At 41.5% G+C, this 72,089-nt stretch overlaps 1 long non-coding RNA gene across 1 annotated transcript; it reads left to right on the top strand.

Moving 5' to 3' along the window:
• The first annotated feature begins 14,496 nt into the window (after positions 1-14,496).
• Positions 14,497-55,484, top strand: LOC132403727 (uncharacterized). The gene is made up of 4 exons (XR_009515330.1): positions 14,497-14,751; positions 41,852-42,043; positions 52,611-52,692; positions 53,760-55,484. It is a non-coding gene; the product is annotated as an uncharacterized LOC132403727 (long non-coding RNA).
• The last annotated feature ends 16,605 nt before the right edge of the window (positions 55,485-72,089 follow it).

Below are 72,089 nucleotides of genomic sequence, written 5' to 3'. Positions count from 1 at the left end.
GAAGAGTTTGTGTCCTGGGTGGTGAGACTCCTTAATGATGGATGCCACCATCTTGAAGCGTCACCTTCTGCGGCCACTAAGCAACAAATTTCACGACCAACATCAGTGGTAATAAACCCGATTCTGATATGGCAATAATAAATCAATTGCCGCTTATAATAACCAGTTGCCTTCATCTATATTCATTATAACATCAATTTATTTTACAGTGCATCGATGCTTCTAATGCTTCCTTCTTAAACAACGCCACTCTGAAACACATGAAGAGGCTGTAACACATGGCCAGGGTTCCCAGTGTCCAGTGCTTCAAGATTCCAGCCAGTGGTCTTCTCCACAAATCGCTTGCAATGGCTGCACTGGATGTCAATGTGTCTGTCAGCATGCACCGTACCAGTCCCATGCTGCTTTATTCCAAAAGACACTCCAGACTGGTTATGCAGGCATCTCTCAATCCGGAGAGCGGTTATTCACATTAATTTTTTTTAGAGATACAGCATGATAACAGGTCTTACTGCCTCCCGATTACACTCATGTGACCAATTAATGTACTAACTTGTTGGTCTTTGGAATGCGAACAGAAACTGCAACGTCCAGGGGAAATCAACACAATCACAGAGAGGAAGTCCATACTGCTGACAGGCAATGGTGGAATTAAACCCCGGTCACTGGCACTGTAATTGCGTTATGCTAACCGCTACACTACTGTGCTGTACTTAATGAGACTGATGCTTTAAAGCAACAGTGGTGCGCTGTTATAATCGCTATTAAATTTATGAGAATCCATACATAAGATGCAGGGGCAAGCTGAGTGAGGAAGAATTCTTGCAGAATTATGCAGTTAGGATCTGTGCAATTGCAACAAGGTAGTTTACTATAGAGGGAACGAATCAGAAACAAAATTGGCTTTCCCTCATCTCAGCCCTGAGAATGCCTGTGTTTAAATATGGTGCAAATCAACACCACTTAACAATGTCTGCAAAGCATTGCAAATTGCCTTTCACTTGTACATGACATTGCACAGGGATAGACAGGATTCAGACCTGTTAATCCCAATTAAGAAAGCAAAGATTACATTCTAGCCCTGTGCAAAATCACACCCAGGCTTGAAGGTATTTTTAATTTCGTCCAGCTAAGGGGAGAGGTTACATTCCTAATTCTCTAACACCTCACAGTTGCGAGGACAGGAGCAGCAGTCAAACCTGCAATTTTTGTTAATTTTCGAGGCCTTGCTTCACTATGGAAATTAAGCCCCATCTTTGGAAATGTCAGGAGATGGCCTATTTCTGTAAAGAGCACACTTTCATTAACAGATCTTCCTTCTCTCACTTAGTGATCTTACCCAGTATGGTGCTGTCGTAACGTGGCATCTTGCTTCCAAGAATATACAGCAAGCTCAGAGTGCTTCAGCACCACTGATGATAGGTGAACAGAGAGTGGAAGAGTGTCTCAGGACCAGGAACAAAGCATAACTTTACTATAAGGTTAAGGTGAAGCTGTTGGACAATACATTAAATGTAATTTTAAGAACAGTCTGCTAAAAGCCAGCACGATATTTTACCCTGTCTTTCTTCTACTCATTCTTTTACTTGCACTCAGTGAACACTTCATTCAGCATACCTGTGCACTTGCTCATCAATGCAAATCTATTCCAGCAGACCCAGGAGGAAAGCACTCAGCATAACCAGAGACACCACACACCCCGGTCACTCCGTTTGACCCACTGCCGTCCAGCAAAAGGCTCAGGACGCTAAAAACCAAAAGAAATAGACTGAGGAACAGCTTCTACCCCAGAGCTGTGGACTCCATCACACCACTCCCACAGAACAATGACTGAAACTGGGAGCACACACAAGGACTCAAATACTTGCACTAGCGGCACTTTGTGCGTTACTGTGATATTCTAGTGCTACTGCAACTTATTTTCTGCTACTTATCTATTTAATACTGTTTCTCTATTACTGTCTTGTTTTTATCTACCGCTTTATTTAATCACCTGAGAGGAAGCCGAACAGAATTTCATTGTATCTATGTATAATGACAATAATAAAAGATCATTCATTCCTTCATTAATTCATTCATTTATTCATTCAAATATCTAATATCTAAGCAGCCAATCATGTGACAGCAACTCAGTGCATAAAAGCATGCAGACATGGTCAAGAGGTTCAGTTGTTGTTCAGAACAAACATCAGACTGAGGGAAGAAATGTGATCTAAGTGACATTGATCTTGGAATGATTATGACAGGAGCTGTAACTCAAATAATCACATGCTACAACAATGGCGCACAGAAGAGCATCTCTGAATGCACATGTTGAACCTCGAAGTGGATGGGCTACACCAGCAGAAGAAGGCTACAAGCATACAGTACTGTGCAAAAGTCTGAGGTGCGCGTGTGCGCATGCGCCAACGCACATACATACACACACACACACACACACACACACATATATATATATATATATATATAGAGAGAGAGAGAGAGAGAGAGAGCTAGGGTGCCTAAGAATATTGCACATTATTGTAGTAATTTTATGTATTGCACCGTACTGCACCCGCAAAAAAACAAATTTTATGACACGTGAGTGATGATAAACCTGATTCTGATGTGGGTCTCTATTGTAGACCAAAAATGAGAATAGTGCTGGGAGAGAGGAATCATGGTTGGGCAAAAGGGAAGGGAGTGGGAATCAACAGAAAAATATTCTGTAGTGATCAATAAACAAATTGTTTGGAATCAAATGGCAATGCCTGCTATCTCAGGACTGGGTATGACTGCACCCATGCCACCTCTTGTCCCTAACACTCCTTTTCTGCCACCTGCCCCACACCCATCATATGGTGCACAAACCTTGCCATTCTCTTTTTTAAAATTTATTTATTAAATTTTTAGAAAATTACAAAGAATAAATGTAATGAAAAAAAAGAAAAATAATATTGATCCTCCCCCCTCCCCTTAACCCTTATCTAAAGAAAGAAAAAAAAAGAAAGAAAGAAAGAAGATAGAAGATTGCCTGGGTATCGGAGGGTCCCCACATGCTCCATGGAGTTCAAAATAATTTTAATATTTATTTTTACTTTCCCCAATTACTTTATAATTTTATCTTCAAAGGACCTATATGTTTAATCCCATCTTTTGTAGGTATGAGAGACAAATTTTCAAAAATATATCATATTCATTTCTTAGATTATATGTAATTTTTTCAAGTGGAATACAACTATATATTTCATTATTCCAACGATCCATAGTTAAATATAAATCAGATTTCCAAGTAACTGCGATGACTTTTTTAGCTACTGCCAATGCAATTTTTATAAATTTTTTCTGATACTTATTCAATTTAGGTTTCGGTATTATCCCTTCAATATCTCCTAATAAAAATAACATTGGACTATGTGGGAGTTGTACTCCAATAATTTGTTCCAATAAAAGTCTTAAATTTATCCAAAATGGTTGAATTTTAAAACAAGACCAAGTAGAACGTAAAAAAGTACCAATTTCTTGATTACATCGAAAACATTGGTCAGATATATTTGAATTTAATCTATTTATTTTCTGTGGTGTTATATATAATCGATGTAAAAAATTATATTGTATTAATCTAAGTCGAACATTTATTGTATTTATCATACTATCAGAAAATAATCTTAACCAACTTTTTCCATCAATTTTAACATTCAAATCAGATTCTCATTTTTGTGTTGATTTATGAATTCCAGATTCAATTGTCTGTTTTTGAATCGAATTGTACATACAAGATGTAAATTTTTTAATTTTTCCTTTTTGAATTAATATTTCTATTTCACTAGGTTTTGGCATCAACATTGTTTGACCCAGCTTTTCTCATAAATAAGCCTTTAATTGAAAATAACAGAAAAGAGTGTTGTTTGATATTATATATTTATTTTTTAATTGACCAAACGACATCAATATATCTCCTTCAAAACAATCACCTATATACTTAATCCCCTTTTGGAACCAATTATGTAAAAGTTTATTATCCATTGTAAAAGGAATAAGCCTATTTTGAATTAAAGTTCTTTTTGCTAATAAAGATTTCTTTATCTCATCATCCATATTTACCTTATTCCATAAATCAATCAAGTGTCTTAATATAGGAGATTCTTTTTTTTTTCCCATATCCATTTGGATTCCCATTTATATATAAAATCTTCTGGTATGTTTTCTCCTATCTTATCTAATTCTATTCTAATCCATGCCAGTTTTTTTCATCAAAAAAAGACGCATTAAATCTAAGTTGATTTGCTTTATAATAATTCTTAAAATTTGGAAGTTGTAACCCTCCTAAATCAAATTTACATGTCAATTTTTCCAAAGATATTCTTGACATCTTTCCTTTCCAAAGAAATTTCCTTACAAATTTATTTAGTTCTTGAAAAAACTTCTGAGGTAATTGTATTTGTAACCCTTACCATTCTCAACATCCTTGGCTCCTGCCATATTTATGAGCTCGTTTTCTACCCCACTTTGACAAATACAGTATTGTGCAAAACCAAGATCTATATATCTATATCTATATCTATATATATATATATATATATATATATTTGCACAGTACACTCAGTGGCCAATTTATTAGGTACAGCTGGTACCTACAAAGGGGTAACTGAGAGTTTTTCAGTTATATGGAGTCTTGATGAGTGCACTCTGGAGGAATACTGCAGGTCGGGCAGCATTTATGGAGATGAATAAGCAGAAGATATTTCAGTCCTTCATCAGGGCTAGAAAGGAAAGGAGAAGAAGCTGGAATGGGGAGGGGAAGGAGTGCATGCCAGTGGGTGATAGGTGAAGCCAGGTGAGGGGGAAGCCAGGAGGGTGGGGGAAGGAGGATGAATCTGGGAGGTGACAGGTAAAAAAGGAATTCGATCAGAGAAGAGAGAATCAGAATCAGAATCAGGGTTATTATCATCGGCATGTGTCGTGAAATTTGTTAAATTAGCAGCAGCAGTTCAATGCAGTACATGATAATTGAGCAGTGAAAATAATAATAAGAACAAATAAAATTTTAAAAAATAATAAATAAACAAGTAAATCAATTACATATATTGAATAGATTTCTAAAATGTGCAAAAACAGAGATACTGTATATTAAAATGTGAGGTAGTGTCCAAAGATTCAAGGTCCATTTAGAAATCGGATGGCAGAGGGGAAGAAGCTGTTCCTGTATCGCTGAGTGTGTACCTTGAAGCTTCTGTATCTGCTACCTGATGGAAACAGTGAGAAAAGGGAATGCCCTGGGTGCTGGAGGTCCTTAATAATGGATGCTGCCTTTCTGAGACACTACTCCCTAAAGAGGTCCTGGGAACTTTGTAGGCTAGTACCCAAGATGGAGTTGACTAGATTTACAATCTTCTGCAGCTTCTTTCAGTCCTGTGCAGTAGCCCTTCCATACTAAACAGTGATGCAGCCTATAAGAAAGCCCTCCATGGTACAACTATAGAAGTTTTTGAATGTATTTGTTGGCATGCCAAATCTCTTCAAACTCCTAATAAAGTGTAGCTGCTGTCTTGCCTTCTTTATGACTAGATTGATATATTGGGGCCAGGTTAGATCCTCAGATCTTGACACCCAGGAGCTTGAAGCTACTCACTCTCTCCACTTCTGATCCTTCTATGAGGATTGGTATGTGTTCCTTCATCTTACCCTTCCTGAAGTCCACAATCAGCTCTTTCATCTTACTGACGTTGAGTGCTAGGTTGTTGCTGCGGCACCATTCCACTAGTTGGCATATCTCACTCCTGTACTCCCTCTCGTCGCCACCTGAGATACTACCAACAATGGTTGTATCATCAGCAAATTTATAGATGGCATTTGAGCTATGCCTAGCCAGAGTGTACATAGAGAGTAGGGCACTGGGCTAAGCACACACCCCTGAGGTGCGCCAGTGTTGACTGTTAGCGAGGAGGATATGTTATCACCAATCCGCACAGATTGTGGTCTTACGGTTGGGAATTCAAAGATCCAATTGCAGAGGGAGGTAGAGAGGCCCGGGTTCTGCAACTTCTCAATCAGGATTGTGGGAATGATGGTATTAAATGCTGAGCTACAGTCGATGAACAGCATCCTGATCACATATACATGTATTAGGAATTTGCAATGGTGTGTCGATCAGGGTACTACATGCAAAAAGAAACACCATTCAACAATTACAAATAATAAAGAATTATATAAAAATAATGTTAGAGTTTAAAGTACAGATATGAAATAAAATGTGCATAAATACATAAATACCAGCATGTATTTACAATGTAAGCAACATTATAAAAAGTGGTTAACATGTTTACAGTGCAGTGTATTGTTTGGGGAAATAGATAGATAGAGGAGGATGCTAACTGGAATGGCTGATCAGATTAACAGGCAGGGGAAGAAACCTTTAAGATGGCATGAACTTTTGGTTTTAATAGCCGACAAGTGCTTCCCAGAGGGAGCTTTTGGAAAAGGGAGTTTACAGGGTGGGTTGTGACTGCAATGATTTTTCCTGCCCACTTCTTTGTCCTGCACACATACAAGTCCTACAGTGTGGGTAGACCATAGCCAATGACTTTTTCTGCCGACCTGACAGTTTGTTGTAGTTTGTGTGTATTGTGAAAAGATGCTGTAACAACTCTGATGGCAGAGCTGATGTGAGGATGCTCTCTATAATGGCAGTGTTGAGCATGTTAAGGGGAAAATGGAATTTTACCAACTGCCACAATTAGTACATCCTTTGCCAAGCCTTTTTTGTTTAAGGTAAGAGGAAGTAGTTTTAAAGGGGATCTGAATGGTAACCTTTTGACACAGAGTCTGATTTATATCTGGAATCTGCTACCAGAGGAACTGTGGAATCAGATACTACTATAGTCGGCTATGAATTACAACGGGAGGTAGAAAATGCATAGCAAAAGGGTAATGATATAATAGTCATGGGGAATTTCAATATGCTGGTCGAAGGGAAAAATCAGATTGGTGCTAATTTTGGATCCTAAGAGTGAGAATTTAGAAGGCCTATGAGATGGCCTTTTAGATAAGCTGGTGATTGAGACCACGAGGGGATCAGCTATTCTGGATTGGTGTTGACTGGATTTGATTAGGGAGCTTAAGTTAAAGGAACACTTAGGAGGCAGTGATCATAATATAATAGAATTCACCTTGCAATATGAGAGAGAAGAAGCTAAAGTCAAATGCTTCAGCATTACAGTGGAGTAAAGGGAATTACAGAGGCATGAGAGAGGAACTAACCAAAGATGATTGGAAGGGGGCATAAGCAGGGATAATAGCAGAACAGCAATGGCTGAAGTTTCTGGGAGCAGTTTGGAAGGCATACAATGGATATATCCCAAAGAAGTTATATTCTGCAGGCAGGATGAAACAACTGTGGCAGACAAAAGAAGACAAAGCCAACATAAAAGCCAAAGAGAGGGCATATAATAGAGCAAAAATCAGTGGGGATTTAGAGATTTTGGAAGCTTTTAAAAACCAACTAAAGAGGGAAAAGATGAAATTTGAAAGCTAACTAATAACATCTGAGGATAACCAAAAGTTTGTTTCAGATATATAAAGCGTAAACGAGAGGCAAGAGTGGATATCAGACCACTGGAAAATGATGCTGGAGAGGTAGTAATGGGTGCAAAGAGATGGTGGATGAACTGAATAAGCATTTTGCATTAGTCTTCACTGTGGAAGCTCAAGGTGTAAGGGGGCAGAGTGCGTGCAGTTTCTGTTAGAAGAAAGAAGGTACTTGAGAAGCTGTAAAGTCTGAATGTATATGAATCACCTAGACCAGATGGGCTACATGCCAGTGTTCTGAAAGAGGTAGCTGAAGAGATTCTGGAGGCAACAGTAATGACCTTTCAAGCACCAGTGGATTTGGGCATGTTTCAGGAGGACTCGGAAATTGCAAATGTCACTCCACTCTTCAAAAATGGAGGGAAGCAGAAGAAATGAAATTATAATCCAATTAACCAGACCTCATTTCCTGGGAAGATATAGAGTTGATTATTAAGGAAAAAGTTTGGGGGTACTTGGAGGTAGATAATAAAACGGGCCAAAGTGAGCATAGTTTCCTTAAAGTGAACAGATACTGTTTCCTGACAGATACTGTTGGAATTCTTTGAATAACAAACAGACTAGACAAAGGAGAATAAGTGAATATAGTGAATTGGATTTTCAGAAGGCCTTTGAAAAGCTGTTGCACTCGAGGTGGCTTAGCAAGATAAGAGCCCATGGTATTAAAGGAAAGATACTAGCATGGAAAGCACCTTGGCTGATTAGCAGGAGGCAAAGCATGGGAATAAAGGGAGCATTTTCTGAGTAACTGCCAGTGATTTGTGGTGTTCTTCAGGAGTCAGTGTTGGATCTACATCTTTTTATGTTGTATGTCAATGATTTAGATAATGGTGTCATGTCTATGCATAACTACACATCAATAAAATAAAAGCTCACTCACAGTACGTTACAGATGGAACTGATGGTTTTGTGGCCGTGTTGGGGTCAAGTAGTGTTGAGGAAACAGGAAGGCTGTGGAAGGACTTAGACAGATTAAGAGAATGGGCAAAAAGATGACAGATGGAGTACAGTGTCAGGAAGAGTATCCTGCACTTTGGTAGAAGCAGCAAAAGCATAGACTAATTTATAACTGGAGAGAAATTTTTTTTAAAAAAGCAAGCTGTAAAGGAGCTTGGGAGTCTTCATGCAGGATTCCCTTTATGTTAACTTGTAGGTTGTATTGGTGGTGAGGAAGATGAATGCAATGATACCATGGATTTCGATAAGACAAATATATAAAGACAAGGGTGTAATGCTGAGATTTTATAAGGCACTGGTAAGGCCTCAGTTGGAGTATTATGAGCAGTTTTGGGCCCCTTATATAAGAAAGGATGTGCTGACCTTAGAGATTATTCAATGGTGATTCTCAAAAATGATTCCAATAATGAAAGGTTTAATGTATGAGGAGCGTTTGATGGCTCTGAGTCTGTGCTCGCTGGAATTTGCAAGAATGAATGTGGATATCATTGAAACCTATTGAGTGTTGAAAGGCCTGGATAGAGTGGATGTGGAAAGGATGTTTGTGAAGATGGGGAAGTCTAGGACCAAAGGACACAACCACAGAATAGAGGGATGTCCATTTAGAATAGAGGTGAGGAGGAATTTCTTTAGCCAGAGGGTGGTGAATTTGTGGAGTTTGTTATCACAGGTGGCAGTGGAGGCCAGGTCATTGGATATATTTAAGGCAGTGCTTGCTAGATTCTTGATTAATCAGGACATGAGGGATACAAGGGGAAGGCATGAGATTGGGGCTGAGAGGGAAGATGGATCAACCATGATGAAATGGCAGAGCAGACTCAATGGGCTGAATGGCCTAATTCTGCTCCTATATCGTATGGTCTTATGGACATATGGTCTTTTTGCATTTACTGAGTATTCAGATAAAAATTTCAATAGGCATAGCACAGAAGGATATAATCCTAATAAGGGCAATTAGGATTAGGGCAAAGAGGCTTGTATTGACATGATGGGCAAGGAGCTTGTTTCAGTGCTCAACACTCTAGGTCACAAAGTGATACAGCATGGAAGCAGGCTCTTAGGTCCAACTCTGCAAGCTAACCATGTTGTTTACTTGAATTAGACCTATTTGCGTGTATTTAGCCCATATCCCTTGGATCCCAACCGATCCATGCCAGCGTCCCAATGCCTATGCAATGCAAATTAAATGTTGTAATTTTACCTGCTTCTACCACTTCCTCTGGCTGCTCATTCCATTTTGTGTGAACAATTTGCCCAACATGTCGGCTTTAAATCTTTCCCTTTTCAACTTAACCCTATGCCTTATAGTTTTAGAGATCTCAACACTGGGGAAAAGACTGCGGCTATCCACATTATCAACAATTAGTGGTAACTTTATTAGGTACCTCCTGTAATTAGTAAAGTGGCCAGTGAGTGTATGCTTGTTGTCTTCTGGTGCTTTAGCCCATCTAGAGCCGACATAAAAAAGAGAGAGTATATAATAGAACAAAAATTAGTGGGAAGCATTTAAAAACCCAGATAAGGCAACTAAGGAAGTCATAAAGATGGATAAGATGGAATATGAAGGTAAGCTAATATTTAAGAGGATACCAAAAGTTTATTCAGATACATAAAGTGTAAATGAGAGGTGAGAGTAGTTATTGGACCACTGGAAAATGATGCTGAAGTGGTAATAATGGGGGACAAGAAATTGTGGATGAACTGAATAAGCATTTTGCATCAATCAGTCTTCTCTGTGGAAGACACTAACAGTATGCTGGAAGTATGAGAGTGTCACAGGCAGAAGTGTGTGAACTTGCTATTATTAAGGAGCAGGTTCTTGGGAAACTGAAACGTCTGAATGTAGATCATTCTAAGTCACCTGGTTGAGATGATAAGTACCCAAAGGTTCTGAAGGAGTTATCTGAGGAGACTGTGGAGGCATTAGCAATGATCTTTCAAAAATCAATTGACTCTGGAGTAGTTCTGGCGGATAGGAACATTGCAAATGTCATTTCACTTTCAGGATGTGTGAGAGGCAGTAGAAAGGGAACTATAGGCCAGTTAGCCTGATCTCAGAGTTTGGAAAAGTTTTCTAGTTGATTATTAAGGATGTGAATAATGGGTACTTTGATAAAATAGGCCAAAATCAGCATGCTTTCCTCAAGGGAAAATCTAGCCCGACAAACCTGTTGGAATTCTTTGAAGAAATAACGAGCTGGATAGACAAGGGGAATCGGTTGATGTTGTGTACTTTGATTTTCAAAAGGTCTTTGACAAGTTATAGCTCATGGGGCTGCTTAACAACATGTGAGCCCATAGAATTGCAGGAAAATCTATGGAATTATGGTAGAATAGATAGAATATTGGCAGATTGGCAGAAGGCAGAGATTCAGAATTACAGGAACCTTTTCTGATTGGCTACTGGTGAGTAGTGGAGTTCCACAGGTGTATGTATTGGGACCAATTCCTTTTATGTTATATTTCAATGATGTGTTTGATGGAATTGATTGTTTTTGGCTAAGTTTGTGGATGATACCAAGATAGGTGGAAGGACAGGTAGTTTTGAGGAAGTAAAGAGGATACAGAGGTATTTAGACAGATTAGAAGAATGGACAAAGAAAGGGCAGATGGAACATAATGTTTGGAAGAGTATGAACATGCACTTTGGTAGAAGAAGTAAATATGCAGACTATTTTCTAAGTGGAGAGAAAATACAAAAATCTAAGGTGCAAAGGGATCCGCATGCAAGATTTCCTAAAGGTTAATTTGCAGGTTGAGTCAATGGTAAGGAACGCAAATGAGATGTTAGCTTTCATTTCAAGAGGACCAGAACATAACAGCAAGGATGTAATGTTGAGGCTTTATAAAGCACTAGTGAGGCCTCAGTTGGAGTATTGTGAGCAGTTCTGGGCCCCTTAGCTAAGAAAGGATGTGCTGAAACTGGAGATGGTTCAAAGGAGGTTCACGAAAATGATTCTGGGGTTGAAAATCTTGTCATATGAGGATCATTTGATGGCTCTGGGCCTCCACTCACTGAATCCAGAAGAATAAGGTGTGACCTCATTGAAGCCTATCAAATGTTGAGAGGCTTCGATAGAGTGGATGTGGAGAGGATGTTTTGTACGGTTAGGGCGTCTAAGACCAGAGAACACAGCCTCACAATAGAGGGACGTCTTTCTAGAACAGAGAAGAGAAGGAATTTCTTTAGCCAGAGAGTGGTGAATCTGTGGAATTCATTGTCACAGGTGACTGCGGAGGCCAAGTCACTGGGTATATTTAAGGCAGAGGTTGATAGATTATTGATTAGTCAGGGCATGAAGGTGCATGGGAAGAAGGAGTGAGATTGGAGCTGAGAGGCAAAATGGATCAGCCATGATAATATGGTGAAGCAGACTTGATGGGCCAAATGGCCTAATTCTGCATCTATATCTTATAGTCTTCTGGCCTTTACTACTCCAATAATATTTTCAGCTTGTCACTATGTCTCCAAGTAGCAGAAGATCAGCCAAGTTAATAAATGTTGGATTTGGGAAAGGATCTCTGGCTGTTTACTATGTGACTGTAATTCTCATCAGCAAACATTCCTTAGCATGGTGAGGGTTTAAGATGGAGAGAATAAAAAAGATGAATCAAAATAATATTTGAAGTGGATTCATGTTGAAGAAAGTAATTGTGAGAAGTTTGGAAGATCTACACATTGAAAAAGGGCAAACTAACTCAATGAGGAAATGGCATATACACGGTGGTAAGCATACAATTCCTTAAATCTCTTCTGTCATTTAATTATATTGTACTTTATATGTAAATTCATGCTAGAAATTTTAACTCTTGATATTGCCTATTTTTTTAAAATCGATTACAATTCTGCATTTCTCTTCTCACTTTCCTCTCTCCAAAGCTAACAACTTTAGTTTTGAAGCCCTAATCACCAGATGATCACCTGTGATACAAGGTCACCTTGCTCACGTAACTGACACTAGCCTCCTGAAGCTAGTCCTCTGTTTCTCCAGCAAAACTAAATATCACGAGGCGGGCAATGTCAGAGTTGTTCTTGTAGGACAGTGTAACTTTCCTGTCATTCGTAGGAGTCTAGGCAAAATGGATTACGGCGAGACTCCTGAGCTGAGGGTATAGGGAATCTGGATGGCACAATTGCTCTCAGAGTGCTCAGATGCCCGCCCCATCAATCACCTCCTGTTCACCTGTGGCAGAGTGTGGGCCCCACACTGATCTCATCAGCTGACACACAACATACAGTCCTGAAGTAAAGCAAGTCATCGATGACCATAAAGAACTACCTATGAAGAGATAAAAACAGGTCCAAAAACCTATGAACCTGCCATGCCATCCAATTATGTCATGGCTGACTAGCCATCCCCAAATCAATTTCCTGCCTGTCATTCTTATCCTTCGATCTGAACCTTGGATATGCACTACCATTTGAAAAAGATGTAAATCTGGCCTCTGCGTGGGATCAGAAAAAGCTGCATAGGGTTGCAAACTCAGCCAGCTCCATCATGGGGCTCCACATCATCGAGGACATCTTCAAAAGGTGTAAATGCTTCTTCAGCTCTTTACCTTTTTCACCCTATCACCACCCTTCCCCTGCCCCCTCTTTCTTATTCTGGCTTTATCCCCCTTCCTTTCCCACCCTGATGAAGGTTCTTGATCCAAAACATCAGCTGTTTATTCCTTTCCATAGATGCTGCCCTACCTACTCAGTACCTCCAGCATTTTATAGATGTTACTCTGAATTTCCAGCGTCTGCTGAATCTCACATGTTTTCAAAAGGTGATGCCTCAAAAAGGACATGCACTACCATCAGGGAGGAGGTACAAGAGCCTGAGGACTCATACTCAACATTTTAGCAACAGCTTCTTCCCCTCTTCCCCTCATGTATACAGTACTTTCATTGCAATTTATATTTTTTTACGTATTTCACTGCACTACTGCTACAGAACAACAAATTTCATGCCACTTGCCACTGATAGGATTTAATCGTTCCTGCCACTATTTACATTTACCTGCACTTTAGTGCTAATTCCTTGGGAGCCTTACGCACACTGCGGCAGAATTTACAAGGGCTCTTTGGCAGTGCAGAGTCCTCTACCTCCACTCCTTCTGCATACTTCTGAATTACTTTTGCACCATTTGAAAAAACACATAATTTACAGTGGGGTTGATGGGCTGAACAGCCTTCCCTCAGTCTATTATCAATCGCTCAGTCATATTGATCTCATTCACACACAGGAAACACAAAATGAATCATGTCTTCTGGGCTTACAAGCAGAGAATCACTGGCATTAAGCATAAGCCAAGCATTTTTAGCATCATTTTTCATTGATTTCACAATAATTGAACCACATTTCCTAAGTACAACAGTATAAAAACTCAATTAATTACACTCTACATGAGACAAGACAGTTCTAATCATTGCCAAATTATTTTATGTTTCTCAAAATAAGTATTCATTTAAACCACTCAATTAATCAGAAACTTAAAGCCTTTGACACTTTCACGTGGTTTATCAATTGACTTACAATCAGCAGGAATATAATTCTGTGGTTACTGGACTGTTTAAAAAACTGGTATCATGGGAGCATAATAATAACAGTTCATTCATGCTGTGTCAGCCCCGAGAAGACTCTCTCATGGCAGCTGGTTGATAAAACTCAGATGCCTGACATCAAGGAAACAAATCTCCATTAAAGCTAATGAATCACCGATTAATGCCGCTTTTCATTTGACCTCACTGAGCCATTTTATTTCTTTGCCCTGGACAATTCTGGAGAGCATTGGGCAGTAGTCTTCAATGCATGCTTGTCTCAGTCAGTATGCACTGACCATTGCGAAGTTGGTCTTGCTTCACTGGCTAACCCTCTGATTTATTTTTCAATGGCTTATTTATGAACCTAAATTGCGAGTGCTTGTTATTGTAGCCCAGCGGGTAGTCCACACTTGTAGGCAGGGAGGTGTGTGTGTGAGTAGAAACGCCCCCTAGAATCCATCGACACACAACCACATCCTCACTCACCCACACACACTCAGATCATATGGACACATAGATACACACCAATACTCAGATCCATATCCATCCATATCCATAGACACACACACACACAAACGTAGATACACACCGTTACATAGATCCATCCACAAACATACATAAGCAGACAGAAAGACTCACACACACAGTGATAGTCACACCCATTCATGGATGGAATTACAAGGAAAACTGCTCTGAAGGTAAGTTGTACAGTAAACGTTGAACACTGCAGCTGACTGCCGCACTTGATGATTTACATTTGACTTGCTCGTGCAGGAGTGACTCAATGTTGCTCTTCCTCGGCACCCCAAGCTTCTGGTGACAGCACTGGCATTAGCTCCAGAGCCTTGAAAAAACCCTAAACTGCCGTACATCTTTCTGAAGCTATTTTTTACTGGCAGGAAGGGAGCTAATTATCTCTTTGTAAGAGCCACTACTGCTGACCTCCCTTTATTACCTTTTTTGTTGACTGCTCAGCAGTCACAGAGCACACCGCTAACACCACAACTCTAACAACCTGAACCCATCAGACCCTCGATGGAGATAAAGTTTCTCTCCTTGAAGGGAGCAAGGATCACGTCACCATTCGTTTATCCAACGAGTTTCATCCGGCTACCGTGGAATTCAATCCAGTGAACATAAAAGGTTCTGTTATCTGACTCCAGCATCCCACTCTGCAGTGAAGGTCTGTCTTCAAGGCGTCCTTGGTGGTAGCACACACATGGGAGATGTATGGGGGGTGGGGGGTGGGAGGAGTTCAGTGCTAGCAGTTAGCAATAAATGCATGTGAGATTTGCTTAGCAAATGTATTTTTCTCAATACTTCAATATTATATTGGAGGCTCCTGAAGTTGGTAGCTCATCCAGGAGAAGGAAATCTCTGATCTCAAACCTGTGCTGCCTTGTGGCTGTACTCACTCATGGGGAAGTCTATGAGAGTAAATTTCAAGGGAAAAATCTGGAGCTGGAGTCCCTAAGGCAGTCCTACATTGAGTTCAATGCTGACTGGTAACTCCTGCGATGCCGCTGGTGCCGAACTGGATCAGTCTCGGCCGTTCCATATAACATATAACATATAACAATCACAGCACGGAAACAGGCCATCTCAGCCCTCCTAGTCCGTGCCGAACTCTTAATCTCACCTAGTCCCACCTACCCGCACTCAGCCCATAACCCTCCACTCCTTTCCTGTCCATATACCCAATATAACCATATAATCCCTTGGGTTCCTCAGATGTGTGGAGAGAGGAAGTCAGTTACATGGGCAACAGCTTCTCTCCATATTGTACTACGCAGGCTTGCGTATCTAGACAGATAGGACACAACATCCGTGGTCAACCTCGACCAATGGAGGCCTCACTCACTCACTGACATTGGAAGTGAAAGCAGAGTTGAGGGAATCTGAATCAGAAACAGGTTTATTATCACTGGCACGTGACGTGAGATTTGTTAACTTAGCAGCAGCAGTTCAATGCAGTACATAATCTAACAGAGAAAAAAAATAATAGTAATAACAAATAAAATAAAAATATAATATTATACAAGTAAATCAATTATGTATATTAAGTAGTTTAAAAAAAAAGTGAGGTAGTGTCCAAAGATTCAATGTCCATTTAGGAATCAGATGGTAGAGGGGAAGAAGCTGTTCCTGAATCGCTGAGCATGTGCCTTGAGGCTTCTGTACCTCCTACCTGATGGTAACAATGAAAAAAGGGCATGTGCTGTGTACTGGAGGTCCTTAATAATGGATGCTGCCTTTCTAAGACACCACTCCCTAAAGATGTCCTAGTTGCTTTGTAGGTCAGTACCCAAGATGGAGCTGACTAGATTTACAACCTTCTGCAGCTGCTTTCAGTCATGTGCAGCAGCCCTTTCATACCAGACAGTGTATTTGTTGACATGCCAAATCTCTTCAACCTCCTAATAAGGTGTAGCCGCTGTCTTGCCTTCTTTATGACTACATCAATATGTTAGGACCAGGTTAGATCCTTAGAGATCTTTTCTCTCAGAAACTTGAAGCTGCTCACTCTCTCCACTTCTGATCCCTCAGTGAGGATTGGTATGTGTTCCTTCGTCTTACCCTTCCTGAAGTCCACAATTAGCTCTTCCGTCAGCTCCTCCTGACATTGAGTGCCAGGTTGTTGCTGCAGCACCATTCCACTAGTTGGCATATCTCAGTCCTGTACGCCCTCTCGTCACCACCTGAGATTCTAGCAACAATGGTTGTATCGTCAGCAAATTTGTAGATGGTATTTGAGCTATGCCTAGCCACAAAGTCATGTGTGTATAGAAAGTAGAGCAGTGGGCTAAGCACACACCCCTGAGGTGCGCCAGTGTTGATCGTCAGCGAGGATATGTTATCACCAATCCGCAGGGATTGTAGTCTTCCGGTTAGGAAGTCGAGGATCCAATTGCAGAGGGAGGTACAGAGGCCGGGGTCATAGTCATAGAATCATACAGCCATACAGCACAGAAACAGGCCCTTTGGGCCAACTTGACCATGCTGGCCAAGATGCCTGCTTTTAACCCGCATTATTCGAAACCCTTCCTATCCATGTACCAGTCTATCTTTTAAAAGTTGTTACTGTGCCTGCCTCAAATATTTTCTCTGACAGCTCATTCTACATACATACTACCCCTGTGTAAAAGAAAGAAAGTTTAAAGATTAGCTTTATTTGTTACATGTACAGTGCATTAAAACATGCAGTGAAATGCATTGTTTGTGTCATTGACAAACACAGATTGGGGGCAGCCATCAAGTGCTGTTATGCCTCAGGCACCAACAGAGCATACTTACTAAATCAAATACATCATCTGTTTTTTGCAGTGGGAGGAAACCAGAGCACTCAGAGGAAACCCACGTGGTCAAGGGGAGAATGTAGATACTCTACAGGCAGCAGTAGGATTTGAACCCTGACCCTCCAGTAGCTGGTGCTGTAAAGCATTCTGCTAACTGTTATGCTACTGTGGTGCACTTTTACACTCTGAGCTCCTATTAAATCATTCCACTCTCTTCTTAAGCCCTCTAGTTCTTGATTCCCAACTGTAGGAGAAAGACTTAGTGCATTCATCCATTCATCAGCGGCTTGGTTTGAAAGCTAGAGTTGTGCAGTGGAGATTTACTCTCTGTTGTCCTGGAGAAATGTTTCTCTGCATGCAACTGAAATAGGTTTGCATGTTTTGTGACCATCTCAGTTTATGCTCAGATCTGCTTTTCTTCATTGAAGTGATTGAATGGAAGAGTGAAGTATAGATTTAAATATAAAGCATAGACTTTAGATACTTAGAGACTCACAGAGTTTGGCTTTTTTAATCAACATGTGGAATTCCAATTTCTTCTATTTGCCTTGAGAACTCAAGGAGCATCATGTATGACCACAGACTTTTGACCTTAGGACAGTTTTATATACTGTAAATTATCTGCTCTTTTTGCTATATTTCCTTAAAGAAAAACTTTTATTCAGATAATACCTTATCAAAACATTATCAAAATTCCTGTAAACATCTGGAAATACTAGAAAAAATAATGAAAACACTCAGTAGGTCGGGCTGCATCTTTAGAGAGAGAAACAGGGTTCATCTTGCTGGTCAAAGGCACTTTGTCAGAACTGGAAAAAGGATAAACAAGTTACTTTAAAGATGCAGAAATGTGAATGGGGTATGTATAAGGCAAAGAGAATACTTCTGCTAAGGTCAAGCTAGAGTTGTATTTGGAATAAGTTGCAGAGGCAGCTGGAGAAAGAGAGAAGGTGAACAAAAGTCATGAGATATCAAAGTCAAAGTCAAGTTGAATACATTGCCGTATGCACAAGTACTTCTGTGCACAGGAGCAATGAAAAAAATTAGATGCAGCAGCATCACAGGCCCAGAACATTATATAAGTGTCATTCATAAGTAAAACATAACTTAATCATAAATGAAACATAATTTATAGTACAAAAAAAATTAAGACTATTTCTGTTTTAGTGCAAAGTGATCAAAGTGGTCATAGTGTTGTTGTGATTAGGGTTGTTCAAGAATAGTTCAAGAACAAACGGTTGAAGGACAGTAGCTGTTCTTGAACCCGGTAGTGTGCGACTTCAAGCTTCTCTATCTCTGGTCTAATGGTGACTACAAGAAGGTGGAGTGGTCTGGATGGTGGGGATTTTTGATGAACAATGTTGCCTTCCTGAGGCAGCGCCTCTTGGAGATACTACTGATGGTGGGGATTGCAGTGTCTATGATTTATTAGGATGAATCCACTACCTTCTGCAGCTTCTTGCATTCATAAGCTTTGGAATTGCTGTATCAAATCATAATGCAACCGGTCAGAACACTTTCAAAGGTACATCAGTAGAGGTTTGTTGGTGTTCAGTGACAGGCTAAACTTCCTTACCTTCCTAATGAAATAAAGATGCTGTCATACTTTCCTTGTAATTGCATCCATGTGCAGGGCCCATACTAACTAAATTAAAGATGGGGGTAAAGAGAATGTGAAAAAGTGGTAAGTGCAGAGCTGGAGGGAACAGCCAATGAGACAGGCTGCACCTGGAGAGATACACTTAAGCAACCTTATCAGCATGGAGGAGTTGGGCCAAAGGGTCTGTTTCTAAGCTGTATGACTCTAAAGGGGAAAGACAATTTATAACAAATGGTTGAAAGAGACAAATACTTGGCTTATTATGGATGGTGGTCCAGACAATGGCACCCTCCTAGAATGATCAAGAAGAAAAAAAAATTCTGCAGGCAGCTAACTAAAGATGTGGTAAATGGAACTGAAGGAACTTGAAGCCACCAGTGTTGAGAGATGATAATCAGAACTGTGTGATAGGTATGAATCAGTAGAATTCACCAGAAGTATTCTTTCCCAATTTTCAAATTCAGAGGCTTTTGGAAGAATTTAAATTTGGCTCACTCTTGGAGGGCATAAATATACTCAATGATTCTAGGGAGAGAAGAACCTTTGTTGAAAGCACTCTCCAATCCTATCAAATGGAAGCAGTGGAGGCTATGTCAGTAAATATATTTAAGACAAGATTGGGGAACTAAGGGTTTTGGGGAAAAGGCAGGTAGGTGAAGCAAAACCCATGGCCTGATCATCCATGATCTTATTGAATGGCTCGACAGGCCAGATGGCCTACTCCTGCTCCTATTTCTTATGTTCTTATGTTCTATCCACACTGTGCTTGCATTCTTGAAGGGGCAGTGCACAACTACTGTCTACATCAACGGTGTTGAGATTGAAAGGGATGGGAGCTTCACATTCCTAGATGTGAACATTGCCAATAACCTAATTATGGTGATGTTATGGCCAAGAATGCTCAGCAACACCTCTTCATCCCCGGGAGGCTAATGAAATTAGACATTTCCCAGTCAACTCTTTTTAATTTTTATCAATGTGTCATAGAAAGCATTCCGTCTGGATGTTTAACAGCTGGGTCTGGCAAATGCTCTGCACATGACCATAAAAACTGCAAAAAGTTATGGACACACCACCTCACATCACAAGATTCAGCCTCCCCTCTATCATCTGTCTATTCCTTTTGCTACTTTGAAAAAGTAGCCAGCATAATCATAGATCCCACCCTCCCCCTGGACATTCACTCTTCTCCCCTCTCCCAGCAGGCAGAAGATACAAAAGCCTGTAGCACATACTACCAGGCTCAAGGACAGCACTTATCCCACTGTTATCAGGCCCTTGAATGGATTTTATGTATGATGAAATGTACTCGGCCTCACAATCTACCTCATTATGATCTTGCACTTCATCATTTACCTGTGCTGTACTTTTTTTGATAGCTTTTATACTTGATTCTTTAATGTTATGGTTGCAATGATTTGATCTCTATAAACAATATACAATACAAAATTTTCATTGTATTTAGTACTTATGACAGTAATAAACCAGCACAAATACCACCAAAATTATATCATTACTCTGTCTGAAGTATTTCACAAGCCATTTGCTTCCTTACCATCCCACTGGAAAACAGCTTACAAATGCAAATGAACTGCCTGAGAAGTTCGCAATTAGCCATGAATATTTATGGTGTTGTCAACAAAGTGCCAGAAATAACCGAGGGATAAAACTAGCTGCCCAGTGTATACCCACAAGTTAGAATGATGAATGTGCTCTCGTTTTTTTTCCAGCACGATAGTTTTCCCAACCAGCCTGCAGTTGGGCTTATAAAAGAGAATCGTAAGTCAAGCTTGCAGGAATGAATTCAAGTCCTTTCTAATAAGGTGTCAAGTTAAGTCTGCAGATGAGTGTATGCATTCTGGTGAAAGGAAGACACTTTAGTATTCTGTCCATCTGCAACACTTTGAAACTCAAAGACAGATTGAAAGTGGAAGGGGGAGGTTGAGTTGAATTAAATTATGAATTTTCAATAACTTTAGAGAGGTTGGAGGATCAAAAGAATTCATGTAGGTTTTCAGTCATTGTCAGATTATGTAGTGATTCATTGGGGTCATTTCTGTTTCTTTGTGAAGCAAAACAACAGGCAGAAGAGGTCAATTTCACTAATGTCTGTCATAGCTCTGAAATTATGGCCTTTCTAAATAAATAATACATCCATGAGTAACAAAAATTGCCCAATTTATATCAGAACAGTGCAGCACAAATAAATAAGTTATGTTATAGAGAAAGTCACCTATTTCTCTTTTTTTTCTGTTGCTCTCTCTATCTGTCTCTCTCACTCACAAAGTAACATAGTTGATCAACAAACACACTGCCCATGATCTTAAATATTCATCGGCTCAAGCCCCAGCGTACAGTAGGTTTAGGGTGCACTGTTAAAAGAGGCAGACACGAACAAACGTGATCAGTATCATATTATGACTGTAGTCTCTTGGAATTAAAACCCATGCAGAAAAAGTTACTGTAGGAATTGTTGCTTTATACAAGGTATTTTATAAATAAAATATGTTTGGTTATTATTTTAAATTACCAGATATGCTTCAGTATTTTAGACAGCAAATGTGAAAAGATAGAGAGTAAAAACCTACCAATGTTTCTTTAACAGCAGTTGTCAAACACACAGCCTCTACTACCAAGAGAGCAATATCTGCAGATTCTTCTCCAAGTCATGCAGAAACCTGACTTTGAAATAAACGGCCCCATCTTCAGCATTGTCACCGATGTGACAGAACTTTTAGAATCATACAGATGGCAAGCAGTCCATTCAACCTAACTTGTCCTTGCTAACCAATCTTAATCCCATCTCTCAGCACTTGGTTTTGGTGGATTAGATTGTTCTTCAAATTGTTGTCTTTGCAGTTTAACAATTAATTGTTCATTTGTCTTTCAAGTAGTTCTTATATACATAAGATCATAGGACAATAAGATATATGGGAAGAATTAGGCTATTTGGCCTATTGAATTTGCTCCACCATTTCATCATGGCTGATCCATTTTTTCTCTCAGCCCCAATCTCCATATCCCTTCAAGCCCTGGCCAATCATGAATCGAATCAATCTCTGCCTTAAATATACATAAGGACTTGGCCTTCACAGCTGTCTGTGGCAACAAATTCCACAGATTCACCACTCACTGGCTAAAGAAATTCCTCTTCATCACCGTTCTAAAGGATGCCCCTTTAATTTGTGGCTGTATCCTCTGGTCTGAGACTCTCCCATCACAAGTGACATCCTCTCCACATCTACTCTATCAAGTCCTTTCACCATTCAATAGGTTTCAATGAGGTCACCCCCCATTCTTCAGAATTCTAGTGAATACAGGCCCAGAGCCATCTAAATGTTCTTCATGAAATAAGCCAGTCAACCCCGGAATCATTTTTGTGAACCTCCTTTGAACCCTCTCCAGTTTCAGCACATCCTTTCTAAAATAAAGGGTCCAAACATCTCACAATACTTTAAGTGAGGCCTCACTAGAGCTTTATAAAGTTTCAACATTATATCCTTGTTATTATATTCTAGTCCTCTTGAAACAAATGCTAACATTGCACTTGCCTTCCTCACCACAGACTCAACATGCAAATTAACCTTTAGGGAATCCTGCACAATGACTCCCAAGCCCCTTTGCATCTCTGTTTTATTTTTGCATTCAGTCTACGTTTAGAAAATAGTCAACTCTTTCAATTCTTCTACCAAAGTTCAAAACCATACTCTTCCCAACTCTGTATTCCATCTGTCATTTCTTTGCTCATTCTTCTTATCTGTCCTTCAGTAGCCTCTCTACTACCTCAAAACTACCTGCCCCTCCACCTACCTTCATATAATCTGAAAACTTTGCAACAAAACCTTCAATTCCTTCATCCAAATCATTGATACATAACGCTAAAAGAATGGGTTCCGACACAAACCCCTGTGGAGCACCACTAGTCACCGACAGCTAACCACAAAAGGCTCCCTTTATTCCCACTCTTTGCCTCCTGCCAATCGACCTCTGCTTTATCTATGCTAGATTCTTTCCTGCAATACTATAGCCTTGTGGGTTGTTAAGCAGCCTCATGTGTGGAATCTAGTCATAAGCCTTCTGAAAATCCAAGCACACAACATCAACCATTTCTCCTTTGTGTATCCTGCTTGTTATTTCTTCAAAGAATTCCAACAGCTTTGTTAGTCAAGCTTTTCCATTGACTAAACCATGCTGACTATAGCCTATTTTATCATGTGCCTCCAAGTACCCTAACACCACATCCAAACCATTGAGGCCAGACATACTGGCCTATTGTTCCCTTTCTTCTGCCTCTCTCCCTTCTTGAAGAGTGGAGTGATATTTGGAAATTTCCAGTCTTCTGGAACCATTCCAGAATCTAGCGTCTCTTGAGGGATCATTAATAATGCCTCCACAGTCTCTCCAGCCTCCTCTTTCACAACCCTGGCATGCACATCATCTGGCCCAGGTGACTTACCTAGCTTCAGATCTTTTAGTTTCCAAAGAACCTTCCCCTTCGAAAATGGCAACTTCACACACTTCTAACCCCTGACACTCTGGAACTTCCACTATGCTGCTAGTGTTTTCCATAGTGAAGATTGATGCAAAATACTTATTCAGTTCATTCACCATTTCCTTGTCCCCCATTACTATCTCATTTTCCAACATCGTTTTCCAGCGATCCAATATCTATTCTTACCTCTTTTATACTTTATGCATCTGAAGAAACTTTTGGTATCTGCTTTAATATTATTGGCTTGATTACTTTCATATTTCATCTTTTCCTTCTGAATGACTTTTTAGTTGCCTTCTGTTGATCTTTTAAAAGCTTCCCAATCCTCTACTTCCTACTGATTTTTGCTCTATTATATGCCCTCTCTTGGCTTTCATGTTGGCTTTGACTTATCTTGTTAGCCACGGTTGTGTCATCTTTCTTTTAGAATACTTCTTCCTCTTTGGGATATATATATATATATCCTGTGTCTTCTGAAATGCTTCCAGAAATTCTAGCCACTGTTGCTCTGCTGTCATCACTACTATTGTTCTTTTCCAATCAATTTTGGCCAACTCCTCCCTCATGCCTCTATAATTCCTTTTACTCCACTCTAATAGTGATACATATGATTTTATCTTCTCCTTCTCAAATATGAGAGTGAATTAATTCATATTATGGTCACTTTTCCCGAAGAGTTCATCTACCTTGAGCTCTCTAATCAATTCTGGTTCATTGCAAATGATCCCCTAGTGGGCTCAGCCACGAGCCACTCTAAAAAGCCATCAGGTACTATAGACATTCTAAAAATTCCTCTCTTGGGATCCAGCACCATTCTGATTTTTTCAAACTACCTGCATATTGAGGTCCCCATGACTATTTTAACATTGCCCTTTTGGCATGTATTTTCTACCTCCTGTTGTAATTTGTAGACCACATCCTTATTATAGTTCTGGGGTCTCTATGTAACTCCCATTAGAGTCATTTTAGCCTTGTAGTTCCTTAACTCTACCCATAATGATTCAACACCTTCTGACCCTATGTTACCCCTTTCAATAATTTGATTTCACTTTTTAACCAACAGAGCCATGCCACTGTTCTGCCTACTTGCCTGTCCTTTTGATACATCCTTAGATGTTAAGCTCCCAGCTATAATCTTTTTTCAGCCATGATTCAGTGATTACTATGACATTGTACATGTCAATCTGTAGCGGTGCTACAAGTTCATCTACCTTATTCTATATACTGTACTGCACACATTTAAATATAACACCTTCAGTCCTGTATTCACCCTTTCCAATTTTGTCTTCCTTCTACATTCCAGCAATTTGGTCCCATCAACAGCCTGTCCCAGCTAGGACTCTCGCTGCATACTGCCTTTGTTTATAAACCAATAACCTCATCCTCAGCACTGTCACACTGGTTCCCATACCCCTGCCAAATTAGTTTAAACCCTTCCAAACAACCCTAGCAAACCGGCCACAAGGATATTGGATCCACTCAGGTTCAGGAATAACCCATCCCTTTTGTATAGCTCGTAACTTCCCCAGAAGAGATCCCGATGATACATAAATTTGAACCCTTACCCCCTGCACCAGTTCCTCAAGCTATTACCATGGAGATTCTGCCTTTCAGCTTTCGACATAGTGCTCTAAAATCTCTATTCAATGTCTCCTCACCTTGTCTACCTATGCCATTGGTGCCAATATGCACCTAGACTTCTGGCTGTTCACCCTTGCCCTTGAGAATGCCATAGGCCCAATCTGAGGCATCCCTGACCCTGGCACTAGGGAAGCAATTTACATTTGGGTGTCTTTGTCACACCCACTGAATTTCATTTCTGTTCCTCTAACTATGAAATATTATCAGCACTGCAGTCCTCTTCACCTCTCTGCTCTTCTGAGCCACAGCGCCAGACTCAGTGCCATAAACCAGGTTACTATGGTTACCCTCTGGTAGGCCATTCCCCTCAACAGTCTTCACAGGTGTACTCTGCATTGGCTGTGCCTTCCCTCGCTTCTCCTGACAGTCACCCAGTTACTTGTGTCCTGCAGTCTAGGGGTGGCTACCTCCCTGTAGCTCCTGTCCATCACTTCTTCATTCTCCCATGTGAGTCAATGCTCATGCCGCTCCAGTTCCTTAATAGATTCTCTTAAGAGCTGTAGATGTGTTATTCTGGGAGACCTCCAGTCTCCCAGACTCTACTCACAGTACAAAACACTGCCCCTGGAGCCATTCTCTCTACACTACGTTGCTCTAACAGATAAAGAAGGAAGAAATCAGTACAAAAAGAGAGGAACTTTCCAGAAGCTTTACCTCGCCCAAGTCTGATTTTGCCTAAGCCTTACACAGCAAAGCTACTCTAAGTACTGTTACGCTCACACCAATGGCTGTTCTGCTTGCACTTGCAATATTTTTATTCATCCTTTCTAATGAATCCCTCTCATTGATTGGTCACCGCCCAACTCCGTGAAGCTCCGCCTTGCAAATCTTGATAGTGGACCTGATTGAAATGGTAGCTCTATTTATGCAATCCCTCTCGTTGACTGGTCGTAGCCCAACATATAACTTTTCAGTATGTTTCCTGGTGGTCACTGTATGTTTGTGCAGTTGTTCAGTGTGTCTCCTAGTGGCTACATTTGTGTGATTCTGGAAAGCTTTGGAAGCTTTTTCTGGAACTGTATTATTTGAGTAGGAGCTTTCTCATTTGGTGACTCTTATCTGTGAATTTGAATGGATTTTTTAATCTACAGTACGTAGTTTGAAAAGATCTGACTGTGCAGCAGCGCCATCTTTTGACTCTCCCTCTCTTCAATTAGTAGACCTCAATCACTGTCTGTTTGCAGCTTTTGTGATGGTGAAGCAATAAGTTTTGTGCTATTTTATTGACTTCTATAAGAACCTTGGATTAAACCATCAGAAATCAACAGTCAAAGGGTCATAGTTGAAAATTCAAATCTATCCTGAGATTTATTGAGTCAATGACGACCTACACACAAAGATTGAAAAACAACTGGCATGCAATAAGTAGTAGAGTCCTGGAAAGTGAATCCAAAGGTTGTGGAATCATTTCAGGGTTGTGGTGAGTGAAATTATACACATTGTTTCAGCAATCTGATACTTGCAGGGTAATAACTGTTCCTGAACCCAAGGCTCTTTTTTATCTCCCTCCTGATGACAGCAGCAAAAAAGAAGGAATGGCCTGGATGGCAGGGGCCCTTGACAATGGATACTGCTTTCGGGTGGCAGCACTCCTTGTAGATGCGCTCAATGGTGGAAAAAGATTTGCCTGTGATGGACCGGGCTATGTCCACCTCTTTCTGTAGGCTTTTCCATTTTGGTAGATCAACTGCTCCTCCAGATGTTTTACAGATGTTCTCAGCAACCCAGCTTCAGCTGCTGTCTTATACAGGTACTAACAGCTCTCTGAGTGAAGCTCCCTGTCATATCACCTCTAAATCTCTTCCCCTTACTCTGAATCTATGTCCTCCCGATTTATCTACTTCTGATGTTGGGGGAAAAGTTTTCTGTGCTTTGTTCTATCTGTGCCGCTCATCTTTATATATACCTCAGACATGTTCTCTCTTAACCTCTTCCACTCCAGGAAGAACAGAACTACTTCTCCGGTCTCTGCTCATAACCAAACTGCTTCATCCCAGGCAACGTTCTGGTGAAGCTCCTCTGCACCCTCCCATGCTATCACAACTTTCCAACGGCATGATCGGCAGATCGGAGTTCAGTACACTGGGTGAGGTCTGACAAAGGTGTTATAAAATTGGACCATAATGTCCCTACTTCTGTATTCAATGCCCTGACTAATTTATTAGGATGAGCTTGTGCCACTCAATTATACATGCGTGACCAATTAACTTACTGAACTGTAGGACTTTGACTATCATTTTGGAATGTAGGAGGAAATCAGAGTATCCAGCAGTGATGGGGAGAATATAGAAATTCCATACAGACACTGATGGATTGAACCTTGGCAGCTGGCTTTATAGTAGCATCGTGCTAGCCCCTATGCAACCATGCTGTTCACAAATCTCAAATAAAGAGTTGGAGCAATGAAGGCCAGTATCCCATTTTCCTTCTTAACTCTCAGCCCAGATGAAGATTCTTAACCTGAAACATCAACCGTCCTTCTCTCTCTCCTAATGCAGCCTGACCTGTTATGTTTGCTCTTTCCCTTCCTAACCACGTTATCTATATGGGTAGCCAATTTCAAGGATCTGTATAACTCTATAATGATATAATTTGCTTCAATGCCAAAGCCTCTTCAGCTTAAAAACAAAAAGTGGACAGATTGGACCAAAGGTCCTGTGGCTGTACTGTGTTCCTATATCACCATAAAAAGAGAAAATCTGCAGGTGCTGGAAATCCAAGCAACACACACAAAATGCTAGAGGAACTCAGCAGGCCAGGCAGCATCGATGAAGAAAAGTAGAGTTGACGTCTCTAGCTGAGACCATTCGGCAGGACTGTACTTTTCTTCATAGATGCTGCCCAGCCTGCTGAGTTCCTCCAGCATTTTGTGTGTGTTACTATATAACCACCATGTCTATTTTCTGTTTATATCTCAGATTTCCAGCATCTGTAGTTGTTTTTTTAAATTCTGAAACTGCATGATCAGATAGAATCGGGATAAACTTCTGCATGTAGAACTCAATCTTTCCTTTTCCTGATTTTTTTTCCCCCCAAAATTAGTCAATAAAAGAAAATCTGTGACTTTAGTAGACACTGCTGACTGATTATGGCTGAAAATTCTGTACTTGCACATCATACTGAGACGTTACTCACGGGAGTTACTCTGAAAGAGCAATACTGGTATGGACTGCATATCTGATACAAAGTATATAGTTCCACACCAGCAAAGACCTAACAGCACCCATGGGATTACAGAAAAGAATTCAAGTTGTCATTACTGACTTTGGTCAGACATGGCATTAAGTATTCCCCAATAGCTATTTTGATTTCACAATGTAATATTCCTTATAAAAAAGCATAATGTTATAAATATGAGAAAATCTGTAGATGCTGGAAATCTAATGCAATACACTTAAAATGCTAGAGGAAATCAGCAGGCCAGGTGGCATATATGCAAAAGGGTAAAGACAGAAGAGCAGCAGACAGATGTGATAGGCAGGCAAGGAGATAATGTGAGAGGGGAAACAGGGATAGTGATAATAGCGAAGAACTGGGGGTGCAATTAGTGGAAGTTTGAGAAATCGATGTTCATATTTTTATAAATATTTTCCAGTGCTGTTAGTTAACATAACAGCTATTTCATACACTCAGTTGCCACTTTATTAGGTACACCTGCTTGTTAATGCAAATATCTGATCAGCCAATTGTGTGGCAGCAACTCAATGAAGTTCAAGTTCAATTTTAGTGTCATCTGACTACATATACACAACCAAACAAAACAATATTTCTCTGGACCATGGTAAACCTTGTGCAGGATATGCTAGAGGTTAACCTTCAGGTTGAGTCTGTGGTGAAGAAATGAAATGCAATGTTGGCATTCATTTCTAGAGGTATAGAATATAAGAGCAGGGATGTGATGTTGAGGCTCTATAACACACTCGTGAGAAAACAGTTGGAGTATTGTGTACAGTTTTGGGCTCCCTATTTTAGAAAGGATATACTGACGTTGGAGAGGGTTCAGAGAAGATTCATGAGAGTGATTCCAGGAGTGAAAGAGTTACCGTATGAGGAACGTCTGACAGCTCTTGGGCTGTATTCCCTGGACTTCAGGAGAATGGGGGGGGGGGGGGGGGCGGAATCTCATAGAAACATTCAATATGCTAAAAGGCCTGAACAGATTAGATATGGCAAAGTTGTTTCCCAAGGTAGGGGAGTCTAGGACAAGAGGGTATGACTTCAGGATTGAAGGACGTCCATTGAGAACAGAAATGCAGGGAAATTACTTTAGTCAGAAGATGGTAAATCTGTGGAATTTGTTGTCACAAGTGGCCATGGAGGCCAAGTCATTGAGTGCATTTAAGGCAGAGATAGATAGGTTCTTGATTAGCCAGGGCATTAAAGGGTATGGGGAGAAGGCCGGGGATTGAGGATGACTGGAAAAATTGAAATCAGCCCATGATTGAAAGGCAGAGCAGACTTGATGGGCCACATAGCCTACTTCTGCTCCAATATCTTATGGTCTTAAACCCATGCAACATATATCACACACAATGCACAAACCAAAATCTTATACTGTAGGTAAGTTAAAAGAATGTAATTCAAAAAGCATGTAGTGAAAGTGCAGCATTAGTAAACAGTACACAGTACAGTAAACAACACGTTGTCCTAGAGACGAGACCATGGTTTTGTCAGGATATTCATTAGCCTCACAGCCTGAAGAAAAACGCTATTACCCAGTCTGACAATCCTAGCCCTGATGTTTCTCTTCCTCCTTCCTGAAGGAAGTGGGTAAAGAGATTGTGGGATGGGTAGTCGGGATTCTCAGCAATGCCTTTAGCTCTTCATCTGCAATACTCCTGGAAAATCTCAAATGGAAGGGAGGGAGATCCCAGTGATCCTCTCGGTAGATCTTACTGTCCTCTATAGGGCTTTTCAGATTCTGTACCACACAATGATGCTGCCAGATAGGACACTCTCAATGGTGCTCCAGTGGAAAGTTGTTAGAATGGTGGCAGTGAACCTTGCAAGACTCAATCTCCTCAGAAAGTCAGAAAGTGTAGATGCTACTGTGCCTTCTCGACTAATGACGAAGTGTTGTGGATCCAGGTTATATTATCCATAATGTGCACACAGAGGAACTTCATGCTCTTCACTCTCTCCACGGCAGAGCCATTGATGTACAATGGAGTGTCTTCAGTTTGTGCCTTCCTGAAGTCCACAATCATCGCTTCTGTCTTGTCCACATTGAGACTCAGGCTGTTGTTCTCACACCAGTTGACAAAGCTCTCTACCTGCTCTCTGCATGCCGACTCATCGTTGTTCTTCATGAGGTCAACCATTGTGGTACCATCAGCGAACTTGATGATGCAATTCGAGCTCAGTCTGGCAGTGCAGTCGTGAGTCAGCAGCGTGAACAACAGCAGGCTGAGCACACATCCTTGGGGGCCACCAGAGCTCAGTATGATGGAGCTTGAGATGTTGCTGACGAGATCCCGTTACGGAGAGGATCCTTGAGTCCCAACAAGGTCTTGTTACCTCTGAGGGACGATCGTGTTAAATGCCAACTTGAAGTCAATGAACAACATCCTGGCATATGAGACATCATTTTCTCGGAGGGACCAGACAGAGTGGAGGGCCGAGGCTCTAGCATCATCAGTGGATTGGTTTGTATGGCTGACAAGCTGCAAAGGATCCAGTGGTCATCTTATATGATCCATTACCAGTCCCTCAAAGCACTTCGTGATTGTTGAAGTCAGTGCACTGGGCGATAATCATTTAGGCTAGTTATAGTTGCTCTTTTAGGCACCAGAATGATGGTGGCTGCCCTGAAGCCTGTAGAGATGGAGGCCTGTTTCAGAGAGATATTAAAGATGTTCGTTAATCTCTCTATCAGCTGAGCCACATTGTCCCTCAGCACCTGACCAGATATGTTGTCCAGCACTGCAGCTTTGCATGAGTTTACTCTGGCTAGGGCCCCCTTCAGCATGGCTGCGGCCAGGCAGGGGGCATGTTCCTCAGGAAGAGAGCAGACTTTCCTCAAAGTCACATCATTCAATTGGCCAAATCACACATAGAAAGCTTCCAGCCTATCAGGAAAGGAGACGATACTGTCATTGACGCACAGGGTGGACTCGTAATCAGTTATAGCTTGTATACCTTGCCGCATGCATTGCATGTCCCTGGTGTCACAAAGGTATCTGTGGATTTTCTGTGCACACTCACGCTTTGTCTTTCTGATGGTACAGGGAAGTGTGGCTCTTGTTGACCTTAGAGTTATCCTGTTTCCTGATCTGAAAGCAGCATCCCAATTCCTAAGGAGTGGACAAACCTCTGCAGCCAGAGGTTCCTGGTTTGCCCTGGCAGTGTGGTGTTTAATCATGATAATGTCCTCAGTGTACTTTCCTATATAGCCAGTCACCGATCTCACATATTCATCAACGTGGACGTGAAGATCATTGTAGCTGCTTTCCAGAAAATGCTTCAATCTGTGCTTTTGAAGCAGTCCTGCTGCACTGAGGTGGCACTTTCTGACCAGTTCCTGATCTCCCTTTGCAGTGTTTTGACTTGTTTAACCAGTGGTTTGTGTGCAGGGATTAGTAAAATGGATGTGGTCTGAGTTTGCAAGGGGAGGACGGGGGATAGCCTTGTAGCTCCATGAACTTTGGGATAAACCAGGTCTAATATGTTCTCTCCTCTGGCTGTGAAGTTAACATGCTGGTAGGACTTTTGCTGGATTGTCTTAAGTTGGCATGATTGAAATCACCAACAACAATGGTGACACCTTCAGGGTGAGTGGCTTTGAGCTTGCAGATTGCACCATGAAGCTCTCACAGCACTTCCCCAGCACCAAGGGGTGGGACGTTAACAGCATAATCACAATGGCAGTGAACTCCTTCAATGCATGAAAGTATGCAGACATAGGCAAGAGTTCATATCAAACATCAGAATGGGGAAGAAATGGCTTTGATTGTGGGATGATGGTTGGTATCAGATGGATTGGCTTGAGTATCTCAGAAACTGCTGATCTCTTGTGTTTTCCGTGCACAATAGTCTCTAAGTCTAAAAGGGAATGGTACAAAGAAAACCAAAAAAAAAAAAAAATCCAGTGAGCAGCAGTTCTGTGGGTAAAAATGTCTCGTCAATAAGAGAGGTCAGAGGAGAATGGCCAAACTGGTTCAAGCTGAGAGGAGGTTGATAATAACTCAAATAGCCACGCATTTCAAAAGTGATGTACAGAAGAGCATCTCTGGATAAACAACACGTAGAATCTTGAAGTGGACGCAGTACAGCAGCAGAAGACGATCAGCACACACACAGTGGCCACTTTATTAGGTACATGAAATACCTAATAATATGGCTTCTTAGAGTATATCTCATGCTTAACAATATTTTATTAACAGCCAACAAAGTGAATCTTCTCAATCCCTATGAGACCTAATCTATGACACCATTGGCTTTGTTTTTGTAAATTTATAATTTTATCTGAGCCAACAAAAATGTTTTTATTAACGTTATCAACTTGTCATAAACAACATTGAAGAAAATCAAGTTAATGGTAAACATGCTATATTCAAAAGCATCACAAATATATGGACAGTAGTCAATCATAATACTTTGTCTATGGATTTCAAAACTAACTTCTGGGAATTAATATATACAGATATTTTCAGAAATAGTTTTGCAAATGAATTAAATTAGGTCTCACCTGACTAACGGCAACCTTTAAACTGCCTGTTTTCCTTTCTCATATGCCCTGGAGTAGAAGAAAATTCTAGCATATAAACAGATACCAATTAGTCACAGGAAACCTAAATATGTCATAATGGCAGGAAGTTAATGCATGAAGGAAAACCGGCAGTCAGATGGCCATTCTGGAGAATACCCACACACAGGGATGTATCTGCCATCGCTGGCTCCGATAAAACTCTGTATTGGCCAGTATCAAAGCAATGGTGTCACAGAATCGGTCTCATGGGTATTAGGAAGGCTCATCATAGTGACTATATCCGAGCCTTTCTTCACACATCCACTTACTTCCGATCTTCAGAATCCTCCCTTAATTCTTGCTCTGCTTTCATCCATGTTATCTCCACTTTTGCCATAATTTCCAGCAGCCCTATATATTCCCCTGTAATGAGTCATATGGGACAGAAACAAGACCTTCAACCACCCATGCCCATGCCGACCTTTTATCACTCATCTACATACACTAATCACGTTTGCCCAGACTAGGCCTTATCTACTTAAGTCCCTATCTACTCGATTTCTCATTCTCCCCACTTGCTTATCCCTGAACATCATTACGCTCCCATTAGTGACACTGCCTTTAATTGCCAAGGTGCTTTATGACTCCCTTTCCTTTTTAAAAACATCTTTAAAACTTGAAGTCCTTAAGCTTGGTATTTAAGTAACTGCTGAAATATGGGTAAATTATTGCTTTTTTAAATCTTTAATAACATTCTTGCAAACACCTTGAGTTTCATCCAAAAAAAGGGTTGCAAATGAAAGAAAAACTATTCAGCACAATTAACACACACACTTTAAAATTTAGGGCAGTGAAGTAGAGGCATAGCCTCAAATTTTTTACTTCCTGGGTTTGATCCTGAACTCCAATTTGCCAGTGTGGTGTTTGCATGCTTTCTCTAGCTGAATTTCCTCCAGATATTTTGATTTCCTCCCACATCCGGAAGACCTATGTGTTAGCCACTGTAAGCGTCCTAAATTTGCAGGCAAGTAGTAGAATCTGAGGGAATGTGGAGAGAATAACATGGGATTAATGTTGGATTTGAGTGAAAATGGAGGATTGATGACTGAAGGGCTCTAGTGGTTGTACCGCATGCTGCAATGAGATGATTGAATGTTCCCTAGTATGATTAAATGGACACACCCTCACAATCTACCTCATTACGGCCTTGCACATTTTTGTCTGCCTGTGCTGTACTTTCTCTGAACTCTGACACTTTGTTCTGCATTATTGTTGCTTTCCCTTGTACTACTTAAATGCACTGATGTGATGAATGGACCTGTACCGATGGCATGCAAAGCAATGTTTGTTACTGTACTACGGTATGTGTAATAATAATAAACCAATATGCAGTATCAATATACTGTGCTGCGTGACTTTAAGCTGCTATAAAAACTAAAGAAAATCTGCAGATGTTGGAAATGTGCAATAAAGGCAAAAAATTATAGAAACATTCAACCTGTCAGGCGTCATCTGCAGAGAGAAAAAAAAACAGGCCACAATTTATTCTCTTATGGCAGTGTCTATGTTACTCACAATCTCTGAAATTTATTTCCGTTGTGTTCTTTATATGTACCGTGCATTACTCATAAAGAACATATTCTGGAAGAACACGATTAGGACTTTTATTTACCAGCAAACAGCAACCACGTTTTAACATACAAGCTTCTCGATCATTCTGTCATTTCTGTGCATGCGCCAAACTCCTTCTAATCGCGTTCTGACACGTGACATGGGTTATCACCACATTTTCCTTTCCTTAAATAGAAAAACAATTAGCAACTTTAATCAAAGAAATGCATAATTTAACCTGTCTCTATCAGTCTCTTTGGGGGTTTATGAATACGAGTGGACCTTCTAAGTGGTTCACACAGTCCTTGTGTTTCGTTGTTATTTTCATGTTTTGTCTGGTCTGCATCAATTAACGGAAACTCTGAAGTTGGCTCTTGAGGTATTTGCGATTTCTTCTTAACAGTGCTCCTTCTTCTGTTCGAACCATGGATGATCTGGATTGTACTTCTTCAAGTACTGTAGCTTTCTGTGTCCATGTGTTCATTTTGTCCTGTATCCTCACTTCATCTCCTTGGTGCAGTTCAGGTAATGGACGAGAACATCTGTCGAAGTATGTTTTCTGCTTTGCTTTCTGTTTATCTTTCCATCTTTTCACTTGTTCACCTTCCTCTGTTCTCAGGAGGCTTTCATTTATTGGCAGATTGGATCTAAAATGGTGTCCCATCAGGTGAGAATCCACATTCAAGTGGATTACTACAAAAGGCTAACAAAGCTTTATAAAAATCATCTCCACTACTTTTTGCTTTGTGCATCGATTTCTTGATATTTCCTACCAACTTCTCAACTAATCCATTGGACTGAGGGCAAAATGGACTAGATGAACAAAGCCCCATTCCTGAGCAAAATGTCTCATGCATTCACCATTGAATTGTGGACCATTGTCTGTGAAAACTTCATCATGTACACCGTGTCTGGAAAAATCTGATTTCATGCATGTAATTACATTCTCTGCAGTTGTTCTGCCTAAACCACACACTTCAGGATACAAGGAGTAGTAATCTGTTATTAATAGATAATCTTTGTTGTCAGTTACAAACAGATCAACGCCTACCCTCTGATCAGGTCTCTGAGGACTAGGATGTGGATGCAGTGGGTCCTTTGGGTTGCTAGGTTGGTAGTTCAGGCATATTTGACAAGAAGAAACCAATTCTGCAATTTCTTGATTCATCCTGGGCCAAAAGATCACTTCCCGTGCCCTTCTCTTACACTTTTCAATACCTAGGTGGCCTTCATGAATTTTCCCAAGCACTTCTTTTCGGAGACTTTTAGGAATCACAATTCTACTACCTTTGTACAATATCCAACCCGCAACAGAAAGTTCCAATCTCTGGTTCCAATATTCTTGTACTTCTGAGGTGCAGTCATGTCTATTATCTGGCCATCCATCCATCTCCACTTGTATTACCTGACTGAGAATTTTGTCTTACTCTGTCTCAACACTTAGTAGTTCCACCTTTTTGGGAGCAACAGGAACAGTTTCTATGACCATATCAATGAATATCTGAACATCAATAACACTCCTGTGACTGTCTTTTGTTGCTGGATCCATTGCTCTGGAAAGTGTGTCAGCCGTGTACATGAATTTTCCAAGTGTGTATGACACGTTCAACGCATATCTTTGCAATTTGTTCGTCATTTGCTGAATTCACAAAAGACAGTCACTTAAAGGTTTATTAAACAATGCAATCAAAGGCTTATGATCAGTTTCAACATCAATAGATTGTCCTGACACAAACTGATGAAATATCTCACAAGCAAACAGAATACTGAGCAATTATTTTTCAATTTGGGCATACCTTGTTTCTGGATTGGATAATGAACGAGATGCATATGCTGCTGGTAGCCATTTCTGATCATGTTTTTGGAGTGATACTGCCCCTAAGCCTGCTTGAGATGCATCGCATGAGATTTTGATGGGTCTCTCAGCATCATAGAATTTCAACACAGGTTCTTTAGTGAGCACTTTCTTGAGATTTTGCCATGCGTTCTCCTGTTCGTGATTCCAGCTCCATTCATTTTTCTTTTCTTTTAGCTGCCTCAATGGAGCAAGCTATTCTGAAAGATTGGGTATGAATTTTCCCATGTAGTTGACCATTCCCATAAACCTTTGAACATCCTTTTTACCTTGCAGTCTTGGCATGTTCTTAATAGCAGAAACCTTCAATGGATCAGGACGCACACCCTCTTTACTGATGATATCACCCTCAAAGGTAAGTTCAGTCACTCCTAGCTGACATTTGTCTTTATTCAACTTCAAGTTGGCCTTGCATGTTGCCTTAAAGACTTGTCTAGGTCTGGCATCATGCTCTTGTTCAGATGATGCCCAAACAATAATATCATCCATGGAAGTATCTATAGCACGTGAATAGTTTTATGGTACACTTCAGGAGCTGATGCAATTCCAAATGGACGCCTAAGAAAAAGGTATCTGGCAAAAGGAGTGTTAAAGGTACACAACTTTGAACTCGGTTCATCTAGTTTAAGTTGCCAGAATCCAGAGGATGCATCTAATTTATTAAAGTACTTTGCATTAGCAACCTGCGACAGAATTTCTTCTTGAGGAGGCAATTTGAAATGCTCTCTTTTAATGGCTCGATTCAAGGCTCTTGGATCTAAGCATATCCTCAGTTTTCCATTTTTCTTATCAACAATAACAAGCGAATCGACCCATTCAGTCGGTTCATCAATTTTTTGTACGACTCCTAACTGTTCCATTCTGTCAAGCTGTGTTTTCAGTTAATCACATGCTGCAAAAGGTACCTTTCTACATGGATGTACTATGGGTAGCACTGTGTTGTCAATTTTAATTGTGTGCTCTCCTGGAGGACAATCAAGCCCTTTGAACAAATCCTCATACTCTTTCATCAAGTTACTGTATTCTGACTCTGTGTCACTGTCCAGAACCAAATCTCTTTTCACCAAATTCAGTCTCTCACAGGCAGCTAAACCCAATATTGACTGTACATTCTTAGGCGTGACCACAAATGAAAGCATGTGCACCATATTTTTGTGTGATACTTTTGCCTCACATGTTCCTTTAACTGGAATGTCTGCACCTGAATGCCCAGCCACATTTATATTTGTCTGATGTAGCTTTGGTCTTGGTATTAATGCATTAATCTCAGATTCTGCAAGAACATTTACATGTGCTCCAGTATCCAGTTTAAACAGAATGATCTTTTGGTTCACTTGCAATGGAATATTCCAGTCAATCTTACTTAGTTTGTTTTCACAAAGCACATCGATATAAAACTCCTCACGGTCATTTTCAAGCACTGCATTACATGTTTTATTTCCTTTCTACTTCTGCAACAGCATGAAAAAATGATTACTCTTACTACAGTTGTTGCACATTTTCTGATACACTGGACTCATTTTAGGTCGGTGCTGCTGCCCACAGCGATCACGAAGTATTTTTCTTTCAGATGAATTCTTGTTCTCCATCAGTTTCGTTGTCGCTTCATTATTTTTTCTAATATGTTCGCGCTTTACAGCGTCTATGCTGCCATTCTTGATAAGCAGCTCTTTAGCATGCAACATTATGGTCTCCAAAGCTTTGCAGAGTGCCACAGCTATTTCCATATTCAGATCTTGTTCCAACAATCTTTCTCTCAGAACATTATCCAGAATGCCACAAACAATTCTGTCTTTAATGAGAGAGTCTGTAAGCTCTGCAAACTCGCATGTTTTACTGTGATTTCTCAATACTGTAATGAATTGATCAATCGTTTGATTAGCTTTATGCTTGCATGTAAAGAATCTGTACCGTTCATACGTCACATTGCACTTTGGTATACAAAATGCTTCAGATTTGTCAATTATCACTTTTAGATTCAAATTACCTCCATTCTCAAAAGTAAAATGGTTATATACCTCAACTGCATCATTCCCAATCATGTGGAGTAGAATTGCAGCTTTCATTTTCTCCGTTTTATTATCTGCTCCGATCGCCGATAAATAAATTTCAAAACGATGTTTAAAGCTTTTCCGGTTTTCAGCTACATTTCCAGTCAGCTGAAGCATCAATGAGGGTTGCAAAACTTTCATTCTTAAAGCTGTTAGCAAACAACAAAAAAGCTAGCGCTCTTTTTTTTTGATTACCTTCACTTCTCCTGTATTAGCGAAATGAATTATTCTGCCAGACTGACTTCTGACACCATGTTGTGCTCTTTCGAAAATACCGTGGGTTACTCATAAAGAAACATATTCTGGAAGAACATGACTAGAACTTTACTTAATAGCAAACAGCAACCACATTTTAACATACAAGCTTCTCAATCATTCTTTCATTTCTGTGTATGCTCTGAACTCTGTCTAATCACATTCTGACATGTGACACGTGATATCACCACAACTTCCATTGACTTCACAACAGACAAAATTCATAAGCAAAGAATAATACAGATGCTACAATGTTACAATAATGCAAAGTGAGTTTCCTCTGCTATTTGCAATGAGCGTGTTAATGTGTTGGAAATTAAAGGGGAAACTTGTGGATACTTAAGTGTGCATTGAACCATTGGAGAGGCCATTTTCTAAATAAGACATGGAGATAAGGACTTCTCTGACCTGATAGACATGAAGAAACATTGCTAAGAAGGAGAACTTAAAGTTTTGCCTAATGTTATTCCCTTCAATCACAATCACTAAAGCAGATAATCTGGCCATTTATCACACTCATGGCCACAGAAAAAGCAGATGCAATACTCGAGTAGCAAAATTTTAATCTAAATAAGGATTTGTTATCCTCTTGACTAGTAGTTATTTCTCAATATTTCTATTAAGTTATTATCTGGTCATTATCACAATGCTACCAGTAGGAGCACAAGCGATTGTTGATGTGAGAATCTGGAGCCAAAAAAACAACCTACTGAAGGAACACAATGATTCAGGTACCATCTGTGGTTGGGAACATATGTTCGCAAATTCAGGTCAAGTCCTGTCATCTGGGTTTTGATGCAAAACCTCAACAATCTGTTCGCCTCCTTCAATGCTGCCTGACCTGCTGAATTTTTATTTCATTTGGAGATACAGCATAGTAACAGGTCCTTTTGGCCCAATGAGCTGTACCACCTAATTACACCCATGTGACCAATTCACCTGAATGTCTTTAGAATGTGGGAGAAAACTCGCTTCACATTTCCTGTATTAAAATATTAGCTGTACTTTAAAAGTTGTTCATTGGCACATTGAGATGTCCCAAAGTCATGAATATGTCCCAAACTGGGAAGCAACATTAGTAAATAAAGTCTCGGAGGCAGCCCAACATTGAGACTGCCGGCTGCTTACTGTATCTCCTCACATGGCAATGAGAATCACCTGCATTTATTGCTCACCACAAAATCCTTCTGAACTGAGCCAGGTTGAAATGAGCAAACACGAGGAAATCCGCAGATGCTGGAAATTCAGACAACAACACACATAAAATGCTGGTGGAACCCAGCAGGCCAGGCAGCATCTATAGGAGAAGCACTGTCAACGTTTCGGGCTGAGACCCTTCATCAGGAATAAAGGAAAGATAGTAAGAGATTTGAAAGTAGTGGGGGGAGGGGGGAATGCGAAAAGATAGGAGAAAACCGGAGGGGGTGGGATGAAGCTAAGAGCTGGAAAGGTGATTGGCGAAAGTGATACAGAGCTGGAGAAGGGAAAGGATCATGGCATGGGAAGCCTCAGGAGAAAGAAAGGGGGGGAGGGGAGCACCAGAGGGAGATGGAGAACAGGCAAACAACTAAATATGTAAGAAGGGGAGGAGGGGCATTAACGGAAGTTAGAGAAGTCAATGTTCATGCCATCAGGTTGGAGGCTACCCAGCCAGTATATAAGGTGTTGTTCCTCCAACCTGAGTTTGGATTCATTTTGACAGTAGAGGAGGCCATGGATAGACATCAGAATGGGAATGGGATGTGGAATTAAAATGTGTGGCCACTGGGAGATCCTGCTTTCTCTGGTGGACCGAGCGTAGGTGTCTGCTTTTTCTCAGCCCGAAACGTTGACAGCGCTTCTCCTTATAGATGCTGCCTGGCCTGCTGTGTTCCACCAGCATTTTGTGTGTGTTACAGGTTAAACTGAGTCAGATTGGTGGGACTGCAGTCACATATGTGGGTGGCAAAGTGACAGCTGGCAGAGTTGTTGCCTCCTGGCCTCAGAGGCCCTGGTTCGATCCTGAGCTCGAGGATGAGCCCGATCCACAACATCAACAAAACAGAGCTTTCCTCTGAACCTGCCTCGGCTGCAGTACATTTCTTGACCCGTAATGTCATCCACAGATCTGCCTGACCATTGAACTCCTCCAGCAGTTTGTTTTTGGTACTAGACTAAAGCATCTGTTGTCCCTTGTGTCTCAGTTCCTCGCTCAAGAGCCAACTCAAAAACTATAAAATCAATGGAAGCAAGTCATTTTTTTTCCCCAATGGGATTCGCTAAGTAGCTGACAATCTAGAATGTGCTATTTTGAAGATGGAGAGTGGGAGAGAGGCAGTTACTGCCATAGCATTTAAGAAGCATGTTTCTTAAAGAAACTGATATAAGACTATTAAACAGTTCCCTGGTAGAGTAGATTGGACCCTTGACCTCACAACCTATATTGTTATAATCTTGCACCTGATTGTTTACCTGTGTTGTACCTACTCTATAGCTGTTACACTTTATTTGGCATTGTTAATGTTTTATCTTGCTCTACCTCGATGTACTGTGTAATGATCCAATCTGTATGAATAATGTGGAAGACAAGCTTTTCACTATCTCAGTAAATGTGACAATGATGAACCAATTCCAATAACTTGAATCAATAATGCACAGAAGGCTACGGACCTAATGTGGGCAAATGAGATTAGTGCAGACAGGTGTAATGGACAACATGGGCATTCTAGGTTGAAGCCCCTGGTTATGTGCTCTCTAAGTTTATGGCTCTGTTTAGGAGTGACAAATTAGAAGATTCAGCACATTATTTTCAAGAAGTCAGCAATATTATTGAAAGGTAGTTCTGTGATATTGCAAGAACTAAAATAAATCTTAAAACTTTGATCATGTTAGCATCTATAGTGCAGTGCCGATGCTTAACACTTTACAGGGCTGTGACCGGAGTTTAATTCCACTGCTGTCTGTACACTGCTACATACCTCGTGGGTATCTTGTGATTGTCTTATGACCATGATGTAATTGATTATCTGGTGAGCGTGATGTAATGGTCTTGTGAGGGTGGGGTGATGTAATTTTCCTGCCAGTGTGAGGTCATGTGATGACCTGTTCCCAGCAGATATAAAATGTGGAAAGCCTGCTGTGATACAGGAGTTTTTGTTGGGACATTGTTTAAATCGTCTGTTACTCCATTATGCTGCATATTTGGTTTCATGACCCAGTTTTGTTTTAAACGGGAGCTTTAACTCTTACTGTAAGATACGTTATTATTGTACCAGCAGTTTTGAAAATCACTGCCAGTTATGTTTGATATATCTTTGATTTGATTTTACAGTCTAAGTATTGGAGAGTGAAGATTTACCAAAGTACAGAAACCCAAAGGATCAATTGAAGTTGGTGTTGTTGGTGGTAATACAGGATCGACCTTATTGGATCTTCGTTTCGGACATAGTAACCTGCATCCGAGACAGCCCCAGCATTGTAAGAGCAGAAAGGGCTAGGTGCAGTGTTACTCACCAAGGAAAAGGTCAGTTCCTTCAAGCCGTTTCTATTTCCTTCTTAGTGAATCTTCCGGGCAAGGCATATTTCGGCTAGGATCTACAGTAATGTCACCTTGTCAAGGAATTCGTTACTTCAGGAAAGTCTCTCCTAATTGACTGTATAAATCATTTGGACTTTCGCATTTATCACTTTAAGAACTGTGTTTGCAATTATTGCTTTAAGAACTGTTCGAATGGCAAATAGTAGTTAACTTCCAGTTAAGTTAGTCATTAGTTTATTTTTCATTTTTATTGAGCAGAGTTTAAATAAATGTTTATTCATTTATTTAAAAAAACCTGTCTTGATTCTGTATTCGTCGTTGCCGTACCGTAACAACGTTCTCCCACAGTGCTGGTGACTGTTAGAATTTTTCATGTTCTCCCCCATGATGGCACGAGTTTCCTTAGGGTGTATCGGTTTCTTCTCACATTCAAAGACATACAGATTGGTAAGGGCTACTAAGCTGTGGGCTTGCTATGTTGGTGCTGGAAGCTGTCCCCACCATGTCCTCAGACTGCGTTGCTTGGTTGTCTTGATGTCTATGTGACAAATAAAGCTCATCTTTAAGTCTTTATCTTGGAACCTCTGCAGAAGACAGCATGACTTCCACATTTAAAGCAAGTTCCAGAAGAAAACATCGGAAGACGAGAAAAGCACCTAGGAGGCGGTTCCCCCTTCCCTTCCCTCTTCCTTGAGCGGAACCAGGCTGACCACAGCTGCATGATCTTCGCCTCTTGCACCCAGTGAACCAGGCCAAGTCAGTCCCACTCCACACACCAGTGTTTCCCCAGCAGGTGCTTGGCTCCACCTGCAGTGGGCAGCTGCGAAAGCATTTCCAGCCTCCCCCCCGGAGTAGGGATAACATTTGCTTTGTTCATTAGCAAATAAGGCTTTCAGCTAATTAACATCTGCCTCGTGCAGTGTGGAGGACAATAGCTAATCTTTTATTGATGTGTGTTTGCTTTCATTAGACAGGGAGGGGCTGGCACTGTGGAGAGGAAAACATTCACTTGGCATGTCATATTCTGAATTCAGGCAATGCCAACCCAGCTCTGTCACAGCCACACAAATTAAAAAGACAATCTCCCTTTGCTTTGTCTTAGCAACATTCGCCAAAAACAGTACAAGAGGATCCGACCCTCTCCGCACAAGTGTGACAAGTTGCCGTGTCCCAACTTGCCACCTCATGGCGTAAATCTGCAAAAGTGTGTTTGATCCTCCTTGGAACTGAACATCCATGAGGGACACTTCAGGCTGCAGTCAGAGCCAAAAACAGAGCTAAGATTGCAAATCCTGGAAATCTGAACGGAAACAGGAACATGCTGGAAAAACGAGGAAGGTTAGGAGTATTGCGGAATGAGAAATGGTTAATATTTACACGTCCAGGATAGCCTTTCTATTGGCTGCACTTTACACTGACAATGACATATAACTATTTCCACCTGCCCACGTCCTTTACTTGGTTCCAAGCTCCACCTTCCTCTCCTATCACTGTTTCCCTTCTGTGGGTGCTACGCCTCTCATTACTTTGCAGAATCAAAGACCCCACCCTCCTGCTGTACTGGTTACAGTTCCGGTCACTCTTCCAGAGGAAGGGTCATTAAACAGGAAAAGACACAAGGGAAAAGATTTATGAGGAAGTTACAAGGAAGGTTTGTGTTTTAAGGAAAGAGCTATTTTTCCCCAGAGGACAAGAGAATGAGGTATTATCCTATGACAGCAAGAGGACACAGATAAGGTGAATAATTACTTTCCATTTTCCAGGGTAAAGTGTATGGGTTTATGGCAAAATGGCAAAATTTTAAACTGGATAGGGGGTACAACTTTTTGTTACACACAGAAACTGGTGGACATATAGACCGAGTTGCCTGAGGAAGTGGTAGATGTGGGCACAATTGCAACATTTAATGTTGTGACGAGCATTCAGTCTGTGATGAAAGAAGCGAAAAGCTGCTTTAACTCAGCAGCCATTTTTATTCTGACAAGCACCGAAACAGACAGGGTGCTGTGACCCGGGGAGAGAACCCATTCTGTCACATACCGATAGGGGAGGTGTTTCTTACACACCCTGGTTACACACATGAATAACTGTATAGCCCAAGCTAAAATGTAACAATAAAGAACAAACACCCTACTATAATCACACAAAAGCATTTTAAAATAAGAACAACAAGTAGCACTGGCCACTAGGAAAACAGGGCTGGTCTGTCAAACTCCACCTGACCCCCCTCCAGGAGCGATACACTGCCCCCTCGTGAGGTGTCAGCCATCCCTGACAACTCCAAAGTTCACAGCAAAGTCCAAAGGTCCTGGTGGTGGTCGATGCCACTGCCTGGGGCACTGGGAGGTGTCTGTAACCTCACCCACTCCCCCCGCCATGGGAGGCAAGTGGCAGGGCACCCAGAGTGTCACCTCCTTCCTTCATCTTCACTGGGTTGGCGGTTGCAGAGGGCAGATACGATGCCGGATGGTTCCGGCGTAGCACGACTGCCTTCTGCCTCTCAGGCAACCACAGCCGGTGTACCACATCAAAGGTGTGGTTGAGCGCCTCTCCCAGTCCCTTCCAATGGCTTCCAAGCTGGGGGGATAGCCCCTTGCTCCAGGTAGGGCAGTAGATCCATAATGGGGCCCCCACCAGGTACTGCTGCATTGGCCCAGCCCCTTCTGGGATGTGTAAGCGTCGCAGCAGTGCACCAACATCTCCACGTCCTGCCTGTACCCGGGCCTAAAAGAAAGCATCTGCGCAACTTGCCCAATGTCTTTATGATCCAAAATGGCCGGCCCACACCAGGCCGTGCACTGTGGGGTAGGGCCCTCCGAGAGACCACCAGGTTGTAACTATTGTTTATGTTTTTTTTCATCTGTAATGGAATTTGTATGTTTGTAATTTCTTTATTAATATATAATTTGTATTCTGTCCATATTACTAATAATAAGATTTAGAAAGAAAGACCACCAGGCGCAGGAGATACCCGTCGTCATTGGTAAAGCTGCCACTGTCGGAACAGCAACCTGTTGTGCCTCTCCAGCATGCCCCACAGAGTATAGAGCTTTGATCTCTGCATTCAGGGTGGAGATGTCCGTCCACTCCAACTGCCTTCCCACTCACCTGGGCCAGCACAGGGACACTCACCGGCCTGCTGCACAGATTTTGGTCAACGGTGGGGGGATGTCTACCTCACTGCTGGCTGTGACCTGAAGCGCCACCATCACCGCTTACCCGCGGTTCCACTGTTGCGTTTGGCTGCTGCAGGTTGTGCTGCGCCGCGGCAGGCCTCTGTCAGGCCGGTGACAGTTGTTGCTGCCCCGGCTGGGGCCACTGTCTAGAGCTGCCCTCCCCCCAGAGGTAGGGTGTTGCCTGATACATCCGCAAGGGCCCCCAGTGGGGCAGCAGGCCCAGACCAAAGAAGCAGGACCCCCGGATGTTGACTAGTCACACCCGGTGTACCACTGTGTTTTTCTCCACCATGGTGACAGCCACCTCTTCCTTCTCATCGCCACACAGTCGCCAGTGACCGTAGCCAGCTGGACCACCCAGGCAACTGGCGGTGGTGGTTGACCAGTGCCCACCAGTGTGCGGCATCTGATGCCCTCCACCTCGCGGTCTACGTACAAGCCTTGCTCTTTCCCCCCAAGTGGCCCACCCGGAGAAGCGACAGCGAAAGGGTTCTGCTGGAGGTCTCGGACAACACCACCCCCTCGGCACTTTCCGAAGGCTGTGGTTGTCGAGGCGTGAAGCTGATACAGGGCATTGCTGGACCATGAGACCTACCTCACAACACCGGTAGGAGAGATTGCTCCTTGGTGTGCATTGGGGCTGGTGGGCACCGATCGGAATTGTCTCACGGGCTCCTCCTGGTCATTTTCCTCTTTCACCTTAGTCACACAAGCCTGGGATCACAACACGCAGCTGTAACCCCCTGGGTCGCCTCAGGCTCGCTCAGCTCGTTCTCGTCTGGGGGGAGCAGCCTTCGGCCCCGCCAAACTGGGTAATCAGCTTGTGTGAATGCTCTGTGATGTCCCCGCCTTGCCAAAGAACAAACAGGGCACCATATGCGATTAAATGATTACAATTTATAAAGGTTACTATAACTGATTAATAACCATACAGTACATATGAAGGAAAAGAAAATAAAGAAAAGGCGCCAAACTTATCAAAGTCCAAACCACTTCATGCACAACCGTTGGAGCTCAATTACTGAAGTCTTCTGGCCACCATTCGATCCCCTCCGAACTCCTCGACTCGCAGCTCAGGACCCTCCGAACTCCTCGACTCGCAGCTCAGGACCCTCCAAAGTGGTCAACCAAGCACATCTATCCTTGTCTCCTCTCCTCAGGGTGCCTCCTGGCCTTGGACCCCCGCTTGGGGTCCATTCCTCGCCCAGCTTACAGCATCACGTCCTCTCTCTCTCTCACCCCCTCGCACCAATCTCCCCAAAAGCCCGCCAACAATAGCTTACAGACTCAGAAGAAAGAACAACATTAATCCCAATTGGTTTACAAAGGAATACAATTCTCGTTATCAGTAAATTTTAACCCAAACAAGCTTCCAGCACTCTCTCGCAACAAAGAAGCATTCCTACTTTTAACAAAACAAGGAAGCCATTTTGATTAACATTCACAGTAACAAAAAAGAAGAAACCCCCCTTTACACTCTCCCCCCAGCAAATAAAAGTCATGTCCTCATGACTATTAAATAACTCACTGACTCCTCCTGCCAACACAAACCCTAACCCAGGCACAAACAGTGACATTGCTTCCCAAACAGTAAACTTCACATGCTGTTCCTCAGGCGCTACATAGGCCAACTTATCTGGGAGATTCCTAACCCTCTGAGACTTCTGTACCCCCTCACCTAAACCCTTCAGGCTTGGACACAACTGGGGATAGCTTGGGCCTGCTACCAACTCCTCTCTCAACCTCACTCATGCTAACTACTAACCCTCCCCACTACACCTGACTCAGTGGGAGAAGGACCAAAGGTCTCTTCCTCAATCGAGGGAAAATCAGCAAAAGGCAGCATGTACCACACATCCAGCACATCATCCTTCAAATCCGTATTCTTCCTCATTTCTGTGATCGGTAGCTGCTGTTTGATCTTCTCCAAACGGAAACACGTGGCCTGCACTGCTCCGGCAGTCGCTTCAGCCTCCTGCAATCGCGATAACAGCTTCTTCTCTGGCCCCTGCAACTCTCACCACAGGCTCTGCAGTTCTGACTCACGCATCCCGGCCATCTCAAACTGGGACGCAGTTACTCCAACAGCTTCTTCCACCCCGACCAGAAAAGCAGCAGTTAAAGATTGGTCAGCCTCCAGTTCAGTATTCACTGCACTTATCTCCAGCTTTTTCTTCCTCATGACTTCTTCCAGATCAACTTCCAGGTTTTGCACTTCATTTGAACTGTCGATGGTCATCTTCAGGTTCCCTTCAAGCTTCCGCTTCCCTCTTCCAAGATTTGTCCGCAATTTCTTCACCTCCGCAAATTCCCCTCTCCAGGCTCTCAGTTTGTTGTTGCCCTCAGTCAGATAACTTTCTTCGTTCTCTCCAACTTGTAAGTCTTCCCACTGGTTCCAGATCACTCTGTCCAGTCTCTCCGTCATCATTTCAAACTTGATTCCATAGAGACTGTCACTCACGAGCTGCGACCTTCGCCAGCCCTGGGATGTGTCCAGGAAACACTTTAACTCTGTAGTTCTCAGCCACTTCTGCAACAACCTCACTTCATATTCTCCTGAGGCAAATCCAAATACCAGGAGGTCATCCACATCTGCCAAAACTCCAAACACCTCCACATCCCCCATGGTCTTCCACATGCCCTACGGGAAGGTTGCAAGGGCTCCGGATATGCCCTGTGGCATCTTTTCGGACCGGAAGAATCCTAGGGAACTTATAACGGCTGTCTGCTCCTCGTCGGCCCTACTCATCGGGATCTGGCAACATCCACTCCTCAGATCCAGCACCTTAAACCACTTCGCACCACTTAGACAGGCCATCGCCTCTTCGGCTCTCAGGGCCATATTCTGGTCACTGACAGTGCGCCTCTTCAGCGCAATATAATCCACACACACGCTGCCTACATCTTCCATGGCTGTAGGGCCCAGTCGCCGCAACCTCTCTCTCACCGAGGTGTCTTCAGCGGTCAACTCCCCTCCCTTGTGGTATTTCGCAGAGTCCAATAAGAGGGTCTCACCCTCAGATACTGCCCCCAGGCCGTACCACCACCAGTTCTCGTTTAAATTCAGTACCGGCCCAATGCTGCTACACATGTCCGCCCAAGCAGCTCGAAACTCTGGGTGCATCGACAATGCCTCCAAACAGCGCTCACCCGCCTCCTCCAGGCAGGCCCCCAAGCGCATCAGCAGGGTATTGGCCCTCTCCAGAACTGAAACGCTGCCAGTCTCAACAGTGTCCGGACACATCAGCATTAACGATTCACGAACCTCTGTCACCCCCACATTTGCCTCTAAGAACTCCACTTTCACTGACCAACAACCGTTGTCTGGATAATCACCGGCATGGGTACTCCAAATCTGCAGTGCCCTCAATGTCGTCAAGGGTAAATGCTTCCAATAACGGTTATAAAACAAACTGTACAGCAACTTAACCGGCACCCCGGTGTTGAGGATGGCTTTAACTTGGCTTCCATCCATCTGTAAAGACACCCAATTGCGTGGTGCCTCTAAGCCTTCAGGAATAGGGTCTGTTCCTTTCGGGAGTTCCTTGGTACATTGCTGGGAACGTGCTCCCCCAGAGGCCCCAAGCCATTCCCCCACTGGGCCTCCTCTAAGTTTCCTGACATCTCTCGGATCAACTGAACAACTGAGGGAGGAGCTGATCCCCTTGACAGATCCCCCTGGCACTGCAAGCAATTTATCTGCCCCCCCTAGCCAAAAGGGATACCCTAAAAAGTTTCCACATGTAATGCTGGAATGCGTTGAAATGCTAAAATTACTCCTACCTTCTCCACCTTGGCCTGTGCTGATGGTGATGTCAGGTGAACACGCTGCAAAATGCACTCAGGTGTCTGCACCTTTATGAAGTTGTGGAGCACAAGCTCTTGCAGGGCAGTGGGAGGGAACTGGAGGTAGCTATGCCAAGCACAGTGGCAGTGATCTGCTGCAAATGCCCCCAGGCTCTCACCCACATGGCGCCGTCTGCTGCCCATTTCTTCCCTCATTGTTTCCTCTGACGGTCTCTGGTCGAACGACACTCCAGCACCACTATGAGGGTCCCTGTAGTCATGCTGCTCAGCTGGCATCAGGTCTAGGAAGGCCTGCAGGGCATCCCCCTCCAGTGCCAAGGCAAGGAGCACCGTCTTAGTGGGGCTCCACCCACTGTGCCAAGCAGCAAGTTTGACTTGCGCCAGGTAAAGCTCCAGGTGGCTGGCACCATTGTATCTGGGGAGCTTGTAACGTGAATTGCTGAGGCCAGCTGGTCTTCCTCATGTACGGGTGGCATCGGTGGTGTCTGCCATTGTGCCTGTCCTCCCATGTCTGTGGAGTTTTGGGCTCCCTGCTGCAGCAGCAAGGGAGGTGAGTGTCGTGCTCTGCTGTGTCACCTGGGTTGGGGAGCCCGGGTGCCACTTGCCCCATCGGGGTTCCCTGGGGAGGCACAAGGCTTGGCTCCCAAGCCCTTGCTCCAGGTCGGCACCCCACCTTCAGGAGCCCAGCCTGGGGATGAGAGCGAGGCATACAACTTGCTCCCTTAATTTGTTCCCCAGGTCTTAAGGTGCTCCATCTGACATCATAGCTCTTCAATCTTGCCATCAATTTCTAATCCCATTCCTAATACCAGTGTGGTGAGCATTCCATCCATGATGATAGACAAGAAAAGCTTGTTTAGCTGAACAGCTGTTTTTAATATGACAAGCACAAAAACAGACCAGGTACTATGACCCTGGGAGAGAACCCACCCAGTCACATACAGTGGAGGTGATCATAACACATCCCAGTTGCAGTAAGGGTGACCCACAAACGCATATGCAAATAAAAGTATAACCCAAGCTAAAATGTGACAATAAATGACCCTGAACATTCCACCATAATCCCACGAAAGCATTTTAAAATAATAGCAATTAATAGCGCAGGCCACTCGGAACGCAGGGGTGGGCTGTTGATGACACTCTGCCCGGAGCACTACAATACTTTTGGACTGGTGGATGGATAGGAGAGCAGGGATGAAGGCCAAGGGCAGGGAAATGGGACTTATTTAGTTAGGCAGACACAAACTTTTCCAGATGCTGGAAATCTCGAGCAACATGCATAAAATGCTGGAGGAACTCAGCAGGTTAGGCAGCATCTATGAAAAGAAATGAACAGTTGACATTTTGTGCCGAGACCTTCCAAAATGGACTATGTGATTCCAAAGAAGGGCTTCGCTTCTGCAAAGTCAACTGTTCACTTGCCTGCACAGATGCCACCTGACCTGCTGAGTGCCTCCTGCATTTCGTGCGTGCAGCTCGATTAGGCAACAATGCTGGCATAGAAGAGATAGGCAGAAAAGTATGTAATCCATGCTGTATAACTCTGTGACTCTGACTTGAAGTCTACAGTAAGTTTGACAATGGAAATGGCTCCAAGTAGCAATGATGGACAATTTCTTTCCTGTCAGCAACATATTCAGATGTGCCAGCATTCACTGTAAAAACCTTGTTAGGATATCTGTCTTCAAAATGCATTGGATGATGGTATGATTAGATGCTGGAGGGGATTTAAGGATAACTTGGTGACTGCTGAAGGCAGAGATCATTAACCCAACTCCAGTCCTCCCATGTTTTCATGCATTATACAATTACTTCTTGCGTAGACACTATTATCGACCTAATGGCTCCGAAAAAAAAATCTACTGATTGCCATGACTTGGGTTACTTTTGCCTGCAGTAATTCACTCAGTTAGACACAGCCAAACTCATTCAGGTTCTATAAAAACTGCTTAGCGACCCTTTTGGAACAAAAATTTCTGCAGCTAAGTTTATAGTTTCATCATTGCAATTCTGTAATATTATTCAGAAGTTAATTGTTGTTTCTGTTGACATTTATAGCCTCTTTCATTCAAGGAATACCTATATTCAGTCTACATAATAAATAATTGGACATATTTATATTTATTGTGCTCTTTATCTTATTGTGTTCTTTTGGGCTGCATCAGATCTGGAGTAACAATTATTTTGGTTCTTCCCTACACTTGTGTACTGGAAATGACATTAAACAATCTGAATCTTCAATCTTGAATATAGTGTACTATATGCATGTCAGAGCTTTGTGGATTGAAAATGTATATTAATCAAAGTAATCTGTAACTCATCCCCTGTACATTCTCTGATTCTTTTACAACTTATTCTGCATTGTTACTGTTTAAACTTGCTCTAGTTCAATGCACTGTGTCGTGATTTGATCTGTTTGAACAGAATGTAAGACAAGTGTTTTATTGTATCTTGGCACATATGACAATAATAAACCAAAGCCAACAGCAAAGCCAGTATTAAGATTAGAAATTGGTTTAGAACAATGTCTACCTTAGAATCAGAATCAGGTTTATATTGAACATCATATGTCATTAAATTCATTGTTTCGGTGAAAAGTCTCTTTGTAAAAGTCCATGTTCATTTTAAATAATTTTAATCTGTATATTATTTCAATGGTAAATGAGTATTAGGAGCTGGAGATAAGAATGACATGGATTTTTGGATAATCACCATTACAGGAACCAATTGACCAGTGAGTACCTGGCTATGTACCCCAAAAGATGGACGCCAGCATTTTGCCATAACTGAACACTGAATCTGCAGATGCTGCAAATCCTGAGCACCACACAGAAAATACTGGAGGAACTCAGCAGGTCAGGCAACATTGATAGAGGGAAATATATGGATGCTGTCTGAACCGCTGATTTCCTCCAGCATTTTGTGCATGTTGAACTGCATGGAATCCAGTGTTAGAGCCCAAAGCTACAATTTCCCAGGAAGTACGATCAAAAACCTGGACTGGGTTAGACCTTGTATTTTCAAAGCTTCTCTATTTTTACCGCTGAGAGATATGATTGTAAGAAATGAAGTATAGACGTTTGTTCAAGATTATCTAAAAAAATTTTAAATACTTAAAATGTTCTAGATTTTCTTAAGCATCTTTCAGTACTTCTACATAATTGCTGATACTTCCTGAAAACTTTTACTGTTTCCGGATACATCCATAGTTCTTGACAATTCGACAGTCAGCCATAACAGCAAATGACTTAGTTGTCTTTCTGAGAATTTTTCCAGGTACTTTTCAGCTTGTTCCCCCCACAAGAGGGATTTATATCATGGCAGGCTGCCACCAAGATTATTCTATTTTATTGTCATATACCTTTCCACCTTAACTTCAGTCTTTTGCTTCAATATGTAAGAATTTTTGGTCAAAATTTAGGACCGTTCTTCTACATTCAACAGGATTTTTAAGTGCAAGCATTTGAAGCATTATTGCAGTTGCCAAGGGCTATCATTTTATGGAATTGTAGTGAAAAGTGCTCCATTCTATTCCTCATCTGATTGGCAGTCCTTCTTTCTTTTATTAGGGGAAAGACAACTAATCAGTACTTTACCGTTCCATGATGGTCTATGGACAAAGCTCCGGTTTGTTATTACAATTCTGGCAAGGTAACTAGATCTAACTTACTATGGCAGTACAAATTACTTAAGAATAGTTCTCACGTCAAGTAAATTTTCATCCATTTTTCTGCAAAGGCTAATAATATTGTACAGTGCATATAGCAAGTGTTCTGGAAAAATGTAAACTATGACTTTGTGCTTAGTATAAAAGAAACTAGTCAATTATTAATTGAGCATTATGATATGTGACTTTGAGAATCAAATCTTGTTAAGATGAAAATTAGCGCATAATGATAGATTAAGGTCAACTTCTAATATGCCAAGTTGCAATGTATTTAGCTTTAGAAGCATTACCTTTCAATTATAAGAAATAGATGTTTAGCATTTATTGCTGTGTGAGGCTGCGTTTTATGAAAGGGGTGGTTTCATAGCATTCCAGGAAAACCTATAAATATGCAACAATTCAATGCCGCACAAATTGTTTGAGAGCTGCGAATATCTTGCCGAATAACAGCATCTACCGATGTGACTGCCAATCATTACATTTTGCTGTCGGCAAGAAAAAAATATTCTTCCTTGCTTAATAACACATTCAGAATTGAATAGGGCAATGTTAGGCCAGTGAATGAGAGCTTTGTTCCCGCAAATCTAAGGCTTTGTAAAATTAGAACACTTCAGTTTTTGCTGATTGATATTCCACACCATGACATAATTAAGAACTAATTTTGTCCTGAAATGCAAATGAATTCTGTCAAAGGTTACTTGTTTTGAAATTGTTGCCGTGATGGATCCATCTCTGGTTACGCAACCATTATGGAGAATTATGCACCTCCCGGAAGGAGCGATGGATTTCTGAAACTGTGCATAATTGTCTGGGTTAGATGACGATCAATCATAAACTGGGGCTAATGGAAGAAATGGTTTAATATAGAGGCCATGAGTTTATGTTGGCTGAGAAATGCACAATTTGGCATATAAACATTGAAATCCATAAGGAAAGAACTGCTGGTGTTGGAAAAATGAAGCTACATAATGTGTTTATACTTGTGGTATAGGTTTCTCTGTATTGGCATCGCTGTGGGTTTATTATTTAATTCTGTATTTTATTTATTTAGCGACACAGTATGGAGAAGGCTCTTCTGGCCCTTCGAACCACACCACCCCAGCAACCCCACAACCCCAATTAACCCTCGCCAAATCACAGGAAAATTCCCAATGACTGATTGACCTACCCAACATGCCTTTGGACCATGGGAGGAAACTCGACCAACGGGAAAAGCCTGCACATTCTACGGCGAGCCTCCTTAGAGAATGCGCTGGAACTGAACCCCAAGCTCTGGAACACCCCAAGCTGTAATGGCATCACACTAACTGTAGCTCCCATTGTCACATGTACCAAGACACAGTGGCAAATGCTACTGCAGCATTAAAGCCAGGACCAACAGGCTATAGGACAGCTTCTTTCTACAAACCATTGCACTTCTAAATTCATGCGTCTGTACATTGCAATTGAGTCACAACACAAAGATTTTTACTCCCTCACATTGCGGGATGGATGTAAAATTTAAATAAATTCTAAAAAAATTTCTAAAAAGAAATCTTGTCTGGCATAATGGCTATACAGATCAAATCATTACACAGTGCATTGAGGTAGAACAAGGTAAAGCAGTAATAATGTAGAATAAAGTATAAAAGCTACTGAAAGAGTCAAGTACAGGTAAATGATAAAGTGTAAGATCACCATGAGATGGAATGCAAGGCCAAGGGCCCATTTTATTGTACAAGACAGATATTCAAGAATCTGACATCTATAAGATAGAAGCTGTCCTTGAATATGTGCTTCAAGCTTTTGTATCTTCTGCTTGATAGGAGAAGGAAGAAGAGAGAATGTCTGAGAAGGGTGGGGCTTTTGATTATGCTGGCTGCTTTACTGAGGAAGCAAGTATAGACAGAGTCTATAGAGGGCAAATTCTCTGCAGTGGGAAACCTGAATGCAGACTGTGTGACTCTTGTACCTGATATAATTAAGATGAAGCTTCAATCTCCCAGTACATCTCATTATGGTCCTTGGGCTTTATTTGTTAACCTGTACTGCACTTTCTCTGTAACAGTAACACTATATTTTGCATTTTCCTTTTGTAATACCTCAATGTACTTATGCATGAGGGAATGAACTGCCTGGACTACACAGCAGCAAGAGTTATTCTCTGTATCCTGGTCCATGTGACAATAATAAGCCAATTACCAAATGCTACTTTCACAAATAACTGTTTAGTCTGCAAATCTAACTCTGAGAAGTGGGAGAAGCACATAAATAAGTATCTTTTTTATTACCTAATCATGAATCATGTTGAGAAGGTAGCAACAGTGCACTGTTCAGCATCTGGTAATTTGCAATAATCTGGCCCAAGATGACTGAATCATTTTAGTTGTCCATCCTATTTCCACTCAGACCTTTTAGTTTTTGGCCTCCATCACTGTACCACTGAAGCACAACATAAGCACTAGTGGCAGCCCTTACCTTCTGACTATGTACATTACAGCCTTCTGGGCTCAACAACTTCCACCTTGAGTATCAAGCAGTAGCAAATCAAGGGAACTGGGCTTGCTGTGGTGTTTAGAAGACATTTCATCACATATCCACAAGGCTTCTTCAGTTCTGATCCATGGTGGGTAGTTTTCCAGCTTATAAACTCTGTGAGTTGTTTAAAGGTATAGCAATCACATGAGGGTCATTAAGAGTCATAGAGGTAATGACAGGTTCATTGGTCATTAGTCTTATCTTTGCATTGTATATCAAACAGTCGTAAATCCCTGAACAGAGGGGGTGGGGTACAACACCACTTATCAGCTACTTACAATGCAGTCTTAACATCTTGACCCTGGCATCTGGTAGAGGCATTGGGTCTGCATTGTAAGTAGCTGATAGGTGGTGTTGTACCCCACCCCCTCTGTTCAGGGATTTACTACTGTTTGATATACAATGACCTGGATGACTGAGAGCCTTCTACCTTGAATCTCCCATTCCAATATTCACTTCCTTTATCTCTTCTGGAATATTTTCCGGATGATTAGATTAATACTCCACTTTTATTACACAGAGCAATATGTTTTATAAGTGAACTTGCTGGTTTTAAAGCAAGCAGAAAAGATGGCAGAAAGTCAAATTCACAGTAAAGGTTGAGTCTACTGTCATCTATACAAGTAAATGAATGCACAGGTGCCCTGTCATTGCTTAGAACTCAACACTGGGTTCCAAATACTTTGGTCTAGCAAGTTTAAAATATGGAGTACGTAAGTTCAGAAGGAGCTGACCATGGTAGACAGGTGATTGTCAACAAACTGCAGGTCTGACTGTACATTTCAGGGAGTTTTATAGGCCAACCTTATACACAATTTTCACACAGCATCATGAGATGGTGACACATCGGCATGTACGAGAAAGTTGAAAATCGCCATAACGACAGCCTCTCACTCAACGTCAGCAAAACTAAAGAGTTGATTATCAACATGAAGAAGAAAGTGGAGATCCATGAACAAGTCCTCATCTGGGGAAAATGGTGGAGAGGGTCAGTAGCTTTAAATTCCTTAGCATTAACATATCAAAGGATCTCTCCTGGGACCAGTATGCAAGTGTAATCACAAAGAAGGCATGGCACCCCCTTTACCTCCTTAGAGGTTTTGGCAGGTCACCAAAAACTTTGTATCATCTCCTGGTATGGGAAGACCAATGTCCAGGAACAGAAAAAACTGCAAAGAGTGGTGGACATTGCTCAGTCCATTACAGGCGAAGCCTTTCCCTCCATTGAATGCATCTATATGGAGTGCTTCCACAAGAAAGGGAATCTATCATCAAAGACTCCCATCATCCAGGCCATATCCAATTCTCACTTCTACCATCGGGCAGGAGGTACAGAAGCCTTAGGCTGCCCATCACCAGGTTCAGGATGACCACCTGGCTCCTGAATAGCTGTGGGTAACTTCAATCACCACTCCTTTGAACTGCTTCTATGATCAAGATCTCACGTTCAAGAACTCAAGTTCAAAAAGTCTTTACAACTTGTGCTCTCTGTATTAATTTTTATTTACACAGTTTGTCTTCTTTTGCACATTGTTTACGTATAGTATTTGGAAATTCTGTTGTATTTCTTTATTTTCCTGTAAATGCTTGCAAGGAAATTAATCTTAAAGAAGCGTATACACTAACAGGCCATTTTATTATGTACCTCCTGCACTGAATAAATTGGCCCCTGAGTGTATGCTTGTGGTCTTCTGCCACTGTGGCATAGTTATTTGAGTTACTGTCACCTTCCTGTTATCTTGAACCTGTCTGGCCATTCTCCTCTGAACTCCTTCATTAACAAGGCATTTTTGACCACAGAACTACCACTCACTATATGTGTTTTTTAAAATATTTTGAACCATTCTCTGTAAACTTTAGAGACTGTTATGGGTGAAAATCCCAGGAAATTAACCGTTTCTAGGATATGCAAACTATTCTGCCTGGCACCAACAATCATTTCACAGTCAAAGTCACTTAGCTTACACTTTTCCCCATTCTGATGTATGATTTGAACAAGTGAACCTCCTAATCATGTCTGAAAGGTTAAATGCATTGTGTTGCTGCCACATGATTGGCTGATTAGGTATTTTCATGAACAAGCAGGTGTACAGGCACACCTAATAACATGGCCACTGAGTGTGAATGTACTTTGATAGTAAGTTTACTTCGAACTTTGCACTTCAAGTTTGGATTTCCTTGCACAGCTGTCACTAGAGGGTGGGATTGTGAACTGGGATGAAAAAGGGAGTAAGGAAATTCTGGAGGACGTGATACAAGTTCAAAAGATGAGGCTAATCATCATGTCTGAAGTTAGCTATTCATTAATTTATTCTTCACACTCTTACAGTGAAAGGTCAATTCTATTTCTTCTTTAGTTAGCCACTATGATCTACCTAGATTATCTCTTCAGGCACATTGGTTTACCTTTCCACATTCCTCTGTCTGAAGTGGTTAGCACTGAACTTACTATTCTATTTTTAACATCTTAGCCAAGATCAATTATAAACATTGTAGAATGAAGCCCCAGAGCAGAACCCAAATGGGTACTGCTGTCCAATTAGAGCTACTATCATTGATCGCTGCCCTTTGCTGTGTATTATCTGGGCAATTTGTTATCCTATTTAGTTCCTCCTTTATTCAAGAGTTTTCTCTTTAACTACAAGCATCTTATGAGGTCCTCTGAAAAGCAAGATCTATAGCATTTGGCAGGTCTGCTCCATTTTCCTAAACTTCCAATAAATTTGCTCAGAGTTAGCTGTCATTTGTTAAGTCATGTTGTCTTGGAATGATTGCCTGTACTTTTGTAAAAAGCTCTTGAATTACTTCCTTGATAATGGACTGCAATGTTTCTCTTTCTCCAGATGTCAAGCTAACAGGCCTATAATTCTCGGATCATGTTCCTGACCTTTAGTTAGAAAAAAAATGGAACATTAACTACTTTCCAATCTTCTGTGCAAGCTTTGCATTTAATGAGCTGTGAGGAAAATGTAAGCTAAAGCTCCCTTTAGATTTGTTCCACCTTGTTTCTAAGTATATCTTTTCCAATTTAACTCTGTGTCGATGTATAATTTTTAAACACATGCTTCGGCAGACCCTGATTTCCCTGCCTTGTTTTTCTTTTTCCTTGAGCTGCCAATCAACCTTTGCTCTGGAAAGAATGACAATAAAAGTAAATGACATTCCTTTGGTAATAAGGCTGACTGATAGTAACAAAGAGAGGTTAGTAACTCTGATCAAATTTATTGGAAGTTTAGGAAAATGGAGCAGATTTGGTGAATGCTATAGATTATCCTTTTCACAATACCTCACAAGACTTGCAGTTAAGGTAAAAACTCTTGAATAAAGTAGGAATTAAATAGGATAATAAATATAGGTGGTTCATTTTGATAGGTCAGATATGATGGCAGAAAGACTCTTGGCAGTGTGGAGGATCAGAGGGATCTTGGGGTCCGAGTCCATAGGACACTCAAAGCTGCTGTGCAGGTTGACTCTGTGGTTAAGAAAGCATACGGTGCATTGGCCTTCATCAATCATGGGATTGAGTTTAGGAGCCGAGAGGTAATGTTGCAGCTATATAAGACACTGGTCAGATCCCACTTGGAGAACTGTGCTCAGTTCTAGTTGCCTCACTAAGGGAAGGATGAGGAAACCATAGAAAGGGTGCAGAGGAGATTTACAAGGATGTTGCCCGGATTGGTGAGCATGCCTTATGAAAATATGTTGAGTGAACTCGGCCTTTTTTCCTTGGAGCGACAAAGGATGAGAGGTGACCTGCTAGAGGTGTATAAGATGATGAGAGGCATTGATCGTTTAGATAGTCGGAGACTTTTTCCCAAGGCTGGAATGGCTAGCACAAGAGGGCACAGTTTTAAGGTGCTTGGAAGCAGGTATGGAGGAGATGTCAGGGCTAATTTTTTTACGCACAGAGTGGTGAGTGCGTGGAATGGGCTGCCGGCGGTGGTGGTGGAGGCGAATATGGTAGGGTCTTTTGAGAGACTTCTGGACAGGTACATGGAGCTCAAAAAATAGAGAGCTATGGGCAACCCTGGGTAATTTCTCAGATAAGGACATGTTTGGCACAGCTTTGTGAGCCGAAGGGCCTACAGGTTTTCTATGTTTCTGTTTCTCTGTAGCTGTTGCAGTTTATTCTATCCTGTTATTTATTTATCTTGTACTACTTTAATACACGGTCATAATGTAATGATTTGCATAGATGGATATGCCATGGATATGTGGTCACATACAGTCTAGTCTGGTTAAATATAGCAGATGTAATTTTTCTCTCTTTGAAGAATCTGATAGTTTTAAATACAAACCATCTGATTTACTAATGTACTTTGAAGTGAAAAATATCCTTCCATTCCCTGCATTCCATGCCTACTGTTACTAAGACAACCATGTATTTAAATCTCCAGATTGTTAAGAGGTGCCACGATTACTTGAGCCATTGCCTATTCCATGCTGTGACATAGGTTCAATCCTGACCTTTGAGCTGTCAGTTTGAAGTGTGCAGATTTTCTCTGTGAATGTGTGGGTATCCCCTAGTGTTCTAGTTTTCTCCCACGTCATAAAGGCTCTCCGTTGAGTTATCTGTGAGAGAGGATTAATTGCCGGGCTACGATAAAAGGAGGGGAGGTAGAAAGGGAGTGATGAACTTACTCCTTAGAAGCCAGTACAGGCTCAATAGATCAAATGGCCCATTTCTGTCCCATTATAAATAAGTATTAACTTTCATTCTGCTTTCAGTAAGAGTGAACGAACAATTACTGAGGTAGTGAACATCAACTGGTGGGGTCAGTAACATCCTAATGTCACTTCACAGGTAAAATGAGTGCAGAGCTGAAAGCAATCTGTGATCCAACTTCTCGTGCTTACCTCCTCACTGATTTAAATTTATTAAAGTAATTTAATAACTAAAGTGTGGAGAAAAAATTGATTGCGAATGACAACAAAGCATGTTGCACATTTCAGAAAATTCCAGATCACTCAGAAGCACCTTAATGACAATATATCCATCAAAATGGCCATTGTATTATCGCAAGTGGGGGACGGATTTACAGGTCAGAGACCCATAGAGTCATCGTGAAGTACAGCACACGGACAGTACCTTCAGACCATCTAGTCTGTATCAAAAAACATTTCAACTGCCTACTCCCATCGACCATAGCCGTCCATTCGTCTACCATCCATGGACCTATCCAAACTTCTCTTAAGCATTGAAATTGAACTTGCAGGCAGCACTTGCACTAGCAAATTATTTCACACTCTCACAACCCTCTGAGTGAAAAAGTTTCCCCTCACGTTCCTCTTAAATATTTTACCTTTCACCCTTAACTCGTGACTTTTGGTTTAGTCCCACCCAACCTTCAGTGGAAAAAGCCTGCTTGCATTTACCCTGTCAACACCCTCATAATTTTGTAAACCTCTATCAAATCTCCATTCAATCTTTTATGTTCTAAAGAATAAATGTCCTAACCTATTCAATCTTTCCTTGTAATTCAGGTTCTCCAGACCCGACAACATCCTTGTAAATTTTCACTCTGCTCCTTCAAACCTGCTTGTGTCTTTTCTGTAGGTATGTGACCAAGACTGCACAGAATACTCCAAATTAGGCCTCCCCAATGTCGTATACAACTTCAACATAACAGCCATCTCCTGTACTCAGTACATTGATTTATTAAGGCCAACCTGTGACACCACTTTCAATGAATTATGGATCTGTATTCCCAGATCTCTTGGTTCTATAACACTTATCATCACCTTACCATTCACAGTGTAAGACCAACCCTAGTTGGCCCTACCAAAGAGCAACACCTCGTGCTTGTCTGCATTAAATTCCATCTGCCATTTTTCAGCCCATTTTTCCAGCTGATGCAGATCTCTCCACAAGCCATGATAGCCTTCCTCACTGTCCACTACACCCCCAATCTCGGTGTCATCTGCTGATCAAGTTAAGCACATTAAACACATTATCATCCAGATCATTGATATAGACAGCAAACAACAATGGACTCAGCAGTGATCCCCAGAGCACACCATTAGTCACAGGCCTCCAGTCAGGGAGGCAACTGCCTACAGCCACTCTCTGGCTTCTCCCACAAAGCCAAAGTCTAACCCAATTTACTACCTCATTTTGAGTGCCAAACGACTGAACCTTTTTGACCAACCTCCTGTGTGGGTCCATGTCAAATCCCTTGCTGAAGTCCATGTAGTCAACATCTACTGCCTTGCCTTCATCAACTTTCTTTGTAACATCTTGAAAAAAAACTCAGTAAGATTAGCTAGACATGAGCTACCACACACTGACTATCCTTAATCAGTCCACGTCTACCCAAAGACTTACATATCTGGTCCCCTAGAATACTTTCCAATAGCTTTACCACAACCGATGTCAGCCTCACCGGCCTATAATTTCCCGGTTTATATTTAGAGCCTTTCTTAAACAATGGAACAACTTTGGCTACCTTCCATTGCTCTGATATCTCTCCTGTCACTAAGGATGATTTGAATATCCTTGCAAGGGCCATAGAAGTTTCTGCACTTGCCTCCCATAGGCTCCATGGGAATACTTTGTCAAGCACTGGGCATTTATCCACCATGATAGCAAACACGTCCTCTTCTGTAATCTCTACAGGGTCCATGAAGTTGATGCTGCTTTGTCTCACTTCTATAGATTCTCTGTCCATCTCCTGAGTAAATAGAGATGCAAAATGTTTTTTTTTAAATCTCCTCCATCTGCTTTGGCTCCACACATGGATTACCATTCTGATCTTCCAGAGGACCAATTTTGTCCTTTGCAATCCTTTTGCTCTTAATGCATCTGTAGAATTTCTCAATTAAACACTTACAATCCCAGTCATACAGATGCCAGGTAATGATGTTTAAAAATATCATTACCCTCAGAATTACATGCCTCTCATTATCCTGGTCCATGGGGAAAACACAAGCAGGGTCTGAGCAGACCCTACCGGGCCACCTCGGGGAGCATGTCTAATGATTAAAGGCCGAAAACACCTGACGATCCGAGGATGCATTAATGATGATGTGTCCCAGTGCACACCCGGAACAACTTCATGCCTTCTTTTTGACCTCCTGATCTTTTTCTTAAGTGTTCCTTTTCATTTCTTATACTCCATAAGCACTTTGTTTTTTTCTTACCTATCTAACCCTACCCGTTATGCTCTTTCTTTTTTCTCTTAACCAGGACCTCAATATCAATTGACAACCAAGGTTCCCTACACTTGTTATCTTTACCTTTTATTCTACACAAGCTCTGTTCTGTCAAAATTTCACTTTTGAAGGCCTTCCCCTTATCAAGTACACCTTTGCCAGAAAACAGCTTATCTCAACCCACACTTGCCAGATCCTTTCTGATTCCATAAATATTGGCCTTCTTCCAATTTAGAATTCTAAGTCGCTGACCAGACCTGCCTTCTTGCATATCTGCTTTGAAACTAATGGCATTGTCGTCACTGGATGCAAAGTGTTTCCCTGCATAAACTTCTGTAACCTGCCCTAACTCATTCCCTAACAGCAGATCAAGTATCACAAACTCTCTCATTGGGACTTCTACATACTAATGAAGGAATCTTTCCTGAACACATTTGACAAACTCGACCAGATGCAGATTGGGGACCCGCTTCGTCGAGCACCTTCGTCTGTCACAATAGACAGAACCTCCCGGTTGCCACCCACTTCAACTCTGCCTCTCAATCCCTTCTAGGTATGTCCAGACATGGCCTCCTCTACTGCCATGATGAGGCCAAACTCAGGTTGGAAGAGCAACACCTCATCTACCATCTGGGTAGCCTCAATGTATGAACATTGAATTTTCCAATTTCCGGTAATTCCCTCCCCCTCTCCCTTCCCCTATCCCAGGTCCATCTCTGCCTCTCTCCCCTTTCTACTTTCTGCTTCTTTATCTCTACAGTTCTTTCATGCTTACCCCCTCCCCCCCCTTTATCTTTCCTCTGATTGGTTTTCCACCTGGCGCCTCTAGTCCCTACCTCCTCCCCTATCTCTATTACTGGGCTTCGGCCCTCTCTTCCCCCCATTCCTGATGAAGGGTCTCGGCCCGAAACATTGGCTACTCTTTTCTCAGGGATGCTGCTTGACCTGTTGAGTTCTTCCAGCGTTGTGTACGTATTCTCTATCCCATCTAGTCCTTTTACAGTAAATATGTGGAAAGTTAAAATCACCTATGATCCCAGCCTTATGTGTTCCTTCATTTATTAAAGGGCTGAATTTGTGGAAACATTTTGCTAAGCAACATTTTGTATATCAAAAGTCTGAATTAAATGCATCATGGGTATTTTCGAACCATGGATTCGAATGAACAGAGAGTAGCATGTTATCAATTATAGTGAAAAATGGATTTGTAAATTGAGAGCACGTACTCTTAGGAATCAACAGTGTTAGAAAGAAAATTTGCGAATAGAACATTTGCTGATCAGGATGCACTGCTGATGTCAATAACGATATGCTTTCTGTGACTGTCAGTATTCCAACCTATGTCAGTGTTGTTCGTAGTGGACAAGTTTTTTTTAGTTTTAAATGATAAAATTCAAAATAAAACTCAGGGACTTGAATTTGTTTTAATAATTTTCACCAATAAAACTCTGTGACAGCAGCAATTGCCTTCTATTTCATTATTTTACAGCGGCATCGAGACAGAATGGTTCAAATTAACCACAGAGAAAGGCTGGGCATTATGAAACTCTGCCCTTTACATCCTTTGTAAGACTTCCCGGAATGTCTGTTGACAGGCAGCATCCTTTAACAAATGAGGCTGTTTCACTTTATCATTTTAAAGTATCATTTAAAGCTGAAAAAAATCAATTAAATCTATTGACTGACAGACAACATCCTTGATGAACAAAATCGTTTGAATGGCTCCACTTTAAACATTCAACCTCTTCATCGCTAATGCACCATGGTTAATGGATATATCATCAAAAGATGCACTGTGCCCCACAAGTAGTATTATTTCCTTCTCCAAGGATTATCACGTTGTGGTGGAGAGGCTTGTGAGTTCCTGAGATCCCGAGAGAGATGTCGTCTGGAGTTTAGCCATCTGGCAGGTACTGTGCAGTGGCTGCTTGTGCATCAGCTTTCCAATATTAAACAAAGTCACGCACAGGCCCTTTCGATTAAGGGACAGAACATAAAGATTCTGGATCAGCCTCTACCTAAGGATCCACCAATAGATAATCCCTTAGGAGAACATTGTACTCAATTCAAATGATCACACTTCTACCACTTGCATTATTTCTATGGAGTTACACTTCCAGCTCAGCATTTAACACAATCATTCCCACAGTTCTGATCAAAAAGCTCCAGAATCTGGGCCTATGCACCTGGATCCTCGATTTGCTGAAGATACAACCATTATTAGGAGAGTTTCCGATAGTGACGAGAGGGTGTACAGGAACGAGATATATCAGCTAGTTGACTGGTGCCGCAACAGCAACCTTGCACTCAACATGAGTAAAACTGAAGAACTTATTGTGGACTTCAGAAAGAGTAAGATGAGGGAACACATGCCCGTTTTCATTGAGGGAACAGAAGTGGAAGGAGTGAGCAATTTCAAGTACCCAGAAGTCAATATCTCTGAGGAACTAATCAGGACTCAACATAGCAATGCAGCTACGAAGAAGGCAAGGCAATGGCTACATTTCATTAGGAGTTTGAGGAGATTTGATATGTCACCTAAAACACTTGTATATTTCTAAAGTTGCATCATGGAGGGCATTCTAACTGGTTGCGTCACCATCTGGTATGGGGGTGGGAGGGGTGGGAGGGGTGAGAGGGAGGTGCTACTGCACAGGATCCGCTGCCATGCCTTCTCCATAGGACTGACCTCCATAGTATCCAGGATATCTTCAAAGAGTGATACTTCAAAAAGGAAGTGTCCATCATTAAGGACCCTCATCACCCAGGTCATGCCTTGTTCTCATTGCTATCATCAGGAAGAAGATACTAAAGTGTGAAGGTGCACATTTAGTGGTTCAGGAACAGCATCGTCCCTCTGCCATCCAATTTCTGAATGGACACTGATCCCACGAATACTATCGCACTACTTTTTAAATTTCATTTTTGCACTACTTATTTAATTTAGCAATTTTAAATATATATATTTACTGTAATTCATATTTCTATTATTATGTATTGCACTGTGTTGCTGCCCCAAAGTCAATACATTTTGTGACGTATGCTGGTGATATTAAACTGATTCTCATTCAGATTCAGTTATTTTGCTTCAATTATGCCATAAAAGTCTTAAATATTTACCATTCCCACTTGTTTATGCAATATGTTGGTCAGTGACAAATGATGACCAAATGGTACAGAGTGGGAAATGCTTTTTAAGTATGATAGAGAATGTGTATATACAATTAGCAACAAAAACTTCAATTTATTTCTGCTCCATAGAACCTAAAATTAGAAGTGCTACAACAGAAAATGCTGAAAACACTCCGCAGGTTAGGCAGTTAGGCAAATGAAACAAGTCAAAGACCTGTTGAAGAGTCTGATGAATGGTCTTAACCTGATATAACGCTGATTCTCTTTCAACAAATGACCAGCTGATTTTTTTCCTGTATCTTCTGTTCTAATTCAGATTTTCAGCATCTGCAGCTCTTTGATTTTCGGCAATAGACTTACCTCTTGTAATACAAGAGACTGCAGATGCTGGAATCTGGAGCAACATCCAAAATGCTGGAGGAAAGCCGAAGGTCAGGTAACATCTACCTATGTTCCATCTTTATCTTCTCTGAGACTCAAATATTTTCAGCAAATTCCCACTTCTTGCCCTCCCTCATCTGCTTATCAACATCCTCCCTCAACTGATCCATCTATCCCTTGTAAGCTCTTGTTCCACTCTTTCACTTCAGAATCAGATTTAATATCATTGGTATATGTTATAAAATTTGTTAACTACACAGAAGCAGTAAATTGATAAATAAATATAGAGACAAGAACAATGAGTTACATTATATATATGTATATAAATATTTTATTTAAAATAAGTAGTGGACAATTACAGAGATAAAAAAGCAGTGAGGTACTGTTCATGGGTTCAATGTCCATTTAGAAATCGGATGGCAGCGAGAAAGAAGCTATTCCTGAATCACTGAGTGTCTATCTTCAGGCTTCTGTACCTCCTTCCCAATGGTAACAGTTTGAAGAGGGCATGTTCTTGGTGGTAGGGATCCTTAAGGATGACACTGCTCCTTGAAGATGCCTTGGACATGATGTATGGAAGCTCAGTGATAAAGCTGACCAATTTTACAAGTTTCTGCAACTTATTTCAATCTTGTGCAGTAGCCCCTACCCCCATACCAGATGGTGATGCATCCTGTCAGAATGCTCTCCACAGTATATCTGTAATAGTTTTTGAAAGTTTCAGTTGACAAGCAAAATCTCTTCAAACTCCGGATGGAATATAGCCACTGTCTTGCCTTCTTTATAGCTGCATCAATACGTTGCATCCAGTTTTACTGTTTTATACTTGCTAACTCCCCTCCATCTTTCAGTACAGATGAAGGGTCTTAACCCAAACTATCGACAGTCCATTTCCCTCCATGGATCCTAACTGACCTGCGGAGTTCCTGAGTATTTTGAGTGTTGCAGCTCTGTGACCTTTTTTTAATGACAGTAACAGATTTGTTATAGTTGATTCTACTGAATAATGATAGGCAGCTTCAAGACCCTGGGTGTCAGAACCTCAGAGGATCGATTATGAGTCATGAACAAGGCATGCTGGTGGTCCATGCCATTAGAAGTTTAAAGAGATTTGGTTTGTCATCAAAACTCTTGCAAATTTCTAAAGACTGACTGCATCAGTCTTCAGAAATTGAAGCTCCAGTGCATGGGATAGCAAGAGGTTACAGAGGTTTGTTGACTCAGCCATCACCATCAGAGTCACAATTGTCCCCACCATTGAGGACATCTTTAAAATGTAGTATCTCAAGAAGGCAGCATCCATCACTAATTACTCTTACTATTTGGAATATTCCCTCTTCTCATTACTACCATTGAGAAGATAGGCCTCCATCCAATGATTCAGAAATAGCTTCTTCCCCTTCCATTATCGAACTTCTGAATGGTCCCTGAACATAGGAACGCTACCTGGTTATTCTGTTTTTTCCACACCGTCCATTTATTTATTTATTTATTTATTTATTTATAGTAATTTTATGTCTTTGCTCGGTACTGCAGGTGCAAAACTGCAAAATTTTTTGGTGTTACTCTATATTCCCACCAACTACAGAATCTCTTGTGTAACTAATAAAAAAGGTGGGGAGCTCCCCCTTATGACCTGGCCAACACTGATCACTCAGTCAACAGCACCAATGAGAGATAATTCAGGCCATATAAAAAGGCCAGAAGAACTTAGCAGGTCAGGCAGCATCTATGAAAAGGAACCTACAGCCAATAATTTAGGCTGAGATCCTTCTACTGAGTGTCTCCAACATTTTGTAAGTGTTTCCACAGATTTCCAGCATCTGCAGAATCTCTTGTGTTGATAACTCAGGCGATTGTCTCTTGGTTGTGGGACTTTGATATGCACAAGCAGCCTGGCATGTTTCTTACATTAGAGCAATACCAACACATCAAAAATGGTGTCAGCACTGATATTAGTTTATTATTGTCACATGTACCAAGATACATTGAAGAGCTTGTCTTGCATTCTGCTCATACAGATCAAATCATTACACAGTGCATTGAGCTAGAATAAAGTGAAGCAATAACAATGCAGAATGAAGTGGAACAGCGACAGTGAAAGTGCAATGCAGATAATCAATAAAGTGCAAGATCAATGCAAAGTAGCTGGTGGGGATAAAAGTCCATCTTATCATACAAAAAGTCCATTACATAATTTGACAACAACGAGATAGATGCTGTCTTTTACCAGAAATGCTCAAAAATGCTGCAGGAATTATTGAAACATAGAAAATAGGTGCAGGAGTAGGCCATTCGGCCCTTCGAGCCTGCACCACCATTCAGTATGATCATGGCTGATCATCCAACTCAGAACCCTGTACCTGCTTTCTCTCCATACCCCCTGATCCCTTTAGCCACAAGGGCCATATCTAACTTCCTCTTAAGTATAGCCAATGAACCGGCCTCAACTGTTTCCTGTGGCAGAGAATTCCACAGATTCACGACTCACTGTGTGAAGAAGTTTTTCCTCATCTTGGTCCTAAAAGGCTTCCCCTTTATCCTTAAACTGTGACCCCTCGTTCTGGACTTCCCCAGCATCGGAAACAATCTTCCTGCATCTAGTCTGTCCAATCCCTTTAGAATTTTATATGTTTCAATAAGATCCCCCCGCAATCTTCTAAATTCCAGTGAGTATAAGCCTAGTCGATCCAGTCTTTCTTCATATGAAAGTCCTGCCATCCCAGGAATCAATCTAGTGAACCTTCTCTGTACTCCCTCTATGGCAAGAATGTCTTTCCTCAGATTAGGGAACAAAAGCTGCACACAATATTCTAGGTACGGTCTCACCAAGGCCTTGTACAACTGCAGTAGAACCTCCCTGCTCCTGTACTCAAATCCTTTTGCTATGAATGCCAACATACCATTTGCCTTTTTCACCGCCTGCTGTACCTGCATGCCCACCTTCAATGACTGGTGTACAATGACACCCAGGTCTCGTTGCATCTCCCCTTTTCCTAATCGGCCACCGTTCAGATAATAATCTGTTTTCCTGTTCTTGAAGACTCCCATTTTCTCTCAAATCTAAACTTTTTCTTTTAAACTGTAATGTTATCCTTGTTTCTTAAGATACAGAACTAAAAACTAAGACCGGAGTTCAAAAATCAGAGCAAATTTATTTCAAAGTATGTATACTGTATGTCACCGTATACGACCCCAAGATTCATTTTCTTGCAGGCATTCACAGTAGAACAAAGAAGTAAAATAGAATGATGAAAATCTACACACAAAGAATGACAAGCAACCAAAGTACAAAAAACCAGTGAAAAAATAAAATCACAACAAGTAACAAGCAAACGAACAAGTAAATAAATGCATACATACGTACATGGTCAGCTTGTGGTGTAATGGCATCCACACTGGACTTTGAGGTGAATGGTCCCTGGGTCCGAATCCGGTTGGCTGCTTGCATGCTTTCCATTCGTGCTGGGTTGAACGTCAAGCTAGCAACTTGGCCTCATAAGAAACAGACAAAAATGCTAAAGAAACGGCAATGTTGCCACCTGATGCCCCACAAGACGCAGAGAGGAACAGGAACAACCACCATACTTAAATAAATGCTTACTTACAGTCAAAAGGCAACCTCGATTTTCCATGTCGATTTTGTTTTAGATGTTTGTTTTTTCTCCTCTGCATTAGTGCATCAGTGGAAAGGAGAAAATGTCAGATTTCCAAACATTCATTTTTGCCGAGTGTCTGTCCTCTGTCCACCAGAAAAAGCTGGATTGCCCTGTAGCCACTTATTTCAATTTCACTTTCTATTCCCATTCTGACTTGTCAGTCCATGGCCTCCTTTACTGCTGCAAAATGGCCACACTCAGGTTGGATGAGCAACACTTTATATTCCATCTTGGTAGCCTCCAACCTGATGGCATGAACATCGATTTCTCAAACTTCCGGCAAATGCCCCCCCCCCCCATTCAACATTCTCCATTCCTGTCTTTCTCGCTCACATTATCTCCTTGCCCGCCCATAATTTCCCCCTGGTGTTCTTCGCCCTTCCCCTTCTTCCATGGTCTTCTATCTTCTCCTATTAGATACCCTTCCTCTAGCCCTTTACCTCTTTCACCAGTCAATTGCCCAGCTCTTGCATATCATATTTATACTGAGTTAAATACAGTATGTAATTAGTTTTGCTACAATAAGTGTATGGGACACTGGAAAAATGTTGAATTTCCCCTTGGGGATGAATAAAGTATCTATCTATCTATCTCTCCTAGTCTCACCAACCATTTGCGAACTTCTTCTTCTGCTCTCCCACCGACTTTCTTACTCTGATTTCTCTCCTTCCTTTCCACTCCTGAAGAAGGGTCTTGGCCCAAAATATCGACTGTTTACTCACTTCCATGGGCGCTGCCTGGCCTGCTGAGTTCCTCCAGCATTTTGTGTGTGTTGTGATGAGATGTATAGTCTTTGAAAGTGAGTCCACAGTTTGCAGAAACAGTTCAGTCTTGAGGTAAGTGAAGATATCTCCTGTGCTGGTTCAGAAGTCTGATGATTGAACGGTGATAATTTTTCCTGATTCTGGTGTTATGGGACTTAAGGTTTATGTAACCTCTTCCCAATAGCAGCTGCAGGAAGAGAGCATGGCCTATGCTAACACCTATTTACTAAAATACAAGGGATTTGGCAGATACTGGAAATCCAGATTAACACACAAGAACTCAACAGATCAGGCAGTATCTCTGGAAATGAATGAACATCGACTGTTTATTCATTTCCATAGATCCTGCCTGACCTTCTGAGTTCCTCCAGCATTTTTTGTGTGTTTCCAGTTTGCTTACTGTATATGAATTTTTTAGATATCTTCATGCAACACCAGAAGTTGTTTAGCAGAGAGTGGTATGCAAAACAATTAATGCAAAATGAAAAGAGCTTGGAATATAATTTAAAAGAAAAGTGCAATGGGGATTAGAACAGACAAGATGAAATGGAAAATAAATAGATTAGGAAGGAATTGGACAGATGCCCCTTATTATTGTTAAGGCTCAGCAACACTGACAGAAGTTAGGTATACAGTACTCCAGTGTACAAACTCAGTCAAGCAGAACAGCCATTGGTTTCAAACCATTTAAGTTTCAAATGAAATTGAAAGATAGGGGATCGGGGACATAGCCGCACAGACCCCAAACCCTACCCATTTCCTCCTCTGTACAGACTGCGAAGTGATATGCTCTGGTTTACAATCTGACTATCGAATCCCACAATTAGAGAGGTTAAGAGAAAAAATAAAGAACTGAGCAGAGCAAAGCCTCAAAGGAGTGAGAGCATATTTGTTTTAATGACTTCTGAAAATGCAGGGTAATTATTTTTTTATGTTCTGAGTCTACTCCTGTGTCAAACCTGAGCTTGATTTCAATACTGTTCTTTCATAAGTGCTGCGATGAATTGTTTCAACTGCAAAAAACTGCTTGAATTTTAAACATCTAAGTAATAGATAGCCACAAAGCATTTTCAGGGTGATTTGTTCACTCTTTAGCTCAACAAAAGTCTTAATAAATGAAATGTCTAAAGAAGTGTGTGTAACCACAAAGTCTCCTTGTGATCTCCATAATCAGCCCATGATTTTCAGATAAAGATAAAAAATTAACTTATTTCTGTCAGGCGCCTGTGAATGGACCATTTTTATTCTTGACTGCTCAATGGTATGGGGAGTTCTCTATTCTTGGAGTGAGTTATCTGCAGGAGAGATAGATTCCTTCTGGAGTTCAAGCGGGTCCTGTACACAGATGTGCACTGGATTTGGGGTTGTTTGAATTAAGTGGCCCCAGAGGATAATGGGCTCTTAAGAAGGCTGAGCTCATTACAAGAAAAAGTTCAAAAGTTCAAAAGCAAATTGATTACCAAAGTACATATTTGTCACTATATACAACCCTAAGATTCATTTTTTGTGGGCATACTCAATTAATCTAGTAGCTGTAACAGAAACAATGAAAGATTGCACCCATCAAAGCAGCCAATGTGCAAAAGTGAACAAACTGTGCAAATACAAATGAAAAACTAAGAAATAATAATAATGAATAAATAAGCAATAAATATTGAGAACATGAGGTGAAGAGTCCTAGAAAGTAAATCCATAAGTTTTGGGAACAGTTCCGTGATGGGGCAAGTGAAGTTGAGTAAAGTTATCCCCTTTGTTTCAAGATCCTGATGGTTAACT

Source organism: Hypanus sabinus, chromosome 13 (assembly GCF_030144855.1).
Source record: "Hypanus sabinus isolate sHypSab1 chromosome 13, sHypSab1.hap1, whole genome shotgun sequence".
NCBI classification, from domain to species: domain Eukaryota; kingdom Metazoa; phylum Chordata; class Chondrichthyes; order Myliobatiformes; family Dasyatidae; genus Hypanus; species Hypanus sabinus.
The sequence above is the reverse complement of the archived record's forward strand: the minus strand, read 5'-3'. Positions and strand labels throughout refer to the sequence as shown.